Source organism: Talpa europaea, assembly GCF_964194135.1.
Source record: "Talpa europaea genome assembly, chromosome: 2".
NCBI classification, from domain to species: Eukaryota; Metazoa; Chordata; class Mammalia; order Eulipotyphla; family Talpidae; genus Talpa; species Talpa europaea.
The window spans coordinates 52,237,852-52,309,940 of NC_140068.1; the positions used below are offsets into that span (position 1 = coordinate 52,237,852).

The 72,089-nt window shown below is 34.5% G+C and overlaps 1 protein-coding gene across 1 annotated transcript; it reads right to left on the reverse strand.

Annotated features, from left to right (window-relative positions):
* Positions 1–8,087: 8,087 nt before the first annotated feature.
* Positions 8,088–38,379, reverse strand: UFL1 (UFM1 specific ligase 1; the record flags this gene model as incomplete). The annotated part of the gene is made up of 19 exons (XM_084229087.1): positions 8,088–8,306; positions 8,922–9,102; positions 9,660–9,745; positions 10,068–10,148; positions 11,981–12,111; positions 12,189–12,355; positions 13,361–13,508; positions 16,710–16,826; positions 18,780–18,900; positions 21,408–21,587; positions 26,016–26,191; positions 27,734–27,880; positions 28,266–28,324; positions 32,401–32,531; positions 33,172–33,286; positions 35,089–35,186; positions 35,844–35,872; positions 36,995–37,140; positions 38,303–38,379. 19 exons carry the CDS (start codon positions 38,377–38,379, stop codon positions 8,088–8,090), a joined length of 2,409 nt encoding a protein of 802 aa, XP_084085213.1.
* Between the last annotated feature and the right edge of the window lie 33,710 nt (positions 38,380–72,089).

Genomic DNA, 72,089 nt, shown 5'->3' on the forward strand with positions numbered 1-72,089 from the left:
TATGTTAAGAAATATCTTGTGTGGTACATATGTTTGCAATATTTGTGTGAAATTTTAATCCATATACTTTGCTAATAAAAATGCTAGACGATCTATGTGACAGTATTGTGAATATGAAATGACAGTTAAAATAGCTTGAGGGTTTTCTTACATTTTATTTATAAGAATTACACATTTTATTAATGATTCACTTTAGTTCCCGCATTTCTGAACCCAAATTGACAGCTGAGGAAATGCATTTAATTTTCAAATGGATGACAGACACCAAAGGGTGTCTGACTAAAACAGTGAGGGAGAAAGCATACACGCATATGGGATGCAGACTTTTGCTTAAATAGCACCCTCTCAGTTTCAAGATGTAAAACTTCCAACCATGCAGTATATTCTATGTCTGTGAGGGCCAAACATGCAAACATTTTAATTCAATCCTAGAAAACTTGAGATTTATGAATTATCTTTATGCTTCCTTCGGGAGAATAGGCAGTTTTTTCTTGAAAATAACAGGCACATTTTCCTAACCCAGAATCTGTAAATGATTTCAAATTGTGCTCTGAAAATATACATCCTGCAATAAAGTACCATCAGTGATAAAGTTATTCACTTAAATAAATTAAATCAAATTAAATTCCAGAATCCCTTTTTTTTTTCCCCATAAGGATGAAGCTCTGCCCCCATGTGTAAAGACCACGATGAGAATTCCACAACTGATCTGATCACTGCATATCACTACCATGAGAAATCTGAAGAGCTCAGAATACAAAATCTGACAACCAGTGACTCACTTGGCTTTTTTAAAGTCTTTAAGAATCTTCAAAATGTATATTTACATGCCATGCCAAGTAAAAGTTTTCTCTCCAGTGGTCGCTAGAAAGTTAGTAAGAGTTTCTCCTACTTAAAAAAAAATACAAAAATACATCACATTTAAAAAAAAAACAACAACACACAAAGTTAACATTAAGGAAAAGAAAACAAAACTCACTTTTTCTTAAAACTGCTTCTTCCTATGATGTAAACAGTATGAAAAAAGAATATAGGATGACTTTTCCTCTAACACATGTGTATGCCAACTCCAAAAGAAACAGAAAGTGCCACCAGAGCTATCCGAGAGTTCCTCCCAAAGGCAGCACTTTCAACTTTGTGAGGGAATTAGGAGGGTCAGTGGGTTTCCTCCAAGCTACGTGACGGAGCATGTAACTGGCTGCTAGCACTGAAAAAGCACTCCTTGTCATTTTTTACTTAAAACCATGAGCAACAAATTCTCCACAGGATATCCTTAAAGGGAAATCCTGTCTGGATTAGTATTTGAAATATCTGGAGATGCTCCAAATGATTAAAATACAGAGTGCACATACACTCACTAAGGGCATGCTATATATGAAAAAAATAAAAATCTCTAAAAGGGTAATACATTTTCTCTTAAACTGTTTTTCATTTGGTTTTGTTTTCTGGTGACTATCAAAGACCTTCTTTAGGTTAGTAATGGCCACACAGCAGAGCTTTTCTGTTCAACTCTGAAAGAGATGAGGCTGAAAGAGATGAGGCCCCATGTTCTCACCTGTTGAATTCGTGGAGCTTGAGAGAAGAGTCCTGGGTGGTGATCTCTATCATTGCCTTCTTGGGAAGCCAGGAAACTTTTTGAACTTGGATTTGACTAGCTTAACTCAAAGCAGTCACCTGCTTCCTGCACCTGCTTTACCTGCCTCTGCCTATTTCCCTATGAGCTGGCAACAATTGTTATGTCATGTCATGACTGTATGACTTCATTTAAGCAGACTTATTTGGTCTTTTGAACTCTTCAATTCAAAGCATGAAAGCAACTAGAGATTTCAAGAATTGGACCTGAAGATATTGAATAAAACACAGCAGGAATTCTCAGTGGATCAAACAGATCCATAAATCCAGTGAATTTGCTCCTAAAAGCTCCACTCGAGGCAATTTCTTTTGGTTTGTAAGGTAGGGGAAGAGAAGAAACGTTATATCTTAACTCTATTTATTCCCAGACCAAACTTAACTGTCCTATTCCTAAGTACTAAAGCAATTTAATGTTTATTTTTTTGAGGTCAACTTCAGATGTGTTTATAGAATCAAAAAACTTGAGGTAGGGAATTGCAAAGCCAATCAAATCTGTGCTTTGTTGTTGACCTGACTTTGATGATTAAGAGATTATGGAAATAAGAACAAGTTTGGAGCAACAAATTGATTCACTGAAAGTACATAAGGACATTCAATTAGTAATAGATTTTAATCTTCTATGACACCAATGCTAGACAGACATTATCCTTTTCCTTTTCTAGGGGAAGAGGCTGAGAGATGTAAAGTTGCCTTTGTCTCCATCTAGTTTGGGGCCATCACCCTCTTTGTTCATGCCTATGCTCCTGGACAGGGTAATCTACCTTCACTGAAACAACTTTTGGTTCTTCTGCTCCCTCCTAAACCTATTGCAATCTGCCTTCCACTTGAAGTACTCTACCAGAAAAGCTTCATTAAGATCATAAACAATCTTGATTGGTACCTCAAAAGTTCTTGTCTTTAATTTTACCTGAGATGGCTCATCTCTGGCCACAGCTGAATCTTATTGAAATGATCTTCTCCTTGGTTTCATTAAGTTACATTCTCTTGATTTTCATCTTGCTCTTAGTATCCTCAGCTCCCTCTTCCCTTTATTCACCTCAGCTTCCCCTAGAGTTCCATTCTCAGTTTGGTATGCTTTGTAAATTCTCCATGGGGTTATTTATCAAAGCAATTAACCGTTATATACTATGACTCCAAAATCTCAAGTGTTTTCAACTCCTAAGATTCCAGACCTTTAACCTGTTCCCTACTGGCCATCTTTGTCTAGAGGCCCCAGGTATTTCAAACTCAACAGGCTCAAGAAACTTCACCTTCTCCCATTCCAAACTGTTAGTCTACTATGCTTCCTTTCTCAGGGTATGGAACAATCTTCCTAGCCTTCATCTAAGACTCCTCCTTTCTTCACTTGTTCTTCACCATCCCTGTTGAATAAGGGAATGACTAAAGTCAGGTGACAGCCGCAGGGAGATAGAGACGCGGGGGCTAAGGGAAATAGTGGTACCAATATCCAGGGTACAGCAACAAGCCAAGGCCAGTGAACAGCAGCTGCAAAAAACATGCGGAGCTACTCCGATAACAAACCCCCTCAAAAGAGAGAATAGCAACAACAACAAAAACCAACAGATAAAAGCAGCCCCACCAATGACAATTAATTTTCGAGTCCCCCCCTGGTAATAGGAGCTTTGCTTTGCTGCTTTTACTTCTGCTTCAAACAGCTTTGCCTTGTTTTGTTCCAAATAAACTTGTTCTACACGTACCGCACTCTCTTTTCTCCTGCTTTCAATGCGGCCACTGGCTCCCTGATTCTTCTGTGATCTAGGGAAGCCAAGAACTCATGGGTGAAGCAGTAGATGCCCATTTCACTATCTCCACTGCTTGTTAGTTCTACTTTGTTAAATCTCTCTTAAATCTGTCATACCTGGGCTGTGGTCTTCATATTTCTCACTTGGGTTATTGGACCAGTCATAAAACATCTATCCTGATCTGGTCACCTTCTATTCTTTCTGTGCATCATAATAGAACAATAATGATTTTTTAATTTTTATTTTTTTGAAGATTTATTTATTTATGCAAGACCTGGGGTACAGGCCAGATATGCGGGAAGGTAAGAGGATTCACCAGAGACAGAGTGGGGAACAGAACAGGCAGACTGACTGAAATACACTGCTGAGGGGAACAGCAGGTAAGACAGGTGAGGTCTGCCATGCCATGTGGGTATCTCCTCTGCAGGCCGGGCTGGAACCTACACTGCAGAGGCTGTGGACAGCTTCACAGCACTGCGCTCAACCACCTGCACCACCAGGGAGGCCCTAATTTCTTTAAATGTCTGTTTATTGACTTACAAAATACAGAAAATTATAAAATGCAGAAAATCTGTAACAAGATTGAAAAAATATATAAGCAAAATCCATTTGAAATGGCTTGCAATCCAAGAGACCCAAATCTTTAACCAAATCTATTCAGAATATTGCATATGTATGCATATAACTATAAAAGGAAGTGTTTATGTAAATGTATGGAAATGTTTATATATTTAATTACAAACCATGACCACATTGTATGTTGTTCTAGATCCAATTTTTACTTAAGGCACTGTGAATGATTTACAAATCAATTATATTTTTTTAACGTGGCTGTGAATGGCTGCAATATTATAAAATTTGATCTGAGTGCACCCCTTTCCTTGTCCTCTCAGATTTCTTTTCTTCAACACCAAAGTTTATTTTGAGCATTTATAAAGTATGAATCACAAGGATTTAGAATTAGATGGGAAAGAGGGAAGGAGAAAAATGTAGAACACCCACTTTAAATTCATTTACATTTGTTAGATGTTATTTAGACAAGTACATTATTCTATATTAGCATGTGTCATGCCTTCAATTTATACAACCTTGAAACCTATATAATAGAGCTAGGTTAACAACTACATTGCAGGCGATTAAAGACAAATTGTAGAACAATTTGATAGTTTTTTTTTTTTTTTTTTTTTTTTTTACATTGAATAACAAGAAACTGAAAAGAAAACCTTTGGGATCTTCGTGTTAATTTGAACAGTCAGATAAAGGTTTTCTCTTTGGTGAACTAACATTTGAATAAACATTATTTCAGAGTCAAGAAAAGTTTCTCTGCAAGACATGTCCACCTTCTCTCTGCAGGTTATCCTTCTCAAAGACAAAATCTATCCACTTATTTCCCTGGTTAACTTAATCTTGGAAGTTTCCCTTTGTTTTCAGGATAATGGTTCAACTTCTAAAATTAGTGTATACGCATATCATTACACCCCTGGTCTCTCCAACTTCTTATACTATTTCCCTGGGCAGTTTTTTTTTTATTTCTGATACTTTAGGGTTTCCTAAGTGTCTTATTACTTCCTATTAATTCATGTCTTAGTACATCCTGCTCTCTCTCCAGAAATACCGGCTTTTCCTTCCCATATTTTCATCAGGGCTCAGTTCAAGAAGTCATCTCCAGCCTGTGTAATTCTACTCCCTGCTGTGCAAGAGTTTGTATTTCATTTTTTCTACTATAATATCCTCTGCTAACTTCTCTCAAAATTCTACACCGAACTATAATTGTTAATTCTTGCCATCTCCTTGCAATGAAGGCCTATTTTTTAAGCGTTAAATTCACCATGTCCTCTCTTTCTTCCAACACATCACCAACATAATCCCATTCTTCCTGCTCCTCAAAATACATACTCAGGTTAGCTGTTACTACTAATCACTGAAGAGAAACATAAGTACAATTAGAGCCTGGTAAAACAACTAATACAACACAAGCCTGAGAACTTCCAAAAATTTAATGTATGTTGAAAGTAGAATCAGGGGGTTGCAATTGTATGGGGAATATAAAAATAAAAAAATAAACTTAAAAAAAAAGAAAAGAAAGTAGCTATCACTTTGTTTTGTCATGTTTCTGAAAGCATGTAAGTCATGGTTTCTTTCTCAGATGTTTTAGAAGTCTCTTCTGGCTTTATTTAAGAATTGTTTATCTAGTATGACTTTCAAGGTAGATCAAATTATGAGAATGTAGACAATTTTAATAGTCACTTTAGTAATGCTCTCAGATTTCTGTGGAAAGTGTGCACCTAGAAGTGTATATAAATATTAGCTCATCCTCCATATGCACTGGGGTAAAAGTCATCATTAGTGTTAGGATTAAAAAAAAAGAAAGCAAACCTCCCACTGTCTGTACCTTTTCTCTAACTTCTATCACTTAGATCTTGATGGGAAAAAATCCCATTTGGCCCTGGGTTGAGTGGCATTTCTGAAGAAGGAATGAGCTATTCCTCTCAATCTACAAGTGACACCACACTTTAGCTCAGTATTGTACTTGGACCTTATCTCAGTGCTTTATGATCTGACAAAATTACACTCTCTAAAAAGATCAAGATGGCTCTACATTCATCTTAAACAATTTCTATATTTATTACCTTAATTTAGCTTTAGGGTCTTCTCTGAAAATACACAGTGATGTGATAAAATATGCCACCTTTCGCTTGTCACTTTCTGATGGCTTTCCATTGATTCTTCAAAAACATGATTTGGAGAAAGAACATGTGATTGTGAACTTAATTTAAGTATGTTACTTAAGTATCTCCATTATATTCGCAATAGTAGGAACTGGAAAATAAGAGTATAGTTGCATAGTTGAAATCTAGCTAATTGAAATTATTTACTAAGGTGAAATGGCCCACAAATAACAAACTTGCAAGACATAAAAGAAGCTAAAGACTGTAACTATTTCTGTAATAAGCAAAAGAAAAATCTTTAAAAATCTTCAGAAGAATTTGAAATATACATTAATTTAATATGTGCATCATAAAATCCTAGTAGTAATTAGATAATGAAAGCTTCAGAGTACCAAAAATTTAATTGAAACAACAGGCAACTTTATTTTAAATATTTTTAAACCTGCCCATAAACATTTAACAATCTTGGTTTTATTAATGAAATTTCTTTCCATACAAAATCAGCTATTTTTATTTACAAAAAACAGTAAGAATTGTTCTGATTGTTGTGTGAAAGTAAGAACTAATTTGATAAAAGAAGAAAAGTTAATGCAAACAGACTAAGACTGAAAGTTTTATTTACATCATTGTCACTTCTGTATTTATTTTCACAAATAAAGTCAGAATGATTTTGTTTGGTGTAGTCTATGGTGTAGTTTGACATAACGTGGATTACTTTGGTATCTGCTGAAGTAAAATGATAAGGTTCTGAAAGACAAACTGAATAAAAAATTAGGTTGGATATTCAATATTTGGAAGCTGAGAAAACAAAATAATTGGTGTTTGCGGTTAGATTTGTCATTTTTCTTCAATTGTCCATATGAAAATACATTTATAGAAAATGACCAATGAAAATATTTTTAAATTAAATGTTACATTCCTATCAACTTTTATAATAAATGCTTAGTCAGCAATTATGTAACTTCTTTCACTATTAATACTTTGTCAAGAATAGAGGTAGACTGACTTTTGTATTCACAAATTTTAAGTTTTAAATGCCATATAAGTAATTATATAAAATATCAATTTAAAAATATCTGATATTAAATTTGCTATTCAAAATAATTAAATTCCTTTTTTAATAACAACATACTGTTGCTTAAAACTCATTTGGATGAAGTAATTAAGGAACTATTTTAGCCCATTTTAACTAGTATTTTAACTAGTATTTTAACTAGTATTTTTTAGAACAAGAAAATGTATTTTTTATTAGGGCTTTCTTTCCTTTTTGGGAGAAAAAAAAGTTCCAATGATTCAGATGTACTTATAGATCCCCCTACAACAAAACATTAGGTATTAGAGTCACTATTGGTATAAACCATGAAGTTCACAAATGCAAACTGGGTTAAAGAAAAATGCTTATATTAAGTTTTAGCATCTTATTTTAGAACAGAGCACAGCAAGGCATGGGCCTTCTGTGTTCTGCACCTGTAAAGATATAGCCCAAGCACAAAAAAAGTTTACTCCAGTGGGAGAAATGGAAGGCGCTCTAATCTGTCAGAAATGAGGGCAAGGGTTTAGTATTAAACATTTTGCAAATCTCTGTATTTTAGGTTTGCAGCATTCTCTATCAACTATAAAGTAAAATACACAAGTTTCAATTTTGACACAAAAGGGGTGTTTTTTTTTGTAAAACATGACATTTAAGTTTCTGTATTTAAATATCACTTGAATCTATTAACACAATGAATGAGTCCTTTACTAGAGAAATAAAAGGCATCAGAAAATTTATTCTTTATTACAGCATCTAGAGAGAAGTAAACCTAAAATGTGTAATTTTTATAATTATAATGTGAAAAAGAAAACTCCCATGGAGAACCCAATTTACAAAAATTTACATTTTTATAAGCTTTACATTAAATAGGGCACTATTGTTTTAACTGAACTGTGTGTGGGGGAGGGGCATATTAGGGTGAGATCAGGGACTCGTGAATACTTTTTTGTAAGTACTCATCTTTAATTTGGGGGAAAAATGCTTACTATATGAAAAAAGTAAAGTAAATCATTACTCTTCTGACATAGATGATTTCCTGGATTTGAGAACAAGGTCTTTAATGGATGAAGAAAGTTCTTGGAGCTCTTTACGGGTAGTATTGATGACATCTTCTTGTTCTTTGTCTAATTTATCTTTCAAGGGATCATCTCCCTGTCCAGTCTTCTTATTTTGACTAACTAACTGTTTTACAACCAAACCTTGATACTTTACCAAAAGAGTATGCTGATCCTGTGAAAAGAGAAAAGAGAAGTTAACAAATCCATGATTTGATTTTCTGTGGAACTAAGTAGAATTTATTCAACCTATACACACTGATGGTCTTCATTATTACAAAACTTTGGCTGTGTAAGTTTAAGATTGAATCTATCAAGGTTCCTGGTCACACACAATTTACAGTTAAGGGAAGATAAAGTATGATCACAGATCACTCTACTATAAGTTGATTTACCTAAGTTCCATCACCAAAGATAATGTGAAAGTGAAATGGAAGTTCAAAGAAGGCAAACTGTTTTTAGCTGCAAAGTGTCTCAGAAGAATGTGTGCAGGATAAGACTTTTCGAGCTGGTTTTTAAAGGGGCAGGTTAAACCTCCATAAGCAGACTGGACTTAACTGCAACATTTTTAAAAGCTTAATTTCCAAATTTACATTATTCTTTCCCATAGATCTAGAAGGATCCTTAAAGATTCTTGAGTTTTACTAATTTACTGCTGCCATTCCTGGAAGCAGGAAGATGATATTAATATGTTTTGTGTCTTAGAGTTTACAATGATTCACATCTATTCACTCAAAATATTAAGAATCAAAAAGCTTTAGAAATTTTAAATGTACTGAAAATGTAATACCTCTGGAATTTTGCTATTAAGAAAAGCAATGATCTGTGGGACACATCTTCCAGGTGCATGGAGCATGCTGTGGGTTGAGAACTGAAATAATAGGACTGATGTGAGGTGCAGAATAAGAGCAGGGTCTTCAGTGACTTTTAGCTGTTCAGACAGTGCTTGTCTATGCTGGAACAGCAGTTGCCTTAAAAAAAGGAAAATCACAAAAATAGGTTATCATATTTTAGTGAATTTTTACCAACTGGACTTTTTTTTATTAAGTTCTTCCATTCTATATTAACTGTTAGCTTCTCTAGTTTAATTATACAACTTATTTCCATGAACATTTTAAGGGATCTTTTAGATATCAGATACAGAAACACGTTAACTGTAAATGGCATGATAAATATGCTAAAAAAATCACAGAAACAGCTGGGTATTAAGGTTATTCAAAGTATACTTTTTATTTTTGAGTTGTTGATTAAATAGAACTGCATTGGTTTAAATAAGTTTTCTTCTAATATAGATCTCAAAGCTAAGAAAAAGCTCCAGGACTTGATCAACTAAAGGTTTAAGGAATTCTGAGACTTGATTAAGATAGGCCAGAGAAGGACATCTAAGTATATTAAGATTAAATATGCTTAAAGTTCTACAGCCATTTAGAAACAATAGTTCTCTCTGCAAGATTCAGACAGTCAAATTCCAATATCAGATATGAAATATCACACATAGAATTAACAATATAGAGCAATTCAATATTACCTTTCTCTCTTTTTGTCTCCTCTTTTCATCATAATATCACAAGCTTCTGCTGCAGAATCCAGACAAGAAAGAAAGTCTTCTATGCTCTGAAAAGGTTATTTAATACCATGACTTACTTTTATGTACAAGCTGCATAAAGAAATATAGCCATTTAACACTGTTTTATAATTTTCCATCCTAAACACAATTTTTAAAAAAGTCATTTTGTTATTAAATTCAGAATTGTTATTAAGCACTAAAGAGGGTAAAATATCCTCAACTTGGTCTTCCCCTTCATTCCCATATAAGAATGAGTGCAGAGTACTAGTTTTAGATGTAGTTTATAATTATTCTAAAAAAAAAAAAATCTACTTAAAAATCTTTAGAAACTACAGCTCCAATATCTAAATAGAATAAAATTTTACTTACCTTTTCATTCAAAGAGCTATGGAGTTTTGTGAGAGTTACTTTAGTTTCTTCTGATAATTTACTTAAAATTTTTTTTCTTACCTGTAAAGGAATAAAAATTCTTTTGGCATTGTGCTTCTGACATGTGGTTGATATAAGATCATATGAAACAAAAGTATATTTATATTGTAACAGAATGCTGAGTGGAATTTGTCTGTTCTTGAATTTTAGATCTCAAACTTAAGATAAAAATATGCTAAAAACATTCTAAAATCTAAGAGCAAACCAATATTCAATTAGCCAGAGAAGGTAGATGAAATCCTACCTATTCCTCCCATTCATTTGCTCCAAAGAAAATGAGTGGGAAAAGTGAGAGAGAGAGAGAGAGAGATAACAATGAATTTGGAGTTAAGGCTACTCTCTTTTCCAGTGGGGAAGAGTGTTTTTCTCTCTTCAGGTAAGGCGGGGAGGGGGAGTATACTCATAAACATTAAGGTTACCTATAATTTTAGAAGCCTGGGTTCTTGTTCCATGGATGGGTGCTTCTTATGCTGTATGATATATGGAATCTTTTTAGCACCCTTCTTTACAAAGATATGTCTTGTGAATTTTGACTGCATTCTTGACCTGTGTGTCAGGGCTCCTTTTATTGCAAAATTTCTGGAATTTTGTAGTTGGACTGGAATTCCTACTACAATCAACAGCGGCCCAGCAGTGTGTCTGGGAAGACAGGGGCAGCCTACTCCCTCCCTGCCACATCCCACACTTATCCTTCTATGGCCTTTGAAAGGTCAGGATAGAACCTTGAGTATTTCTCACAGCAAAGATTGGTATAGGGGCAGGATACATGGAATTGTTCATGTAGCCAGGGATCTTAGGGGTCAATGCCTTCTGGGGTAGGAGAGGGAAATAAATATACCTTCTGGAGGTTAAGAGGGAGTCACATGATGCTTAAAACAATCTCCAAAGCTCCTATGCAACTTATGGGACAACAGCCACATCATCAGAGGCTACCACCATTATACTGATTTGGTTTGTCCTAGAGCAAAGCCAATGATATGTGTATGTCATATGAAAACAATTTTGTCTCCATGTTTCCTAAGCTCTGACCTACAGTGGACCTAGAATAATGAGAAGAGGAGGAAGGGGAGTCTCAGGGAAAGACTACACATTCCCCTACCCAACTGGGGGGAGTCATAGCTCAACCTTATATTGCAAGAAGGAAAGCTATGTTTTGAAATAGTTTGAATTTAGAATTGTAAAAAATGAACTGGGATGAATTTAATATTGAAATGAGATGGTGTCATTCAATGAAAATGACTGCAAAGTTAGGGTAGCTGGCAAGAATACTGTTAAGGAACTTGCAACTCAGCAGGAAAAAAATGATGTAACTTAACAATAATTAGGAAAAAGTAAAATTGTTGATTTCAAAACAACTAAGCACCCTTTTTTTTTTTTTAAAAAAAGATTTTTTTAATTTATACATTAGCTGGGGTACAGGCCAGAAGCGCGGGACGGTGAGAGGATTCACCAGAGACAGAGTAGGGAGCAGAACAGGCAGACAGAAAGCACTGCTGAGGGGAGCAGCGGGTGAGACAGGAGAGGTGTGCCTCGCCATGTGGGAATCTCCCTGGCCAGCCAGGAATCGAACTTGCGCCGGAGAGGCTACGGACAGCTTCACAGCACTGTGCTCAACCCACTGTGCCACCGGGGAGGCCCCAGCACCCTTATTTTTAATAAATAATTATACTACCAATTCTGCTAGCAATTATATAAACACTGTACTAAATTTGAACTAAAAATTGTGTATATATTTTCTCCAAAACCTCTTTTCTGTATTTTATTTTCTATTCAGACTATTTCAGAAGTCAGAGAATCCAACAACTAAGATTTCAAAACAAAACATCAAGAGTGTCAAGAAAATCACAACATACTTCACTTGTAATTGTTGCGGGATCTTCTACCGCCATCATTAAATCCGAAGCTAAGAAGTTGAAAATGAGGTTAGTGATATCAGTACACACTGTCTTCAGCAAGTGCTTGGTAAGAGCTGTCTGTGTATCATCTGGAAAATAACAGTGCTTGATTAAAATGAGTGTCCAAGGACAATTATAATCAGAGAAAAAATTGTATTAAGCATACCTGTAAAAAACTTTATCCCTTTTTCAAATAATCGAATATTATTGTATAGGTTTGAAACCTCCTCTTGCAAGTCCTTGATTGTGCGCTTTCTGCCAGTACCAGAGGCAGAGGAAGTTGAAGACATGAATACTGAACGTATCACCTCAAGGTAAGTTTTATTAAGAGGTCTGTGCACAAGAAAAATATATTTAGATTATTAAAATATACTGAATTTATGTCCATAAAACTTTGCCTCTATGGAAATGAGACTTAAGAAAATATCTCTATTTTCTTAAACAATAAGAATAATTTGGAGAACAGTTCACAGATTTTGCCCTCTAATTCCAGGAATCATAACTTAAATGTATCATTTTTCTCAATTTTAAAGAACTGAAAAGTTATTGCACTAGATACAAGGTACAATAAAAAACTTCATTCAAATTCAATTCAAAGCAGCTTTCTAAAGTTAATTTGGAGAAGAGTAGAGACTATGAGTCTATTTCCCATCCTCAGGAATAATAACTTAAATTCTCTATCTCTAAAGTACCATAGAAATAATTTTTTTAAATAGGTTATTTTAAATAGCAATGCAAATGACTATCAGTAACAATTTCATCTTTTTTTCCCATTTTATTATGTAATTAGTTATGTGCCAAATATATTCACTTAAAAATATCTCACAAACTATATTTCTAAATGCACTGGGTTCCTGGGTCACATTTATAGAAACTTACACATTGGGACAAACTTAGAAAAGATCATATTTGTTAGTAATGGTCAAGTTATATATAACTTCTTTTACTTTTGTATTAAAAGAAATTTAGTTTGTCTAAATTGCTTCTCTCTGAAAGTAGTTACTTTATTTTCTCCCTAAAAGTGTACCGTTAACTGTCAAATCCATATAAAAAACGATAGTCCTCTTAGATGCTACCTTTCATGTTATGGAAAACATTAGCAGTGATTAGTGTCTAGGGCTGGAAGATCAATGAACCAGGACATCTCCACATTCTTGCCTTTTAACTCCCCCACTTCCTTGTCTAAAGCACTTTACTGCTGAATTAAACTGCTGCTGTAGACAACCATTACTGGGGATTTGGGGGGCTAGATGAACATTTAAGCTTTGAAAATACCTAAAATATGTTTTCTAGATGTAGGTGAAAACTTTATGTAATAATACACTAAATTTCTGTCACAAAACAGAAAAAATATATTTGTATACTTGCTTTATCAAATACTCAGCAAGTTCAGAAATTAACTCCTCAGGAGCATCCTGTATGCGTTTTCTTAAAAAATCTTCGATCTCATCCTGGAACATAAAAGTGATCTCTGGTTTCTTTTTTCCTACAATAGAGATAAGTAATGTGAAAAACAACAGCAAAAACAAATAAGTAACCTAAAAGCAAAGAAGGTTCATTAAGATACTAACATGTTGCTTACCATAAACACTGATAGTAATTTTTATTGTCAACAATATTGTCAATGTCAAATAGCCACAGCAATTGCTATTTGAAAATAATTTTAAACATTGGATATGAAGTAGTATTCTTTTGAGTGAAAATTTTCCAATTCTATTTCATAATGACTGTTTTCTGATTCAATCAAAAATGATAAAGGTGATTTCTTTTTCCTCTGATCTAATCTGGATGATGCAAACAGAAATCAAAACAATCAAGTAAATGGAAAACTCTTGTAGGAAAGAATAATCTCACTTTGTTGAGCAACAATGGATACTGGGTTGACTTTTTTTTTTATAAAAATGAATGTTTACTAAAATCAAGTCATCCTTGTAATTTATATAAGATCTTCAGAACATCTTTATAATCAAGTACAATAGAACTCTAGTACAACTAAGCTAACATTTATCTTTTTTAGAAAGGCATAGATTAAAAAAATTCACAATTTTACCCATATAATTTAGATGTGCTCTCACAAAAATAATTTCTACACAAGAAAAATTTCTATGCAGCTACTGTAATGGAAGTAATTGTTAATCATGGTAATGTTATTCCTACTCATTTACCTGAAAATTATAGATTGTATACAATGAAAGGCAACAATATTTCCACTCTTAATTGTAAAAGTAAAAAAGTGATTGTTTCCTGATAAATTAGGTTAACTCTAAAAGTGAAACCTTAGCAATAAAGGGAAAATAGCACAAAAATCAATTTTCACTATGCATCAGTATCTAAGTGAATACAGCTTTAGAATAAAGTATTATCTTTTCTTCTTGAATTCTGCTATCCTGATCTTTCACACCAAATAGTTTCTTCTGATTTCCGTTTGCTTCCTGCATGCATTTATAAGTTATTAAATTATACTTCATTTTAGTAATCTTTCACATGAGTTGATCTTATATTTTAACTGAGAACCTAATTACACCCCCCATTTCAGAAATTACAACACAATGCTTTTTCAAAAGCAATGAAATTACATTTTTTTAGGTAGAATGGTTTAACTACTTTTTTTAGTCCTTTCCATAATCAGCTAAATACAAAAAGATTATCTCCTTTAACAACTACTTAAGGAAGTATTTTCTTAAATGCCCCTTTGTTCCCACTCCTACCACATCTGGGGAACAAGATATTCATTAATCAATATAAAAGTAGAGGCCTCCCTAGCGGTGCAAGGGGTTAAGTCTCAGCACTGTGAAACTATTAGCAGCCACTGCAACATGAATTCAATCCCCTGCAAGTGAGCTAACCCATATGGCACAGCAGACATTTCCTGCCTTGCCCGCTGCTCCATTCAGCAGTGTATTTCAGTCAATCTGCCTGTTCTGCTCCCCACTCTGTCTCTGGTGAATCCTCTCAGCCCCCATACTTCTGGCCTACACCCCAGTTCTTGTACGCATAAACAAATAAAAAAAATATAAAAATAAAATCCACAAAAGATATTCCTAATATTTAAAATAAGGGTAAAGAAAGTAGATTCTATGAAGATACTTGCCTTAATTAATATTCCCTTATGCATGTAGATAACAAGAGATAATTTTACTTACCTTAGAATAAAATACATATCTTAAACAACTGTGTATTATACTTATAATGTGTACAACTAGTAGCACATTGACAGATGAAATCAGGTCATTTAATATCAATATCTGCTAGCTCTAAATCCATATATAATGAACTTTGGGGACTAGAAAAAATAAAATCTCAAATTGCTACTTCAGTTTTGTTTGGCTGGGTAAAAGGAGAAGAGGGGTTATCATGGTTTCATTAAGTTAATTTTCTTAAACAGAAAAATAAAAGATAATTTTCTTTAGAAAAACAAAGATAGATGTCTCTTGATGATTTAACCACACCAAACACTAACAAATCTAGAAAAGAAAGAATGCATATGGTAAATTCTTCCCATTAGATAGAAACAATTAACCAACTCAGTGTTACCATAACAATTAAACAAGCACAAAATGAGTATTTCCTACTTAAATATGCAGAAATTAACTTTTCATAAAATATTGCAAATTGTTTTGTATAGCACTGGGAGACATAAAAATTACTTGGCCAGCTGAAATTGTGCTTAATGGGAAATTTTATAATTACTCTATAACATTTTAATAATGTTTATGTAAACATTTAAAGCTCTCATTCTTGGTTATGAATGTATAAGGAAATACAACTCATCTTTGAGAATGAAAATATTTTATTTCTTTCCAAAAAACTTTATCAAGAACAGTTTGAATTGTATTTGTTCTTTTCTTATCTGTAACTTAACAATATAAAATAAATATCTTTCTTTTGCCTTGATAAGTCTTCATACTTCATTTGAAACTCTGGATCACTTTTCAACATTTTATTCTTTGCCCTTTCAATGCTGTAAAACATCTCAAAATTCTTTTAACAGGAAGCTTTTTGCCACCTTGACATCTTTAAGATATTTTCATTCTTTTTGTCACAACCACTTTTCTAACTTATGTCAGTAGTGTGCCTTTACTATGTTCCTCTGGTTACATAGCTAGTCTTTTTAATAGAGGCAATGTTAACATTCCCATATTGTTATATTAAGTTGTAACTCCTTTTATTCTTGACTCCTATTTTACTTTGCAGTGTTATCATTTTTCACTTTCTTGCAGCACTTTATCTTTGCTGGGAAATACTCTCTTCTGATTGTAAAGTCTGTATTTTTATTACTGCAAGATAAGAAAGCAATACAACCATATGCCTTGTTGTCTAAGTATAAAGTGAGTAATAGATGCACCATGATCAATCACTGACAAACTTTGAAATAAGTGATGTGATTGTCATGGATAATAGTGCACATCTGTTATTTATGTGTCAATTTGTGGAGTGAGGAGCTACCAGTGAGGTTTCTATTCAATGCAATCACTCATAGTTATTATACCCTGGTAAATGAAATATGAACTGTGTTGGTGGAGGGGCTGCTGACATTTAACTAAAGTGTGGTAACTGAAATTTATGCTTACTGAAACTGTGCCAAGATTTCCTGTATAAGCATATATACCTAATTGCATGCATCTTAAGAAAAATGTTAAAAAAAAATCATGCATGTATAAAGAAAGAAAAAAATAAAGCTACATACCTGAGTGAGATGACTCATCATCACTATCATCATCTTTTCTTCCTTTCTTCTTGGTTTTCTTAATTTTGTACTCTCTGGCATTGCCACCACCTCCTCCTCTTACGCTTCCACTGCCCTCTGGTGGAAAAATGACATTAGTTTTACTTAACTAAATTAGTGTTTTTAGAAAATGCTAACACTATTTTGTCATATTTAGCTTTACAGTTGAAAATAAAAGTCAAATAATTCCAGAAACGTTTAATTACTGACCAAAAGTTTTGCAAATTCAACCGATGAAATGCAATAAATAATAAAATATGAAATCTCTTGAATTTGAGCATTTCAGGTAACCCACCTATTCTAAATGTATTCTCTTCCTCAGTCTCCAATGTCACTTCTTTTCTTTCAGCTTTTTCTATAAGTCTGCCTAAAATTTTCTTGATCAAGCCTATTCCACTATCTCCTTTTCTATCGTCCCTAAAATAAATTTGCCCTTATTTTCCTTTTCTCTGTTACCACAGTCTCATTAATATCCCCCATTACAATACTTCACAAATTTAATTATACTCAGTTTTGTTTTCTTGGTTGAAAGACTACCACCCATGTTTATAGAGACATCCTAACTCATCCACCACTTCATTCAGACCACGAACTTCTTGAGAGCAGAATCATGTCTCTATTAGATATTTACATTTAAAATATTCAAAAAAAGAGAATACTTATTAACAGGGTTGAAACCTATGGAACCTATATTTCATTATAAAGATACAATGCCATGAAATAAAATGATTTATTTAAACTAAAGATCTTTTTCTAAATTCAAAGTAGAATTCCCTTAGATATCATCATATTAATGAAAGTTTCCATTATTTTGTGCTTGCTTTTCTTATTGAAAAATACCATGTTCAAAAGTACAAGCCTAAAGTGAATGTATTTTTTACATTTCATAGCAAGTTTCTTGTGGGAAGACTTTCATGTTAAGACATTATTCCATACAATGTAGTTTAACTATTACATTACAGGACTATCACTATCAGACCACCAGATGACAGTTTTTAGAAGAAAATAAAACAAAAACATATACTTACATAAGTACAACCAATTAATTATAGTATAGCTCCAAGTAATATGATAACATGCATGGTTGTGAATTTGTGATTTATTGACTAATTTACTATAGCTTTTCAAGAATAGAAACTCCAAAATACCACTGAAAGATTTTTGAAAAGCAAAGAAACAATCTCAAAGAGAAATAAATTCCCATAGCAAATGAAAATTAGGTTTTTATAATACATGTTCAATATTGCTGCATTTATTAGTGAAAGGAGTTGAATTATCTAAGCTCTTAGCCTTTATGCAGCGCAAGTGAAATTATTCCTACCATAGAAAGTATGGAAAATACATATTATCTTCCAAATGCAAGTGATTAGTATACCAGTGCTACCTTGAAAAATGCCCAATGACTCTTAATTAAAAATAGATATTAAAACAAATAATATCTCCTTGGGAAATGCATTCACATAATTAACATTTACAGAGCACTAAAATATGCTCGTGTGCTCTAAACACTAGGAAAACAATAGTAAATGAGATGGACAAGGTTCCCAAACAATAAAATACACCACAGTGATAACTAACAGTGATGGGAAAACACTGGGAAGATAATATAATGGACAATGACTATGTCTACTATTCTGGTTGGTTAGGGAGGACTCTCTGAGGAACTGACATTTAAAGTTGAGCTCTCAATGACAAGAAGAAACCAGGAAATTGAAGTTTGGGAGAGAACATGCCAGGTAGAGGGAACAGCTAGTGCAAAGACCCTGAGGTGAATGTGGTTGGAACAGAGGTAAGGAAAGAACAACAGGAGATGGGCTAGATCATAAAATAGACTTGATTTTCACAACATAAATTATAAAGTAAGGAATTACCAATATTTCCATTTTCATAGTTAAAATTCAACTTATTAAAAAAAAAGAACTGATTAATATTAGCAGCTAAAGATGAGTCAACCAAAATAAAGGGTCTTTAGGGCCTAATGAATGTAAAGCTCACTGCAAACCTAAAAACTTCTTTGTTAATAATTATTACCTGTTGCTTTCCTCCTTCGTTCATCCTTTTTATCCTTTTTATTTGTATTAATGCCTTCCAACATGGAGACTTGTTTTAGATCTTCTTCAGTGATTAAATGGACAGGATTATTTTTCATTTCCTAAAATAAAACATTTTTTTTTTGAAGGCAAAAAACATAATGCTACAAAAGTAGAAAATAAAGGTTGTTTTTACAAGTCTATATCCTAATTATTCTTGTTTGGTTTCATTATTAAGAAGAGCTATGGAGTTTTGTTTCACAATTGTTGTTTCTGATACTATTTCTCCTTATAGAATATCAGTCTCTTTTTCTTGCTGTTCTTGGCTTATGTATTTATTATCAGCTAATAAGAAATCCAGATCACATAATATCAGATATAGATCTTTCCACCAGTTTTTTGGTTGATTTCACCATTGCTTATTGACTCTCTCTCTTTCAGAAACTCCAAAGTCCAGTTTTACTTGGATACCTGAGATTACTAGAAAGGTAAGAAAATATCCAATTACCAGCCGATCAAAATGATTGGATATGAATTATACATTCAGTCATATAAATGTTTTTTTCCCTTCTTGTTTCAATCTTGGTCTCTGCTTTTTAAAATTTTTGTTAAGAACAACAGACTATTCCTAAGTTCAAGAACTGGTTCTTATAATGGGAAAGCATTGTAAACCTGTACAATGAAAAGCACATTTTCATTGTTATGATATCTACAAACAGCTTACACAACTCACATGCAAAGCAAATGACTCAGTCAAAACATGGGCCGAGAAGTAAAAAGACACTTCTCCAAAGAAGAAATCCAAATGGCAAACAGGCATGTGAAAGATGTTCAACATCACTTATTATCAGGTAAATGCATATCAAAACCACAATGAGATACCACCTTAATACTGGTAGGAATGGCACATATTTAAAAAAAAACAAAAAACTGGGAATAACAAATGCTGGCAAGGATGTGGAGAAATAGGAATCCTCTTATACTTGTTCATGGTGGGAATGCAATCTGGACCAGCCACTATGAAAAGCTGTGTGGAGACTCCTCAAAACACTAAAAATGGATTACCATATGATTCAGTGATTCCTCTCCTAGGAATCTGCCCAAAGGACACAAAAACACTAATGTGAAAGGAAATAGCTAAGATATTGTAACAACCTAAATGCTTCAAAATAGATGAATGGATCAAGAAGATGTGGTATATATACACAGTGGAACACTAGTCAGTGATAAAGATAAACTGATGTCATTTGCAGCAACATGATGGAGCTGGAAAGAATTATGCTAAGTGAAATTATTTAGAAGGAAAAAGAGAAATATTGGATGGTTTCATTTATATGTGGAATAGAGAGAAACCAAAGGGTCAGGAAAAAGACAAAACTTGCAAACTGACCATAGATCTGAGGCATACAGCAGGGGAGAGGAAGGGAGAAGAATCAAAACAGGGGAAGAAAGTGTACAAGGGACACTGGAGATGGTTCACGGGTGCTATGGTGGTAGAACTATGGGGGACTACCCCTGAGGGGAGTAATGGAATATTGTACAAAAATGAACATTTTAAGGAAAAAAATAAATTAAAAAAGGATATTTCCCTTTAGGTTTTCTGATGAAAAAATGTTGACAGTTCAAACAATAAAATCACCATTTTTTTTCTGAATTTCTAATTGTGGCCAGAGGAAGGAGCATAAGAGGAAAACATTAATGAGCATTTTAAGTTTTATTTTGCTAACACGTCATAAAACAAAAATAAAATTTAGTAACTGGTAGCTAGCAGGTACCAAACAATGATATATATCCCTCCTTTATTTATAGTATCCTTTCTTTGAAGATGAGAATATTGAGATCTATTTGTCCAAAGCCAGAGAGTAAATAAGTTGAAATTAAAACTCAGGTTTATTGATATTAATCCTCTGTTCTTTTCACTATTCTCTACTTAACAAGTCACATGTAGAAAATGATCTCATTTTTTTAGACTATTAAAGAGCTAAAAGAAATATAGATAAATGCAAATTATTTCCATATTTAATAAATGCCTATGAATTTACTACAGTGTAAGATAAATGGGCTTGTTGTACCTATTTGTGATCAGCAGACTTTATATGTAGATGATCCTAACTAGAAACATGAGCAGTCATAAAGTCGATCTGATATGACCTTTACTTCTCAACACTTTGATAGCAGTTGCTCTGAGAAAGTAATTAGTTTTGATAGTAACAATTTATTTCTTCAGTAAGTTATCCTATTTGTTCACCCCCAAAAGGTAAAATAACAAGGCTTTGCTCTGCTAGAATTTGTGAATATTTAGTGTATTGATTGACCAATATATTGTACACCTATGCATATAATACACAGACACTGTTCTGTGAGGGTATTGTTGAGTACCTGCCAGTGAGTTAACTGTGAAGCATATAATTTCACTTATATATGATTTCAATTCATAAAACTGGTTTCCCAAGTTCTAATTCATATGTCCTGATAGGAATGTGAAGGAATGAATATGACACATTAGGGGAAAATGATATATGAAACACAATATCCATTTTGGGGTACACTACTTTTCCTATTTTTCAAAAATACCAGATACAAATGTGAAAATACTGTTAAGATTAATAGATTAAAGCAATTAGCATACCTTTTCAGCTTTTTGGTGCATCAGCTCATTAAACAGTTCTGTACAGTCATTTATAAATTTTTCACTGACTACAACAGTGTCGCTAAAGACTACAGCTGATCCCTGTTTGCTGAATGCTCTCATCACCTGTTGAAGTAACATTGCAGCATCTTCAACTGATAAAGAACTGGGTAGTAGAGGCTAGAATTAAAAACAAAATGAAAACAAAGCATAAATACAATATAATACAGACATGTCATCTGTTACATATTTGCTCACCCTAAGCGATCTTTCCTAAATGCCTTCTACATGCTGATAACCTCCAAATTATATTTCTGCTTTCATCATAACTCTTAACTCTGGAATCACAAATCCTATTGATTCTCTAATCTCCTTACTCATATGCCCAATAGGCATCTCAAATTTAACATGTCCAAACCGACACTGACTTGCAATGTCTTGACTCCTACACCCCAAGCTCTCACCCACTCTTCTTTCATCAATCCCTCTACTTCAGTAATTGGTACCACTCTCCATTCAGTTGACCAGGCCCCAATTCGACAAGTCACACCCAGTTTTTCATTCTCACAGACCCACAACAATATACACCAGCAAGTTCTGATGACTTTACATCCAAGATATGTTTCTTGTTAGTACTACTGTCTGAAATTATCTTATTTTTTTTTTTAACTATCTCTCCCCAATTAAAGTATCCTTCTTAAGAGCAGGAAACTTATCTCTTAAGAGCATGATACCACACAATAGTAGATTGGATACTCACAATTACTATTGTAATATATCTCACAATAGTAGAATGGTACCTGGCATAAAGAAGGTACTTACTTAAAATTTGCTTAATAAGCAGTAATAAGAGGAAAATATATACCAATACAGGCTCACATCAAAAAACAAGAAAGAACTCAAAGAAACAACTTAATCTCACACGTCAAAGAACTAGAAAAAGAACAACAAAAAACCCTAAAAACCAGTAGAAGGAAATAATAAAAATCAAAGCAGAAATAAATGAAACAGAAACTAAAAAAAAAATCCAAAAGATCAATCAACGAAACCAAAAGTTGGTTCTTCAAAAAAATAAATAAAATAGACAAACCCCTAGCCAGGCTCACAAAGGGAAAAAGGGAGAAAGCACAAATAAATAGGTTCACAAATGAAAGAGAAATCACAACAGACACAGCAGAAATCAAAAGAATAATCAGAAATGACTACGAACAGTGATGTGCAAACAAGTTCACCAATCTAGAAGAGATGGACAAATTCCTACAACTCTACGATCACCCAGAGCTAGATAAAGAAGAAATAGAACACCTAAACAGACCAATTACAAGCAGTGAAATTGAAATGGTAAACAAAACCCTCCCCCAAAACAAAAGCCCAGGACCAGATGGATTTACAAATGAATTCTACCAAACATTCAGAAATGAAATAGTGCCTATCCTTCAAAACATAAACTCTTTCAAAAAATTGAGAAGGAAGGGAAAATACCAAACATGTTCTATAAAGCCAACATTACACTAATACCAAAACCAAACAAGGACAACACAAAAAAAGAAAATTACATGCCAATTTCTCTAATGAACACTGACGCAAAAACCCTCAATAAAATTTTAGCTATCAGAATCCAACAATGTATCCATGAGATAATTCACCATGACCAAGTAGGATTTATTCCAGGAATACAAGGATGGTTCAACATCAGAAAATCAATCAATGTAATCCAGCACATCAACAAAAAGAAATATAAAAACCATATGATAATATCAATATGCTGAGAAAGCTTTCAACAAAGTACAACACCCATTTATGATAAAGGCCCTTGAAATTCTTGGGATACAAGGAACATACCTCAACATCATAAAGGCAATATATGACAAGCCCATAGCCAATATCATTCTCAATGGTGAAAAGTTGAAAGCATTTCCATTAAGACCTGGAACAAGACAAGGAAGTCTACTCTCACCACTGCTTTTCAATATAATACTGGAAGTCCTAGCCAGAGCAATAAGACAAAAGAAGGACATACAAGGAATCCAAATAAGGAAGGAAGAAGTCAAATGATCACTATTTGCAGATGATATGATAATATACATAGAGAACCCCCAAAACACCACAGAAAAACTAATCAAACTAATCAATCAGTTTAGTAAAGTAGGATACAAAATCAACACACAAAAATCAGTAGGCTTCCTATACACAAACAATAAATCTGAAGAAGAAATCAAGAAAACCATCCCTTTTATTATTGAAACCAAAAAAAATCAAATACTTGGGAATAAACCTAACAAAAGAGGTAAAGGACCTATACAAAGAAAACTATAAAACACTTAAATAGAAGATAGAAGAAGACACAAAGAAATGGAAAGACATCCCCTGCTCATGGATTAAAAGAATTAACATTATCAAAATGGCCATCCTACCAAAAGCAATTTACAGATTCAATGCTATTCCAATAAAAATTTCAATGACATTCTTCAAAAGAAATAGAACAAATATTGATGAAGTTCATATGGAGCCACCAAAAACCCCAAATAGCCAAGCTCTCCTGAAATATAAAAGAAGGGAATGGAGGCATCACACTCCCAGACTTCAAACTATAATACAAAGCCATATAATCAAAACTGCATGGTATTGGAACAAGAACAGACACGATGGATCAATGGAACTGAATAGAAAATCCAGAAATAAACCCACAGATTTACAGTCAACTAATTTTTGACAAAGGAGCAAAGAATATGCATTGGAGCAAAGAAAATTTGTTCAATATATGGTGCTGGGAGAACTGGGTTGCTACATGCAAAAGAATGAAACTTGACTACTACCTCATACCATGCACAAAAATCAACTCAAAATGGATTAAAGAACTAGACATAAGACCTGAAACCATAAAATATATAGAAGGAAAATATAGGTGAAATACTACATGACATACACCTCAGTAGCATCTTTAAAGACTCATCACCCAAAGCAGTGATAGCGAAGGCAAAGATAAACAGCTGGGACTACATCAAATTAAAGAGCTTCCGGATACCAAAAGAGACAGTAACCAAAACAAACAGACACCCCACCGACTGGGAGAAAATTTTTGCACACAACACTAATGATAAAGGACTGATCACAAAAATCTATGAGGAGCTGAAGAGTCTCAACAAAAACAAAGTAAATAATCCAGTCAAAAAATGGGCAGAAGAGCTAAAAAGTAACTTCTCTGAAGAGGAAATGCAAATGGCCAACAGGCATATGAAAAAATGTTCAGCATCACTTGTAATCAGGGAAATGCAAATCAAAACTACAATGAGATACCATCTTACACCAGTGAGAATGGCACATACTTAAAAAAACTAGCAACAACAAATGTTGGCGAGGATGTGGAGAAAAAGGAACTCTCCTGCACTGCTGGTGGGAATGCAAACTGGTCCAACCACTATGGAAAGCTGTGTGGAGATTCCTCAACCTGCTAAAGATGGAGCTTCCATATGATCCAGCAATCCCACTCCTAGCTATTTACCCAAAGGACATGGAATCATTAATTCAAAAGGGCACCTGCACCCCTATGTTTATAGCAGCACTATTTACAATATCTAAGCTATGGAAATAACCCAAATGCCCCAAAATAGATGATTGGATCAAGAAGATGTGGTACATATACACAATGGAATATTACTCAGCAATCAAAAAAGATAAACTCATGCAATTTGCAGCAACATGGATGGAGCTGGAAGGGATCATGCTCAGCAAAATAAGCCAGAAAGAAAAAGAAAAATACTGGATGGTCTCACTCATAGCAGGAATTTAGAAAACCTAAATAAGGGACCAGGAAAAAGACTAATTATAATAAAGTAAAAATCAAAATCAACAAGCAACTATAGATGAGAGACACACTTCAGAGGGTGGGGGGTAGGGGAGAAGGATTATGGTCAAAATAAGGGGGGTAGGAATTGTATGGGGACTATAACCAAGATGAAAATGCATTCACTGTGCAAAAAATGAAAAATGTAAAAAAAAAAAAATATATATATATATATATATATATATAAATTTGCTTAATAAATATTTGTATGTGGAAACTTTGGGAACGTGGGTATCCAAAATAAGGAATTTTCTGCTTTATAAAGGGAGTCTGAGTTCTGACCAGTAAATGGATTGGTGTCTTATTTCTCTCTTCACTTACTGTTTATCTTTGGCATAATTAAGGCAGGTCATCATTGAACACTGAAATAAAATACTATCACAGCTAAAGCAGCTTGTGTTAATACACTGGCAGAGATTAATTTACTATAGGGTAAACAAATGCTACATGAAACTTGATGCTAGTAAAGCTGTAAATACTTGGATAAAATTGTGAGAAATATCAATTTCTGTATGGCAGTATTCATATGACATTATATTGTTTGTTATTTGTTTTGAGATTTATTAAATTCTGGATGTTGTTCACCCATATATAAAAATCTTTAATCATAAAATATTAAGACTATTGTTATTACACCAATGACTGCTAAAATTTGCCTCTAAACCCAAGATTATATTTATGTATCTTAATTCTTAAAACTGGCATATAATAGTGAAATAACAGTTAACCCTGGTTTAAAGAAAAATTAAGAGGATAAAACATACTGCAATATCAACCCATGTTCCAGAGCTGATGGCTTCCTCTACTGATGCTTCCACCTGATCCACAAGTCCTTGACCAACACAGGCTGCTTTCAAAAACAAAAGTTGTGTAGTCTTATATCTTTTCTTTATGTAGCTCACAGCATCTGGGATTCCAAGTCTGGATAAGGCATCAAATTCTGGAAGTACAACACAAAGTTGGAATAGAACTGTCAATCATTCACACTTTATGCAATGTATACTAATATTTTTAAAAGAATAAAACATAGAAATGTAACAGTCTATTCCCTCACTGTGTTAACTTCCCATGCTTTTGTCACTAAACATCTATAGAAAAAGTGGTGCAAGCATTTCAATTCCAGTTGTTTCAGTACTTCTTCAATTGAAGGGTCAAAAGTAAACATGAGAACTACAGAGCAATAAAAGTATAAGTAGGCGATTGGGAAGTAACAATTCAAATAAAGAAATACAAATTGGAATCAATTATATTAAAGGAATGGAATCTATTTTTCAAATTTTTTTTTCAGCCAACTTAAGACAAAATGTAAGTATCCATTCTTACTTAAATTAGTAAAACATTTAGCACAAAAAACACAAGTAGAAAATAAGACATAAGCTTATAACCATTAACATTTTGGAGATTATACCTTACTCTCTCCATTCACAAGTAACCATATTTAAGGATAATAATTATAAGAAGGTTCCAATCCAAGTCCATGGTTGAAGAAACTCAAAAGTACCTTATAGAAATTCAAGAAAACACAAGCAAAGCCCAGTATCCTAGTATTAACTGTTTGAGAACTAATAATATGTTATAGATTTATTATTGAGAAAACAACTAATTTCTTCCATGGTTTAACTTGGAAATTGATCAGTAAGTGAGCTACATATATCTATATGTATTTGCTAATAATGTCAATGATTGAATTAAATCAATCTACTTTATTCAAAGGACTTACTCAGAAATTTAGACACAGAATTTAGAATAATTCCAATATATCTGAATTGTTAGATACCTAATAAAAATGAATTTGTAAGGTAATAAAATGTTTCAGGATGATGTAACTGAAAAACTGAACAACTTTATAAAATAAGATAGACTAAACATAATTTTTTTATGAATTAAAAATATTTGAAGTTGCATAGTATAATTATATTACTGGAAGTTTAGTAATAATGAACATCAGTTTTCAGTTTTTTATATTAAACCTGTTCATTCACTATGGAGTTAAACTTGATTCCAAGGCCCACAACAAGCTGCAGTGTGACTACTTTTATATTCAGACAGAACCGTAAGCTCTGGCCAAGAATAAAGTATGTTTGTAGTCTCAGGGCTAGTAAAAACACTTTTATTAATATGTTTATTATTAAAAAGAAGTTTTGGTTTAAAAAAAAAAATGCAGCCCTCCCTGGTGGTGCCAGGAGTTAAGTCCCAGCACTATCAGGTTACTGGCAGCTACTGCAGCATGAGTTTGATGCCTGGCCAGGGAGCTGACCCACATGGTGCAGCAGACCTCTCCTGTCTTACCACTGCTCTCCTCAGGAGTGTATTTCAATAGATCTGCCTGTTCTGCTCCCCACTCTTGTCTCTGGTGAATCTTCTCACTACCCCCCTACCCGCCCCCCACACACACACCCTCTGGCCTACATCCCAGTTCTTGTATGCATAAATGAATAAAATAAATCTTTAAAAAAAAGGAAAAAAAAAAAGAATTAGTTACCCAGGTAGCCATTCTGCCTGAAAAAGGAATCCACCCAGGTATTTTGTGTTCTGGAGTAGATGTCAGGGACAAACACTGCCTTATCCTGCCTCCCACCAAGCACAGTGCCTCGTATGCGTCCATTATTAACAAGTTCTTCAAGTACAGCTTAAAACAAAACCAAATAAATAGAAATAAATTAGCAGGTATAAATATTAAAAAGCAGATAAGATATAGTATTTTTTTTCATTCCCTTCCTGGGGCAGGGTGTAGTCAGTATTAAATGTTTAGAGGATGTGAAAGATAAACAGATAATGGAAACTGGTATAGAGAACCTATTTCAACCATAAATATTTTAGTTACATTAAGTTTTAAGATTAGATGAGGCAATAATATAAGTTTGGTGACTGGTGAGTTTTCCATTCTGTCATGTTCTAAATTACATGGCATTTCTGGTTGGGAAGAGAAGGCAAACATAGCCTAAGCCCTAAAATGGTGAGTTTTACAATACCAATATTCAGCCATTAGTTGATATGATTTAAACCAAACTCACAGTAAAGAAGCTGTTCCTGAAATCCATATTTTGCAATCAAGGAATTCACAGCTGTAGGCCTTTATGGAAAGAAAAACACAGAAAAGTTTCTTATTATAGAGGTACACATGTTTAAAATTAAAGGAACTAGGATAATTAATGTAAAACAACAAATACTTTAAAAGAAAAAAAATGTAATTTTACATACTTAACCAGAATTATACTACCGAAATAGCAAGAAATTGGTATGTCTTCTCAGTCCAGAAACAATTTACCTTCCCATCAAATTTTCATCTCAGATTTAGTGACCTTATTGTCTGTCTTGCCCTTTTTTTGTGTGCTTGATTTCTTAATTCTGTTCTTACTGTCCTGAAGGTTCTTTCTCTACTAGGAAATAGTCAAGAGAATGTCATAGGAAAATAACAGTATGTGTATTTACATTCATATATGATATTACATATATATGGAATCTAAAATGATATATTCCCAGGTGGATGACTGGGAGGAATCCATTTAAAATGTTCTCTTTTGTTTATTAGTATTTTCTGTAATGACTAGCATTTATTTTAGCTGCTTTAATAAGGTGTAATTTACAGATCATAAATCAAACCAATTTTATACATAAAAACAATAGTGCCACTTGCTATGAGTACTTGTGTGCATGTCTTTTTGTGAACATACATTTGCATTTCTTTTGGGTAGATCCCTTGTATAGGAATTATAACTTTTTTTTAAGGAAACCATAAAGAACAGGATCTAGACATTTTCCCTAGCTATAATTTTTTTCCCAATACATTTTAAGTCATTATGCCTGTTTGCTGACTTAGGTTTATTAGTCTGTTTTTTATTTTTAACTGTATAATTAAGAGACTATTATGTTATTACAACTACTTAACTCCCTATTATTAATTAAAGTGTCAGAAATTTTATGATAAAGTTGGGAGAGCAGTTGAAAATAAAGGGAATTTTTCACTAAATTATTACTTTTACTAAATCCTTATGTGAATCAATTCTTTTTTTTACTAAATTTTTTATCCAAGTCTTTCAACTAAATTACTGGCTCCCCAAACCGATTATGTTCACTAAGGAGCTGTGTGAAGTTTGCTCTCCCTTGTTTATAATTAGTACAACCTTCATGTTTTATTTTTTTGTGTGTTTTCTGTTCCATTTTACCTGAGCACATCTCTACAAAAATACAGAGGGCTCCTTAAAAGACTGTATCTTAAAATTTCTGGGTAAATAATACTGTGGGTGTTCAATAAATGTTGCTTTGTATTGCACAAAATTTCTAGCTTTTTTTGTACATGAAACTTTAGCTGCTGCATTTTTATTTCAACTTGGAATACAACATAGTTTGATATACCTACATATCTCACTTCTACATATTTAATGCTTTATTTCTAGTATCCTATAACAACAACATAAATTCATTTTATTTAATCAGAGATGCAGGTGTTTTTCTCAAGATAAGACCAGAAAAGTAAGGTGATTCCTTATATTTAAGGGGCAAATATGAAGATATGGTACATAAAGGGAACACTCTTTACCACATAGCCTTGCAACATCTTGTGAGGCTCAAATATTCTTTTTCTTTCATGGCTTGATAATATCTCCATACAGAAAAACTCAGGGCTACCATGAGTCAGAAAAATATGTTTGCTGCATCTGATGATAACTATACTTTCAACAATAATTACTCAAAGAAAAAAGGACAGGAAAAATTATTTTTAGAATTATTGACTAAATAATAAATGCAGAGGGTACAAAAAAGTTGCAAGAATACTTTCCCCTCTACTCCTATCACTCAGTTACCTAGTTGCTCTCCAACAAACAACTGTAAGCATTTTTTGTATTAGTGGGTGATTGGTACAGCTTTCAAAGTCTATGTGGGGTAAGGAGGGCCTTCACATAGGGAAGAAAGCTGGAACATAAATGAGAGATAAGCAAAACAGAATATTCTACAAAATAACTATTTGTAATATTCAAGTGTCAAGGTCATGAAAGTCAAGGAAAGATCAAGTTAAGTGTGCAGGTTGAAAGTGACTAAGGAGGGCCTCCCCAGTGGCGCAGCAGTTGAGCGCTGGGTTGCGAAGCTGCCCGCGGCCTCTGCGGCGCCGGTTTGATCCCCGGATGCTCCCCGGCCACCGGAGGAGGGTCCCACATGGCGCGCAGACCGTCCCACATGGCGCGCAGACCTCTCCTGCTGCCCGCTGCTCCCCTCAGCAGTGTACTTCGGTCCTTCTGCCTGCTCTGCTCCCCGCTCTGGCTCTGGTGCATTCTCTCACCCTCCCGCGCTTCTGACTGTACCCAGTGCATGTGTAAACAAACAAATAAATAAATAAAAAGAAAGTGACTAAGGAGATATGACAATTAAATGCAATATATTATTCTCATCAGGATCCTTGATTCTTATGGATGTTATGGCAACAACTGGTGAAATGTGAGTGGGATCTGAGAACTGGGTGGTAGCACTGGATGATTAGATGTTTGTATTATATAAGATAAATGTCTTTGTTTGTTGGACATACAGACTAAAGTATTTGTGATAATGGGATATTATGTCAGTCACTTGTTGCATTACATTGCAAGCTCTCCTTTCTAATCTAGTTTTTACTACCACCAGAGTCTTGCCTGCATTAGATGCTCAATAAAAAAATCACTATGGCTGCAAATGCATACATTGTGCAAAAATGAAAAATGATGTTAAAAAATATATAAAATAAAAGTTATTAAAAAACCCACTATGGCTGCAATATAAAATAGTTCCTGAAATGTAGTAAGCATAGTGAGATGGTTAGAAAGTTAATAAAATAATCCTGGTGAAAAATGGACTGGTGGTAGGAATGGTGATATCAGAGAAGTAAAGAATACCTATATATTTAGAATATGGAATTCAAAAGATTTTGGGTTCTGGAAATGGGAGTGGGGGAGGAAAGAGAAAGGTTATAAAAGCATGATGCCGGGTTTCTCGAAAAAAACAAACAAGAAGACGGTAACATTTATTGGTAGTAGAAACACAAGTGGAAGAATAAATTCAGCTGCAGTGTAGAGCAGGTTGGTTCAGGGATAATAATTTATTTTAAATATGTTGAACTTGAGGTACTTGTAAAACATTTTAGTAGCGATACTAAGTAGTTAGTATGAGACTGAATTTTAATAGGTAAAATTACTCAAGAAGATAGTGCTGGACTGAGATGAAAAGAAGGCCTGAAATAAAATTTGAAAGGTTAGGGAAATGAGGAAGATCTAGAATAGGCGACTTAGAAAAAAGATATAAAAAGAGAACTGTAAAGTGTGGTGTCTTAAAAAAAAAAGGTAACATTTCAAAAAGAAAGAAATAAGTGTAGTTAAGTACTGCTGCAAAGTAAACTACGATAGGAAGTATCTATTAGATTTCATGATAAGTGGTAAAACCCAGATGGGTTAATTGAGAAGTTAAGAAAACTCAGATAATAAATGTAGACATAAACTCTTGAAAGGACAGTCTAAAGAAAGGAACAAACAGGATGGTATATGGAATAGACTATGGGGTTCAGAAAGGTTTGCTTTAAAATGAGAGAAATTAGGACATATATAAAAGCATGGTAGGACACAAAATCACTGAGATAAAGTCAATGACACAGGAGAGAGGATAAATGAGAATGCAGGTTTTCTTAATTCCACACATAGATTTAAACACATTAGTAATTCTTATTTCAGGAAAGTTAAAGTGATCTTGAAAGTAACACTGTTAGTCACTAGAACGTTTGTACAGTGTATTTAGTAAAAAGCTTCCTAAAATCATCCAGTCACATCTGAGGTAAGGAAACTCATGATTGATTAATCTGCTCAAGGTTACATGGTTATTACATGACAGTTCTATGACCTAAAGGCTTCTTCTGACTTTAAACTACATGTTCTTTACATGATCGCAGGGTGACATTATATACTGATTTGGGTATTCTGCAGAAGTGCATTTGCAGCCACAAAGTATGGTACAGGGAGGGAGGTGAAGGAGATGTGAAGAGAATGTGACTACTTTCTGGAGCTCCTGTTTCACAGAAATTCATTAAGAGTCCTGAATGAGATTATGCTAAAACAAGATTCAGCTGTTAGGAAAGGAAATGCTAACCATGACCAAAAATTGTAAAAATATATACTTTTGAAACATGCTTACCGGGTGATGGCACTGAATAGCCCACGGATACGTGCTTTATGTCGAGCTACAAAAGCTTCAGTAAAAATTACTCCTCTGTTATCAAGATCAATGTGTCCATTAATAATTCTACCTAGTCGCTGAGTTAGTGCCTGGGGATAAAGATGCAAATTTTTATTAATTTGAAAGAACAAAACTATACCTGTATTTATATTTGAATATTCTTCAAAGTCATGCTGCTGTTGTGTCATGATGATGTATTGAGAAATGTGATGGAGGAATTTTAATATTCACAATATAAATTCACAAGCTATATGAGCTAAAACAAAGATTTAGGATCCAGGAATCTATAATTTCATGTCAGAACCAAGAAATGAATGAATCAAATTGCTGGTACTTTGAAAGACAGTGCTCTTGTTTATAAGGGTTATATTTCTAATGTTAAATAAAAATGATTAGTCAATATTCTAGATATAGGTAACTTGAATCCTTCCATTATATAAGCCTATGCACTATGGTATACTATATGGTATACTATATGTATACCATAGTGTACAATGGGTAACACATCTTACTATAGACCAGAAGATTCCATAAGTGATCTTATCATAGCCATCAATGTATTAAGAATTAACTCCCAAATATTATTCTACAACATTAATAGTCACAAACACTTGCAAAAAAAAAAAAAAAATCAAACCCCACAATAAGAAAAAGTCCAGTCTTCTCCTCCCATTAAAATTCTATGTTTATTTCCCTAAAAAGATACATTATATTACCAAGAAAAAATACCTGTGTCAGAAAGTTTCCAGGGAGATCATAGGTTTTACATAGTTCTGATATGGTTATCTGACCACTTTCTTGCAATTTATCATTTACCTCTTCTGCTAACCGATCCAAATAGTTCCTAATATTGAAAAAAAAGTCAAAGAAAAAAATAATTAGGAGTAATGATTTTCCTCTTTATGTTCAATTTCTGTTGTATGCCCCAAAAGGTATGTTGCAATGAGATATGATAGGTGAATACCATCACTCATTCTGATAATTATTTTTTCTCATTACTATAAAGTTAATGTAAGGTTAATCAAATTATGAGTGTCAGCATTTTTTTAACACTGGAAATTCTGCAATCATTTTTCATTAGTATGTTTGGAACAAATCTGTTTTCAGAATGAAGATCATATAGTAAAGATTAAAAATATTATGTTTCGTATTGATTTAAGATGACAGAAAAAAATATTTCCAAGTACATGAATTAAGTTAAGCCCACACAGTTAAGCATTTATTTTTTAAAATTTAGCTCTTTTTCTTTTTCTTAATCAATAACGTACATTGTTTTTGCAATCTAGTTTGTTTTTTTACAATACAGGTTTTCTCTCCTCAGGTGTGGTCACCATAGTGTTCCACCATAGTCCATCCTGCTCTCCTTCTCCCTTCCCTTTCCCCCTCCCCTCCTGGTGCCTCAGATCTATGGTCAGCTTTCAGGAGTCAGTTTTAAAAGTCTCTTTTTCTAATCCTTTGTTTGGTTTCTCTGTATTCCACATATAAATGAAACCATCTCGTATTTATCTTTCTCCTTCTGGTTCACTTCACTTAGGATAATCCCTTCAAGTTCCATCCATGTTACCACAAATGACATGAATTTCTCCTCTCTGCTGGGTAATATTCCATTGTGTATGCACGTGTGCGTGTGTGCACGTGTGAGTGCGTGCATGCTTGCGTGTGTGTGTGTACACCATTACCTTCTTGATCCACTCATCTTTTCTGAGGCATTTAGGTTGTTTCCATGTCTTAGCTACTGAAAATAGTGTTGTTATAAACATAGGAGTGCAGGTTTCCTTTGGAATTAGTGCTTTTGAGCTCTGGCTAGATACCTAGGAGTGGAATTGCTGGGTCATATGGTAGATCCATTTTCAGTCTTTTGAGTACTCTCCACACTTCTTTCCATAGTGGTTAGACCAGTCTACATTCCCACCCACTGTGTAAGAGTTTTCTCTACACCCTCCTTAGCACTTTTTTTTTTAAATATATATATGCCATCTCAAAGATGTGAGGTAGTATCTCATTTCACTGATAAGTGATGATGAACATAATTTCCTATGCCTGTTGGCCATCTGCATGTCTTCTATGGAGGAGTGCCTATTTAGCTCTTCTGCCCATTTTTTGATTGGGTTATTTTCTTTTTGTATGAGCTCTTCATAACTCTTCAATATCAGTCCCCTGTCAGATGCATTTTGTTTTGGTGACTGTCCCTTTTGCTGTACAGAAGCTTTCAGTCTGATGCAGAACCAGTTATTATTTATTTTTTCCTTTGTTTTCCTTGCTGCTGGAGAGAGCCCACAAAGATATTTCTGAAGTTTATGTTATGGAGTGCTTTGCCTATCTTTTCTTCTATGTGTTTTGTGATTTCAGGTCTTACATCCAAGTAAGGATCTTACATCCATTTTGAGCTTATTTTAGCATATGTTGGAAGATAGTGGTGTAGTTTCATTCTTTTGCATGTGGCAGTCCAATTTTCTCAGCACCATTTATTGAAGAGATTTTCCTTGGTTCAGTGCATATTCTTTTAAGCACTTACTTTTTAAGTACAATGATCTGTATAGTAAAGATCAGCTTTATAAGAGTTCTAAATAAAATGGTGACACGGCTACAACTATTCTAATTTGAACAATAAAGTAATGACAAAATGATCTTAAGTATTACACTTACTCATCTATCAATTGTCCCAACACTAGCTGAACATGCTTTTCTGATTTAACGATGTCACCAATTCTATTTTCAATATGAGTCAGGTCCACATTAATTACCTATAAAATAAATACAAATTCTATTAGTGATAAATTCATAGTGTTAATAAGCTTGAATTTATATATTTAAAACTGTCTTTTCAAAAACTTACTCTTAGATGAATTTCAAATTGATTTGGAATATTGTAAAAAAGCCTTGGTCAATAAATAAAAAATTAGAGGCTTTATTGCTTATTTACTTTCAGTTTGAAATAATTACACTTTGCATGCTAGGAAAGTATGTTAAGCAGAGAATTACATTTTCATATGACAGTCACCATTTCATACAAGATTCACCAGCTTCTTGTATAGTGTATCTTATTGATAATAGATATACATATATTTTCTAAATTTATTTTCTACCTTTTTTATATTTCTCTAATACTTCCACATACTAAAAATGAGTAATCACAAACTAGTGATTTATCTCCCAAAATCATATAACCCTATTATTACACAAAATGACTATTAAGTCGGTAAAGAATAAACAATAAGTCAGTCAGTGAGAAAAAAAAAACCTTATTGATGCAGTGTATTAGTGAGGATTATTTATGCAATTATTTCTTTACAAACATAGAAAATATGATACCATTGTTAGTGAATACATTTAAAGACACTGAAAAAATTCATATAAAAAATTGTGAAAGCAAAAGGATATTTTATAAGTTTAAAATTTACCTGTTGTAGATCAACAATGTTAACTCGACCTTAAAAGACAAGACATTCATTTATTTTAGATTACATATAAAGTACATACCATCAAGACCTGTAAATGCCAACAGATTTACACTTTGGACAGTCTATATCCTCTTTCAACAAAGGACATAGAGTCACAGTCCAATACAAACTATTAGCTGAATAAATCCTCATGACTGAATAGATATTAATTTCAAAATTTTGTTGCAAAAGATAAATTACAAGTACTACTAAGATACAAGTTGGTCAGACCTATGGAGGATATTTATCTCCCTTCAGAACTCAGAATTTATCTACTGTGACCAAGATATGGACAATGAAATTTAGTTGAACTTTTTCAATTATTTGAAATTAGAAGTATTTCCCATCTATCAGCAAAAAATGTGAAGTATTCCTAATTATAGATATCTATAATTTTCAAATCATAGCTAACATCTTATTAGCACTAGGTAAGAAGATTGGAAAAAAAGCAAGGGTATGTCTAATAAGATTTAAAGAGTAGTTTTCATAGTGGTGTTTTTATTTTAATGAAATAGTATTTTGCATAGTGGTTCATTCAAATTTTAAAAAGACAAAGGAAAATCAAAACTTTGTGTATGTGTAATAACATTTCTTAAAATGTAATAGGTGAGGTACCATATTGAATTGAGTTTCCTAATTTAAAGATACTTAAAAAGGTAAGTTTTAAAGAAAAAGCACTGCAGTGAGTTTCCTAATTTAAAGATACTTAAAAAGGTAAGTTTTAAAGAAAAAGCACTGCAGTACCATCATGAATTTCAAGAATATATAATCCTTTAAAATCCCTGTTCCCCCTTCATAATTACCACCTGATAACAGGCACCTAAGTATCCTCCTCTAAGTCACGGACAAATTAATACATTATGAAAAGAAAACTGATTAATTCACATAGAACACGTAACTCAAAAAATACAATTTTGTAAAGTGATAATATTTGACTTCATTTAAATTGTATTATGTCTGCCTGAATTTGTTAAAAATATTAAGGTAGCTTACTGTATTAACAATTGAGTAGGATGTCCAATAACCTCCAAATAATTTATGGTTTTAAAAGTTTCCCTCTTTTCAGAAAACCAGAAAGAAATAAAACAAAACAAAACTAAGGAGTCACTTACCACCTCGGACATGTAGCTCATCCCTCATTTCTTTACTAATCTGGGCTGGTGTAATGTATTCCTTCCCATCAAGTGTGTGAACTACTTCTAGCTGTTTCTGAGCAATCAATTTATTCACAATCTCAATGCAGTTCCTCTCTGACAATCTAAAAGAAACAGGAAAAGCTTTAAAAAACACTTGATACATTTGGGGATCAATAAAATAAACAGAATGTATGAAAGCAGACCTTCGAAGTTTGCACAAAGTGCCATTAGTTCATTACAAAATCTGTATCTTTCACTAATACAACAATACTGATTCAATAAGTTAAACTCTTGGGAATAAGCAGATTTACATGTCCTGAGATCATGCACTTAATTGATGAAATCATCCTATTACAGATTTCAAGTTTGCTTTCTTCCAGGTCTCCTTCTAATCTTCAAATCTAAACAGAAGAGTGTGGACTTATAATTTAAGCAGGAAAAAAAAAAAAAAAACTGGTCTACTTTTCCTTCAACTTCCAGTTTCAATTCATTTAAAAATAAAGCACCCAGAATTCTGTTTTAGATTAACTGCAAATTGCCTCACTCTTACAGTCTGCAGGCAGACCTGTCCTAGGAAAACCATAACTGCAATTGTAGTTACTTCAAGCACTCAGGTGCCCTAGTTTGCTCTCAATGATACAAAACACAACATTGAAGGATGTCTTCAGCCCCAGAACAACAAAATCGAAGGCAAGAAAGTAATCACTGTATAAAAAAAGAATTCGATTAGCATTAAATGTGTTCTATAACAGCACAAAGTAAAAAAGCAAAAAGTTAGTGGTGTTAGAAGAAACGTCAGCGTCCTGGAGTTCGTACAACTAACAGAAGGGGCCAAGGGTGTGGCCCAGCACATCTGTTCAGGTGGACAAAAAGGCAAGAGTGAACATACTATTTGCCAAACGCTGTTACTTTGGGGTTAGCCCCTCCTTTCGAGCTCAGTCTAAGTCAGCAAGTGTATAATGTGGCAGTGATGCCCCAGTGACCTGGTGACAGGTATGGGACGGACACTAAGACAGCTGGAAGCCACTAGCCCAGGCCGTCGTGGGGGCGGGGCGCGCCAGCACCAGGCGAGGCAGGGTTAGAGTTTTGGGGTGTAGTAGCTTGTGGGCTTCCCCGCGAGAACTGTACTCGGAACCTCAATCCAACTTCGGGAAGGAGGAAGGATGGCGGGATGACAGGCTGAGAAAGTCTGGGGTCTCGGGCCAGAAATCTGCGGCCTCAGACACTGGCGTGGCCGCCTAGAGGATATTCGGAACCAGAAAATGAAGAGTGAGGATCAGGCACCTCTGCGTGGCCTCTGCGAATTGCGCCCGCTGGAAGTCAGCCGCCAACCGCCTGATCTCTTCCCAGGCGTCCGCCATCACTGCCGAGTGCGTTGCGCCGCCGAGGAACTGCAGACACGTCAGCCCTACGCCTGCGGGAAGCCAGGCGGAACGGACCGCGCGGAGGGACAAGAGGCTCCGCCCCCGACGCAAATACGGCGCGCGACGCCGAGGCGCTCAGCCCCGCCCCCAGCGCGAGGGCGGAGCGACCTTCTCGGTGCTGGCGCTGCTGTCGCTCATGTTCTGCGTCTTGCGGGAGTCCTGCAGGATGGCGTCAAGTTAGTAGACTGTTACTTCAGGTCTATGTTTGCATAATTCCTGGTGTTTTGGATCAAGTTCATCACTTTCCCCCGCCCCTCGTCTGCCCTCTTGTTTGGGAGGGAGGGGTCGGGAAGAGATGTGCAAAGAGATGTGCAAAGAGCCTCTCCCACATCTCTAGCTGTTTTTAACCAAATGTACTGTCCCCTTTATATAGGAAATGGTGTTAATTCTTACCTGGGCCCAGAGCCATGTGTGTAGGACATTACTGAAGGTAATTGCTTTGTATTTTTTTTGCACAAAGATGAACAATTTGGGTATCATAAAGACTGTTGAGTTGCTTTCATGTATTCTAGACACTTTACTATTTTAAGGGAAAAGTTGGTTAGTCATATAATGCGAAAATGTTTAAAACTTTAAAACTAAGGTTATAAATGTGGTTGTGGATGAAATGGAAGAAGCCAGTAGCAAGTTTATTTTGCTTTTCTCCTATATTGAGATCAGTAAAAAGTCGATATTTCTTTCTTTTTCCCTTTTTATCTTTACATTTAAGTTAAAAAAATACTTTTAACCCCATGCTCTATAGCTAGAGTTAATAAAAGAGGTGTCAGTCTGTCAGAAGATGTAAGGTCTACATGAAGAAAACTGCAAAATTTGAGAAAATAACTCAAAGAACTAAATAAATGGAGAGATAGTCCATGCTCATGGCTAGTAAAATTAAGTGTTGCTAAAGCATCAATTCTTTCCAACTTGACTTATAGAGTCAGTGCAATCCCAGTTAGAATCCCAGCAAGTTATTTTATGGATGTCAAGAAACTAAATCAGTTTAATAAGAGTCCAGAAATATATCCACATTTATATAGTTGTCTGATATTTGGCAAAGAAAGCAAAGATTGCCTTTTGAAGAAATTGTACTGGAACAGCATTTCAACAACAAAAAAATATAGATACATACCTGATATTCTTCACATAAACTAACTCAAAATGAATTATAGATCTAAATGTAAAGTGCAAAACTGTAAAGCTCCTAGCAGGTAACTTATTGATAGGTAGCTTTGGGTATGGTGATGACTTTTTAGATACAATAGGCATGACCCGTGAAAAGAAATAATTGATAAGCTGAACTTTTTTAAAAAACAAAATACTTGCCCTGTCCAAAATCAATGTCAAGAGAATGAGAAGACAAGCCACAGGCTGGGAGAAAATATTTGCGAAAGACACATCCAATACAGGAATGTTGTTTGGAATACATGAAGAACTCTTAAAATTCAACAATAAGAAAGCAACAAAATTTAAAAATGGGCAAAGACCTTAATAGAGTTCTTCTTATGAAAGAAAATAAACAGATGGCAAATAAGCATATCAAAAGATGCTCCACATCATTAAGTCATCAGAGAAATGTAAATTAAAGCTATTATATACCTGTGAGAATGGCCAAACTGTGGAGCTCTGGAAACATAATATGCTGGTGAAAGACCTCTTTGTTGGTGGGGATGCAAAATGATAAGCTACTTTGGAACACCATTTGGCACTTTTCTTACAAAGCTAAATATACCCTTCCAGTACAATCCAGCAGTTGCATTCCTTCATATTACTAAAGAAGTTGAAAATTCAGGCCCACACAAAAACTTGCATATGATTGTTTATAGCAACTTTATACATAATTGCCAAAACTTGGAAGCAACTAAGATGTACTTCAGTAGGTGAATAAATAAGTAATCTGTGGAACATCCAAACAATGGAGTATTTATTATTCATCACTAGAAGGAAATGAAATATCAAGTCATTAAAACACGGAGGCACATCAAATGTACACTACTAAGTAAAAGAAGCAAATCTGAGAAGGCTACATACTGTATGAGTCCATTTATGTGATAGCCTGGCAAAGCCAAAACTATGGAGACATTAAAATGATCAGTGTTTGCAGGGTTGAGGAGGCAGTATTTTCAGGGGTTGATGAATAGGAGTTATTTGCAGGGGTTGATGAACAGGCAGAGCACAGCAGATTTTTGGGGCAGTGAAAATACTCTGTGTGATACTATAATGATAGGCATATATCATTATAGATTTTTTCCAAACCCATGGAATATATGACACTAAAAATGAATCCTAATGAACACCAGGGACTTTGAGTAATTATGATGGGTCCTTGTAGGTTCATTAATTATAAAAAATGTACCACTCTAGTGGGAGATGTTGATAATGAAGAGTCTGTATATAGATGGAGGCAAGGAGCATGTGGGACATCGCTATAGTTTTTTGTCAATTTTGCTGTAAACTTAAATATGCTGAAAAAAATAAAGTCTTAAAAATTAAATAACATTTAAAAGTAAGTCCTTCAGTAAATATATCCATGTTTCAAATGTTGTATAGCCATAGTTACTCATGGCTCTCTTATAAGAGTATAGCAAACCATCTTCATCTTTACCGAATACTCTATTGAAGAGTTCCAATCTAGACCTTTGAAAAGAGTACACATCTCTTCAGACTCTGAAATCATGAGACTCAAGGCAACTGTCTTCACCAATCAATCATATGCCCCAATTGTAGTTTTATCTATTTTAATTTAGGAATATGAATTTGAATGGGAAATATTTCAGTGTTGGCCAACATCTGGTACAGAGTAGGGGAGCTTTAAGTAATATAAGACCAGAATAATGATAACACAGAAGACAAAAGACTTTGAAGAACAATCTTGGTGTACACTTGGAAAATACAATTTGAATTTTCTAGAAATATTTCTAATAGCTTCTAGAAACTTAAATTTTGACATATCCATTATGTGGAAAGGGCTCATGGCCTTTTCAGCCACACCGGGTAAATGATTATGTCATTAGGTACATGATTTAAATTAAACAAAGTTTTATTATTTTAAAATAAAATTTTCTGTCATAGGTAATGTGGATTGATAGTTTCACTGATAAAAGATATGATTCTGTAAAACTTCTCCAAGAGAAACTTTGGAGAAATTTTCAGGATTTCCTCCTGTTAACTAGGAAAACAAAGCAACAAAATTTGAAGTTCTTATTCCAGTTCAACTAGGAAAATAAAACTTAACTGCAAAATGAGTGTTATCAAAGAAGTCAGTATTTATAATTTGTCATTATAGAGAAATGGGAAAGACATGACAGTGTTGATTACATTACTGACATTATTGTAGAGATTTCACAATCTCACCATCAAAAATGGCAATTAAATCCTATAATTAAAAGGCATCCATGCCTTGGGAAACCACTATGTTTTATGGGTGGAAGAAGAGGGAGAAAAGGCCAGAAAAAGGAAGGTGAAATTGAAGTAGAAATAAAGGAAGCAAGAAGGTACAGGGAATGGTATAGTTCATACCCCTGCAGACTGAAAGGAAATGAAAATAATGCATTGATTATTAGAGCAAAGAGGTTGTGACTTTTAAGAGGGTTTTTTTTTTTTTTTTTCCTGCCATGGTGTCAGTTTTCTGGACTACCTTATGAGTAAGTGAAGAAAGAGGTGGCGATTCACTGAGGGATCATAGAATTATAGACTATACAGATTTCTTTTGCTTGAACACTTAAAATGATGAAATGTTCCCTTTGCTAGTAGACGCGTCCATTTTTGGACAGATCTGTTAGAAATTCCTTCCTCCTTTTTACAAGGTCTGTTGTTCTGTAGCTTCCATGTTCTTTCTGTGAATGATCAACAGGATGACTCTAATATCTTTCTCATGACAGCTTTCTAATTATTTGACACTTGTCCCTCCCAGTTGCTTTTTCCATGTTAAACACCTGAGATCCTTCAATTATATCTCCTAACAAGGTTTCCACACCTCTAGATATTCTGGCTACTCTTTCTTATTGTACTCTACTTTGTCATTGTCAGCTTTAGAAAGTGATTCCCAGAAGGGATTTAGTATTTTACACATAGTCTGCCTAGAGCAGATGTCAGTGAGATTAATTTCCCTAGATATTATAGTTCTGTTAATTGAATTCTTGGCTTAAATTGAGCTAGTAATGCACTGTTTCTGACTGGTATTTATCTAAATTGCTATCAAACTAGGTTTAACCTATTCTGTAACTGAACAAATAAATTTCATTTGATAAATTTTCATCTTCTTAGTTTTCACCCCTTCATTTACTCATTCATCCTTTTAACAAATAGAGTTTGAGGTCTATATGCCAGGCATAGTAGCATGCTTTGGGGATACTAAAAAGAACAAACTATTCTATCTGAATGAGATTATCTCAGAAATTAGATATATTATTCAGTGTTGTTATTTCTGTGACCACCTGTCATCTATACATTTGATAACAATGATAAAGTCTTTACTAAAGTTAACAAAATTCAGAATCAAAGGTACATTGCTGTGATAAACTGGTGACGCTAAAATACTAGAAATCTAGATTTAAAAAAAATTAGTTCAAGGAGGCTTTAAAGATAGCTAATAGTCTGATACATTTGTTTTATGAAAGAGAGCTAATATATACCCTTGAGTATGATTTTCTTAAAATACCATATTTCTCCTTTTGTTTAGGGAAGATGGTGGAATGCCACCTTGTTTATGGAATTCCAGAGTTCAAATTTATGAATTTTAGGAGTACATTTCCCAAGACTTAGGTTAAGGACCTCATACTTTTTCCTACTAATTGACATTTTCTCCAACTAAATCCCAAAAAGTCATGGCCTTAGTAATTTATTTTAGAATATTTTCTGCATTCCTATATTTTTCATTTTCTTTTTATTTCAAAGTGAGGTTTAAAATTCCCTTTTGATATTTGCAGCTTTGTTTGAGGGGTGAGGGAGCAAGTTTCTGCTCATTGTGATCTTTTACCTTTATCAGAAGATCAATCAATAATGGACATTGCTTATGGTTCATGTCTCATTCTCATTGGTATAGTCTTTGAGTCCTATCTATGGAATGAAATGCATGTAAATACTTTGTAAGCTGTTAGGTTCAATATGAATTGATGCTCCCCTCCCCCATTTATTTCTCACTAGTGTTGTGGTTCTATTGTCAGAAGTTCATTTTATTTTATTATTTTTTTAAAGATTTATTTATTTATACAAGCACTGGGTACAGTCAGAAGTGTGGGAGGGTGAGAGAATTCACCAGAGCCAGAGCAGGGAGCAGAGCAGGCAGAAGGACCGAAGTACACTGCTGAGGGGAGCAGCGGGCGGCAGGAGAGGTCTGCGTGCCATGTGGGACCCTCACCGTTGGCCTGGGATTGAACCGGCACTGCAGACGGGGCAGGCAGCTTCCCAGCCCAGCACTCAACCGCTGCACCACCAGGGGAGGCCCCAGAAGTTCATTTTAGAGCCACGTTTTGTGAAAACTTTACTGCAAATTATATTTATCTATATAAAGTCCTAAAGCACTAAGTTATATGTTTCCAAGGGAACACATTCTATATTAGTCTTTCCTGGTTCTGCTACTTTCCCTCAAATCTTTCACAATGCTGTATTTAGAGGCAGATTTATTAGCTCCAGGCATCACTTGCTTTCCTGCGTACACTTCTCCAAAGTATAACTCCCAGGCAAAATGACAGAAAGGCAAATTCGCAAAGGAACAAGTTAGTGTTCTTGTCAGTGCTTGGCCCTCATTTTCAAAAGAGCTGAAAACTCCCCTATTTCATCAACAAAATGTGATTTAAAGAACTCTATTGCCAGCTTGTATCACTGCTGACAGTATGGTGTGCGGAGCTAATTGTCAGAGGGATGAATTCTAAAGAAATATGTAGTGTCTGTGCATCCTGTCAGGCAGGGTAGGTTCACAGTGGCTCAAATCTCCAGGAACAACTTGTGTCTTCCTTCTTTTTCTCTTGCTGCTTCTCCTCTCTCCATTTTCATCCTCTTCTTCCTCCATGTAATAACTATTAATTATAGCAGCAAGATAATATGTTATAAAGAAATTGAGGATTTGTAGCAGATGCCACACTGCAGCAGTAGTGCCAACATCTGGAAGTTGTCAAGAGCCATAGCTGGCATCTCTAAAATTCATCTTCCTAAATTCTGATATTGTTTCTGAAAATAAGTTCTGGCCAAAATCTTACAAGTGCCCAAATCAAGAGTAGTTGGCTCATGTAAAAATTAAAAATGGCTACAAATTTATAGGTATTGCAAACCTTTAAGGTAATTCTTATATTTCTTTTTTAATTATTTTTTTTACATCATTGTTCATTTTTTTTAAAGATTTATCCATTTTTTATACAAGAACCGGGGTACAGACCAGATGCACGGGAGGGCAAGAGGACCCACCAGAGACAGAGCGAGGAACAGAACAGGCAGACTGACGAAATACACTGCTGAGGGGAGCAGCAGGTGAGAAAGAAGAGGTCTGCTTCGCCATGTGGGATTCTCGCCTACCGGCCCGGATCGAACCCGTGCTGCAGAGGCTGCGGATGGCCTCACAGTGCGGTGCTCAACCGCCTGTGCCACCAGGGGAGCCCATCATCATTGTTAATTTTTAAACAATATTTGTTTCCCCCCACTCCCTCAGGTGTAGTCCCCATATAGTTTCCTTCACTAGTGTACCCATGCACCATCAACTCAGTCCCCTGTGCTCCTCCCTTCCGCCCTCTGATCCCTCTCCCTCTTCCTCCCTTGCAGTATATCTCTGGATTTATAATTGTCCGTTTTTGCATTGTTGTGTTTTGCACTGTTATTATTTTTTTACACTGATGTCTTATTTGGTTTCCCTATATTCCTGCTATAAGTAAAACCATGCAATATTTTTCTATTTCCTTCTGGCTTATTTCACTTAGCATAATTCCTTCTAGTTCCATCCACATTGCTGCGAATGGCATGAGTTTATCTTTTTGATTGCTGAATAATATTTCATTGTGTATATATGGCACGTCTATTTTTTTTAAATTTATTTTATTTATACAAGCACTGGGGTACAGGCCAGAGTTGCAGGAAGGTGAGAGGATTCACCAGAGACAGAGCTGGGAGCAGAACAGGCAGATGAACCTAAAGCACTGCTGAAGGGAGCAGTGGGCGAAACAGGAGAGGTCTGCCTCACCATGTGGGATTCTCCCTGGCCAGCTGGGAATCAAACTGGCACTGCAGAGGCTGCAGACAGCTTCACAGTGCTGTGCTCAACCCGCTGCACCACTGCGGAGTCCCTATGCCACATCTTCTGGATCTACTCATCTATTTTCGGGCATTTGGGTTGTTTCCACATTTTACCTATTGTAAATAGTGCTGCAATAAACATAGGTGTACAGGTGTTCTTTTGAATCAATGTCTTTGTGTCCTTTGGGTAGATCCCTACCCAAAGTAGTGGAATTCCCAAGTAGTGGAATTGCTGGGTTGTGTGGTAGCTCCACTTTTTAGTAGACTGAGGAACCTTCAGAAAGCTTTCCATAGTGGTTGGACCAGTTTGCACTCCCACCAGCAATATAGGAGAGTTCCTTTTTCATCACATCCTGGCCAATATTTCTGGTTGCTTGGTTTTTTTTTTTTTTTTTTTTTTTTTTTTTGATATGTGCCATTCTTGCTGGTGTAAGTTGGTATCTCAATGTGGTTTTTATTTGCATTTCCCTGATAATAAGGGATGTTGAACATTTTTCCATATGCCTGTTGGCCATTTTCATTTTCTCTTTGGAGAAATGTCTCTTAAGTTCTTCTGCCCATTTCTTGACTGGATTGTTTGTTTTGTTTTTGTTCAGTCATGTGAGTTCTTTGTATATCTTTGTAATCAGACCCTTAATAGTTGACTGGAGTGCAAAGATTTTTTTCCCAATCAGTAGGGTGTCTCTGTTTTGGTTAATGTCTCTTTTGTTGTGCAGAAGCTTTTCAATTCTTATATTTCTTTATACTAATCTGTTTCTTTGAATTTTATAGGATTGCAAACCTTTAAGGTAATTCTTCTGTTTCTTTAATCTGTTTCTTTGAATCTTAAAATCTGTGCTAATATTTTAAGCAGATAAATTTGTTTATGAGGAAGATATTGCTGATATGAATTATTATGCATCATAGTAGCTACATTTCTGTCTCTTTTTACATGCACTAAACATTTATAGTCTTGCTCTGCATCTGTTTGACTATAGCAATTCCAATTGATTTCACAGGGTCAGCAAATATACAGCAAATAAGCAAACACTCTTTCTTCTAGCACCCAGGGTAGACCACTAATCAATTATGGCATTTGTCTTACTAAGCCTGGAAATGCCTCAGAATCCTCAGAATCCTTCTCAAACAATGTTCCAGTCAGCTGCTAACAATATATCAGTGTTGGCACCTGGTATGAAATACATTTTCCATTCCAGAGTAAGGATATACCTCTGAGAAATAGTCTCATGCAGAAAGACCTCTGGGCAGTGGCATCAGAATATAGGGTCACCAATGGAGTGTATCAGAAATCTCTCTAAATGGGGCAACTGTGCAAGGAGAATCAGACAGTGATCCTAATTTCTCAGACCTCAGGAATTAAGAGAAGGTAATTCTGTTTTAAACTTGGGGTAAATATAGGATGGAAATGAAAACAGAAAACTTACATTGGTGTTTTGTCTATAGAGCCATCGATTATCTGGGTAGCCTTCACTCAGATTCCTCTCATTCTCTTGACAGGTTTTTTGTGTTTGAACATGGTACCTAATTATTACATCTGACTGTTCCTTGGGACTAGTGGTTCAGTGGAGTAATAAAGTGGTAGAATGGCAAAAGAGGAAACTTTCATTTTGGTTTTGTTTTCCTACAACAAAAGAAGTGATTTAGGGCCTCTCTGGTGGCACAGGCGGTTGAGCACCGCACTGTAGAAGTTTTTCTTAGCCTCTGCAGCGTGAGTTCGATCCTGGCCGGCTGGCGAAAATCCCACATTGCAAAGCAGACCTTTCCAGTCTCGCTCGCTGCTCCCCTCAGCAGTGTATTTCGGTCGTCTGCCTGTTCTGTTCCCTGCTCTGTCTCTGGTGAATCCTCTCACCCTCCTGTGTGTCTGGTCTGTACCCTGGTTCTTGTATAAAAATAAAATCTTTAAAAAAAAAGAAGTGGTTTAATCCACCATGCTTTTTTGGTCTCAGGGAATTTTATGGTCTTAAACCTTTTGAATACCTCCCAAAGAGCTATATGGGTCATATCTATCAATATTTAAAAACTAAAACTGACCCACAATGAGATATAACCTCACACATGTGAGAATGACCTATATCAAAAGGACCAGAAACAACAAATGTTAGCAAGGATATGGAAAAAAAGGAACCCTTGTATACATTATTGGTAGAAATGTAGGCTGCTAAGTGATCTTCCTGCTTCTACTCCTCCCCTCAGGAAATATTGCTAATGAGCTCCAAGAGATCCATTCTCTCCTCCTTTTTAAAAATTGTATTCTAATTATCTCAGCGTGACTGAATAGCTCAAAGTTAGAATTTCTCTTCACTCTTACATATGAAGTGGCAGAGGAGATTACAGAGTTGCCTTTGGGTGTAGCTTTGGGAAGAAGTCTTTAGACAGAGCTGATAAATCTGGGAAGAACAAAGGGAAGAGAAAAAACATTGCACCTTACTGCATTTTAACGCCTTCAAAGTGAATGTGGTAGAAAGAACATTATTGGCCACTGATTGCAAAGAAAATCCAGGAGAATTACTGAGACTTTGGCACTGATATCTCTGAATAATGGATTGTTTATTAGCAATCTCTTAACTGTTGTAGTTTATCTAAGACTACTGCCTACACAGCAGTCAGAAAAATATTTTTAAAACGGTTTATAGGCAAAAGCATAAAGAAATGGCTTTGCATCTTTGGAGTAGGCAAAAATTCTTTATACGTTGCCCCCAAATGTACTAAAAAGGAAGAAACTGACAAATTAAAATTTATCAAAGCTATCATCAAAAGATATTATTGGGTATTGAAAAAGCAGATCTCAGAAATGGGAGGAAGTATTTTCAATGTATATATCTTACAAATATGTTATATGCAAAACACATAAAAGACATCTACAAATCAATAAGGAAAATATTATAACCCAATAAGAAAATGAGCATAAAAGACTTAATAGACACTTTACAAAGGAGAATTTAAAAAAAAATATTTCTATATTTTTACATCATCATTCATTTTTGTACAATTTTTTGTTTCTCCTCTCAGGTGTTGCCCCCCAAAATTACCACCATTAAGACATCCATGAACCATCACCATAGACTCTTGTGCTCTTCCCTCCTGTTTCGATACCTCTCCCTCTCCATCCCCTGCAGAATGTCTCTGATTTATAGTAGCCTATTTAATTTTGTATTTTTTATTTATTATAATAATTTTTTTTCCTGATCCCTTATTTGGTTTCCCTATATAAGTGAAACCATCCAATATTTTTCTTTTCCCTTCTGACTTATTTCACTGAGCGTAATCCCTTCCAGCTCCACCCATGTTGCTGTGAATGACATAATTTTATCTTTTTATGATTGCTGAGTAGTATTCCATTGTGTCTTGATCCAGTCATTTGTTTTGGGGCATTTAGGTTGTTTTACCTATTGTAAATAGTGCTGTGATGCACATAGGAGTGCAATTGTCATTTTGAATTAATGTTTTTGTCTCCTTTGGCTAGATTCTAGGAGTGCAGTTGCTGGGTCATATGGCAGATTCATTTTTAGTAATTCGAGGAACCTCCACACAGCTTTCCATAGTAGTTGGACCAGTTTTCATTCCCATCAGCAATGTAAGAGGGTTCCTTTTTCTCCACATCCTTGCCAGCATTTGTTGTTGATACTTTTTTTTTTAAATATTTATTTATACAAGAACTGGGATACAGGTCAGCGGTACCGGAGGATGAAAGAATTCACCAGAGAGAGCAGGGAGCAGAACAGGCAGACAGACCGAAAGCACTGCTGAGGGGAGCAGCAGGAGAGGCAGGAGAGGTCTGTGACGCCATGTGGGTTTCTCCCTGGGGGGCCAGGAATCGAAGCCGCGCTGCAGAGGCTGTGGACAGCTTTGCAGCATAGCGCTCAACCTGCTATGACACCGGGAAGGCCCTGTTGTTATTTTTTTAATGTTGGCCATTTCTTACCTGTGTGAGATGAGATCTCATTGTGGTTTTGATTTGCATTTCCCTGATTATAAGTGATGCTGAGCATTTTTTCATGTGCCTGTTTGCCATCTGTATTTCCTCTTTGGAGAAGTGTCTTTTAGCTCTTCTGCCCACATTTTGTCTGAATTCTTTATTTTGTTTTGTTGAGTTGTGTAAGCTCTTTGTAGTTCTTTGATATCAGTCCCTTATCAGTTTTGCGGAGTGCAAATATTTTCTCCTAATCAGTAGGGCGTCTCTTTTTCTTGGTTACTGTCTCTTTTGCTGTACAGAATCTTTTTAGTTTGTTGTAGCCCCAGCTGTTTATCTTTTTACAAAAGAGACTATCTAAATGACCATTAAAACTTATGATATATGCCCAACTTTTTAGTTACTAATAAATAGAAAGTAAACATGATCAAGATTAAACTAATAAAATAACACACATTTACCACCATAGCTAAAATTGGGAAGACCTACAGTTTTATGTGTTGATAAGTATGTGAAACATTGCTAGTGGATGTATATGTAGATAAAACAATTTGGAAAAACTGTTTGGCATTATTGACTAGTGCTGAATGTAATGAATAGCTACCCTAACAATTTGCTCCGAAGTAAAATTCAACAGAAATGTATTCATAATATATTAGACTAAATAATTGCCTCCTAAAGATCTCTAGATCCTAATTCTCAGAATTCTCTCATATGACAGAAGGGACTTTTTAGGTGTGATTAAATTAAGGCTGTTGAAATGGAGATACTATCCTTGATTATCTGCATGGGCCTCATATAGTCACAATGATCCTTATAAAAAAAGGACTCAGGAGGACTCAGAGCCAGAAAAAGCAATATGATGCTGCAGCAGAAAGTGAAGTGACAGGGTGACAAGTCAATGAATGCCAGCTGACTCTAAAACCAGAGGAGAAAGGATTCCTCCAGAGATTCCAGAAGGTACTAGAACCATGCTTGGACTTAATTTCAGACTTCTGACCTTTTAACTATGAGAGAAGAAATAATGTATTCATTAATACTGTATCTAGAAAGTGTATTCATTTGTTGAATACATCAAAAATGTGTCAATGAATTCTAAGTTGACAGTTATTTTCTTTCAGCACTTTAGAATCTTCTTGTTTCTTTCCTCTTTCTAGTCTCTCCTTTTGTAACTTCTATAGACTTTCTAGCTTCTGTGTCTCTAAACTTCTTCATTGTGTCTGTGTATTTCCTTATGCTGTTCTCTGGGTAGTTTGCGCAGATGTATATACACTTCATTAATTTTCTGAGTATAACTTATCCACAAATCATAAGGATAAGTCTAAGTGAATCATTTTATTTCTTTTAAAGATTTATTTTCTTTTACACAAGAACTGGGGTACAGTCCAGATGCGCGGGAGTGTGAGAGTTTTCACCAGAGACAGAGCAGGGAACAGGCAGACTGACGAAATACACTGCTGAGGGGAGCAACGGGTGAGACAGGAGAGGTCTGCTTCACCATGTAGGTTGCTCTGAGGCCGGCGGGGATCGAACCGGCACTGCAGAGGCTGTGGACAGCTTCAGAGCGCTGCACTCAACTGCCTGTGCCACCAGGGAGGCCCTAAGTGAATCGTTTTAAAATAAACCCTGTAACCATGATGTAGGTTAAAAAATAGAATTTTGGTAAAAAAAATACATAAAAAATAAAAAATAATATATAAAAAATAGACAATTTTTGCTACTTAGCACAGAATATGGCAAGTCATGTAAAAATGCATGAATTATTAGAGACAATCATATTTTAGGAAAGTGAACCAATGTCAATTATTAGTTATACTCTATGAATATTCCTTAATTTAAAATGACAAAACTATCTTCAATATTTATTTTGCATTCTTAAAAAAAATTGAAATTATGACTGGTCCATCTAAAGAAAATTTTGGGGCCTTTAAGCTGACATTAATCTTACTCATAGGACTACTCGGGCATCTTTTGAGAACAATATTTTAAAAATACACTTCTTAAAGCTAAAATGGTTTTCTAAAAAACCAGTTGATTGAATAATGTAAGTCAGAAAACATATATACATTTTTACTTTTGATTACAGAATGTATTTTTAAAGATCATACATTTGAAATATGTGTTATGTTTACATTTCATTTAGTCCCAATTATATGCTCAAAATCCATTTGCATGTATAAGATTGTCTATCATTTGATTGCTTTGGAGTTTTATAATATTATAATAAAGTTTTGTAATATTATAATATTAAAAAAATAGAATTTTGCCAGCAGCCAGAAGACACCTTCTGTCCTGTCCCAGTTATTAGGGCCTTCTTTCTACTAGTAGTGACTATAATTTCTTTAACATTCCTGTTAATGGAATATGCTAACAATGTCAGTGGATCTCCTGACAACAGATTCTTTTTGTTTTGATCTTTTAATATCATAACTTAGCTCCATTCCACAAAGATGTTTTCATTGACTATTGAGCAATAAAATGACTAATTTCTTTTGGTACTTTGGAAGTGCAAATGTTTGTCTTCTTGTTTCTATTAGTTTTATTGAAAATTAAATGATGAATTTTATTGTGGATCCCATCAAGCTATTCTGTTTGCCTCTCCTATAACTAATCTTTGATTTTATATCTTTTATTTTATATCCTTTATTTTATCCTTTATATCCTTTGTTTTTCATGTTCATGATTTTACTATCATATGCCAATGTAGATTTGTATTTTTTATTTTTGGATTACCTAATGCAACCTGAGTCTGTGGCTCAATATCCTTTTCTAGTTGTGAAAAATGCATAGCCATAATATTTTTAGGTATTTTTTGCCCCATTTTTTCTGAGACTTCAGTAACATATGTTTAAGTTTTTTTCTGTGTTGCCTATGTATCACTTATGTAATATTCTCTATTTTTACTTTTCTTTGTTTCTCTGTATTTTATTCTTTAAATTTTCTTCTGAACTATTTTCCAGGTAACTTACTCCTTTTTCACATATACTTAATATAATGTAAACCCATGAGTTGTTAATTTGTTATTGTATTTATGTATAACTAGAATTTCCACCTGATCTCCCCCCCTTTTTGGTATCTATTAAATATTTTCAATTTCACTTTATATTTCCATGAATATATTAATATGTTTCTTATTTGGATTTCTTGTGTGTCTATATTTATTATCTGTTTTTCTCCTGGTTGTGATCATGTTGTATTTTCTTCCTATATCTTCCTTATTTTTTTAATATAAAGTGTGCATGTCACATGAAGCAAGAGAAAAATTTAGGGGTATGAAGATATTTTCCATCATAGAGGATTTATAGAAATTCTGGGAGATGGCTAGAAATTCCAGTTCTAGAAAATCTAATTCAGTCAGGGTTTGACATGACTCCGTTTTGTTTTTTTGTTTGTTTGGGAGTATTATTCTTATTGGATCAGTTCTTTTTTTTTTTAAGATTTATTTATTCATGCGTACAAGAACTGGGGTACAGGCCAGATGTGTGGGAGGGTGAGAAGATTCACCAGAGACAGGCTGGGAAGCAGAACAAGCAGACTGAAATACACTGCTGAGGGGAGCAGCGGGCAAGACAGGAGATGTCTGCTGTGCCATGTGGGTATCTCTCCTGCTGGCCAGTATCGAACCCACACTGCAGAGGCTGCCGGGATCGAAACTGTGCTGCAGAGGCTGTGGACAGCTTCACAGTGCTTCGCTCAACTGCCTGTGCCACCAGGGAGGCCCCTGGATCAGCTCTTATAAAGCTTGTCTTGTGATAGTGCTTCATTCCTAGGGTATATTTCTTTGTGGTCTCAAACCAAAGTCCAAGGTATTTATCATAATCCCTATTCTGGACAGGTAGTGAACTCTATTTTTTTGTTACCTTTGTATCATGAATCTGTTAAAAATCCTGCTAAGTTCCTGATTCTCCCAGGTATGTCTTCTGGTATGAGCATGTATGTACATTAAAGAAGTGTCCCTAAATGTAAAGCTCTTCTATTGTTTTAAGTTTTACTCCTACATCTTGACCTTTTAATTCATCCCTGCCTTTTTAATCCTTTAGTGAAATGGCAGATTAAAAGAAATATTTTGCTGGCTTTAATAGTTGTTAGCTTGAAGGTTGATCTTTAATTTTTTGTTTATAATTGCAAATGAGAGGAGTAGTTGCTAGGTTTTTTCATTTAAATTCTATTTTATTATTTTTAAACTTCCTGTCCTCTTCTATAGAGTCTTCTTTCTTTTATCAATATATCATGGATTCCTTTTTAAAGTCTTTATTTGTATCCTAAAGGTAAATTATCTCATTATGTTAAGTCTCAGCAATATGAAGCTGTAGGCAGCTACTGCAGGAGTTTGACCCCTGGTGGGTCTTCTCACCACCTCCTCCCACTCCTACACTTCTGGCCTACACCACAGCTCTTGTATGCATAAATAAATAAATCTTTTTAAAAAATTATTTCATTATGTCTGCTTAATAACTATATAATGGAAACTTCTAAACTGCTATAATCCTTTTGTTTATTGTGGATTCTCTAAAAAGCAAACTCTAGTTTTAAAAGCAAGATTTATCCTTTAATTATTGTGTGACTTTAGGCAGTTAGCTTAAATTTTTAAGGCTTATTTTCCTACATGGTTTTGAAATGGAAATTGTGATTAATATAATTTCCATAGCTAACTGTGCAATATAGCTTTTTATTTTTACCTGTTCTTTAATATAAAGTATGATGTTCTTTGGACTAGTTGTTTTCTTTCTACTAGAAAATGATTAAAATATTAATATTTTGCTTTGTAGGCATATACAACTTGCTATTTTGGAGCTCCCTGTTATCACAATAATTCATTCTGACAGTACCTTGACAGATGGGACTCCAATTTTTCTGCTAGAGAAACTTGGGGATTTTTGCTTCCAGCAATATGAAGGGCTCCATCACCTATGAAATGTACTGAATATAATGTAACAATTTTTTAACATTCACAAGGAAACACCTCATTGTCTAAAAGTAAAGAAAATGCAGGAATCTGGGTTGGTAATCCAATGCTGCTTTTGTGGCTGCATGAAGGTATTTTCTGGTACCAGGAGATTTGGTTTTCTTGGCTGAAATAATACCTTGTACCTTGAGATTCTATAGCCAGTTCCTTCAAAGGGATATTTTCTCAGAATAGTCTTTCGGAAAAGAAGGTCTTCTCATCAGCAAAGGTACATGACACCTCTTCATCCTTGGCGCAAGGTTTAGGTAAGTGAATGATAGTACTGTATTTCTTAGCAATTCCTAAGTATAATCCTGACTTCATGTGAAGTTGGTACTTTGATCTATATAATCCCAAACTTAGAAATTATTATAATTTCTGGCAGAAGTAAGTAAAATTACTCTCTAGAAAATTCACTTTTAAGATAGTTCCCCTTATTTCCATAGATTTAGATTAACTGAGCTCAGAATTCAAAATTTTAAAACACTGAAGGTACCAGTCATCATGAATGAGAATCAGTACGAGCAAACAATAGTTAAAAGCATGCTAGAATATCAATAGGAATTTTGTTTTTTGTTTTTTGTTATTTTGGTTTGCTTGTTTGTTTTTTACCATGAAAGAGACATATAGGTTTATGGGTTAAGAGGAAAACAGAATTAAAATGGAACAATCAGGGGAAATAATTGATGGAACTCCTGTAGTTCATTGGAAGAGAGGCGGGCAAGCAGAGGTCAAAGGACCCATTCTTGCCCTGAGGAAGGGAAGCTTATGTTGAAATGCTGAATTAGAAATAGGAAAGACCTTCTTGCATTCATGGTTCAATTTTCTCAATATAATAGGAAGACCATAGGAGGTGAGAGTGGATAGTGAAATTGGTAGCCTGAGTACATGGGAACAGTTTATATTCTGCAGGAAGGATACAGTGATAAACAAGAAAGAGAGAAGGACTGATGATCAGTGTCGAGAGCCCAAGTATAGACATAGGGATTTGAAATACATTCATTCTGTGAGATTGTGGCATTTTCTGTTACCCATGGAAAGATGGAAAAGCTATAAAAAAGCAATTACAGCTAAAGTCATATTTAAACCAAGTGCAAACAAATAACTGGAATTCTTGCATCAAGATAAAAATGAAATTTTATTCAATATTCAGATTATATAAAAGAAAAGAATTGTATATAGGAACTTTGAAAATGTTTGTTGATTTGCAATGGCTATAAATTTTGAAATTTTCATTCCAGAAAGAACAAAAATAAGTTATCCAGAAAATGTACTTGACAAGTGCTGAACAAATAAACTCTATTTGTACATCTTTAGTTTTTAACTGATTAAATTGTCAACATTTTAACTTGTTTTATCTTTTTCTTTAAATGTATGTAGGAACTTATGGAACAAAAAAATCAACCTTAAAACTCTTTCAAAAAATATATTCAGAAACTGGTTAGGTACTGTGCATGGTAAATTTGAAATCTTGACAGTCAAAGAGTAAGTGTATGCATGAATTTTAAGTGGTTTCCTATATCATCATTTCAATGCTACTGGAATCCTTCACAGTGTTAGGTATTCTAATCATTTATTGATCTTCTGGTAACTGGCATGGCAGCTGCAACAAAAGCTCTACTACATTTCTGTCCAGAATTGCTGCTGCACCACAGCACCTGCTGTGAAGCAAATTAAGAATGGATGAGAGATCCTTGTTGATTTCACACCCAGCAGGTTAGGCATGAAAAAAAAAAAAATGCTTTGCTTCAGGAGATCCTGAAATAAGAGAGAAAATAAGGAGAAATGAGGGAGGTTGGAAATAATAAAAGGTGAAATGATTTTAGAAAAGTAAATAAGATAATTTTTTTAAAAATCACAAAATTCGGAGGCTACTAGAAGAAATACCATCACCAGTAATGTTTTGGCAAGGGAATTAGACTTGGGAATGCCCAGAGTCAAAGGAAGTGGGGAATTGATCTGATTCCAGTGTTCTTGGCATCTTACAGAGTTCTCTGGCAAGCAAAGCTTCTCCAGAGGCTGCTAAATGGTTAGTACTCACCAGGGGAAGTTTATACAGAATATTAGGTAATACAGAGTCCTGTTTAACTTAGTTGCTACATTCACTTTTGGTGCTGAGGAACTCATGAAATGCCAATCTTTTCTTTCTGTTATTTTATCATTGTAATGTTTATTTTGAGAGGCAATGAGAATAGAATGGGATATACTTTCAGCTTGACTAAAATAATATCATTGCCAAGAAACTTCTCATCAAATATCTTAGTCTCATTGTTTTGACTCAACCTGGTAAGCTCAAGGAAGCTACCAATTCCAATCACCCAGTGGTTACATTCTAATCTATTGAGAGCATACTGCTTTAGTTCATTTATGATCTGCTTCTGTTTCCACCTTGAGAGAACAAAGCACTAAATGCAGAGAAACTGAAAATCAACAGAAGCTTGCTCACTGAAAATGTGGTTAAAGGAAAATTTTTAATTTATGAATGAGATAAATGTTACTGTTTCTTAGGAAATGATAGTGGTATAAAATGAAAATAGAGAATCTGAAGAGGAAGGGAAAAAGCCCTCATTGCTTAACTCTTATCATAAAGTCTATATTCTTTATTTTATATGGAAGTCCCTCATATGGAGGATATAACAAATGGGAGATGTATAGGTAAGTTTAGATAACTTTCTTAAATTCACCAGACTCTAAGCTCCATGATGGAGAGACCGTATTTATCTCAATCAATTTTGTATTTCCTGTGTCCAGCATGTGACTTCCACACAGAAGCAGCAAAAGAAATATTTGTTGAATAAATGAATGAATGAAAATTAATTGGGGTGATGAGGAACTCTAGATCTGTCCTATGAACCCTGCAGGTGATATATTCTGAGAAACATGAACATTCTCAGTTGTGATGCTAATAGTGTTACCTTTTTAGAGGTAAAGGAATGGAAAATATTTGACTTTTTCCTGAGATCTGCTGCTCTTGAGTCATTTGAACTGTGAAACTTGTAACTGAGAATTCTGACAACTGCTAAGGTTGAAAACAAACTCAGATATATTCAAAATAGTGACCTCCAAGTTGATACTCTTTCATTAGCTTCTTAAGTAAGGTTTATTTTTAATGTGTCCTACGTATTTAACGAATAGTCCTTATCAAACAATACTAAATTATGATGCATCTATTCAAATATTGTCTCAACCAAGAAAAACTTTTGATTAAAGTAACAATCTGCTTGTTAGCTTAATTCAACATATGGGAGCTGGTGTGTCTGAATCCAGGAGGCTAACTCCCAGGACAGCAATAGTTCTTGAGTAGTGTAGATTCCTTTTGCTTCCATTTCTGAAAATAAAGATAATGAATATTAAGGCTATTGAAAAATAATAGAAATCTACTCATTTAAAATGTGGTTTTACACTGTGGAAAGCTGTGTGGAGATTTCTGGACCTACTAAACATAGAGCTTCCATATGACCCAGCAATTCCACTCCTAGGTATTTACCCAAAGGACACAGAAACATCAATTCCAAAGAACACCTGCACCCCTATGTTTATAGCAGCACTGTTTACAATAGCTAAGCTTTGGAAACAACCCAAATGCCCAAAAATAGATGACTGGATCAAGAAGATGTGGTACATATATACCATGGAATATTACTCAGCATTCAAAAAAGATAAACACATGCAATTTGCTGCAACATGGATGGCGCTGGAAGGGATCATGCTCAGCGAAATAAGCCAAAAAGAAAAAGAAAAATACCGGATGGTCTCACTCATAGCAGGAATCTAGAAAACTTAAATAAGGGACCAGGAAAATGAATAACTATAAGAAAGTGAAAATCAAAATCAACAAAAAACTATGAACCAGAGACACTTTTAGGGGGGCGGGGGCGGGAGGGGAGGGATTGGGGTCAGAATGGGGGGCTGCAGTTGTATGGGGAATATAACAATAAAATTTATAAAAAAAAAAATAAATAAAATGTGGTTTTAAATGTAGTTGAAGAAATAGATGGGCAAATTATATAAGTTGTTGAATGCTGTACTTAGAATTCTGGATATTATTATAGGTGTAATGGGAAGCCATGAAAGAGTGTTAAGTAGAGTGACTTGATTAAAATTGGATTTCTAATAAAATAACTGGCTACTGTAAGGAGAATATATTTGAGCAGGGTAAAATTGTAAGCTAAAGAGGAGTTAAAAACTCTTGGGAACTAGTTACAGAGTCTGCTATAGTTCAGAGTGATGGTTTGCAAATGAATGCCAAGAATGGAATTCTAATTCCAGTAATTGCAGAGAATTTGACTGACCTTTTCACAGATAACAATTCTAATATATACATGTGTGTGTATTTGTGTATATATGCATAATTTGAAGGCATTGGAGAGTTAGGAGTTAGGGAGGATTTAACTCTTAACTCTGAGAATCATTTTTATATGACTTTAAAAACAGAAGTCTCTCTGACATCTGCCTGATATATAACATTTAAAAGCCAAAAAAGCAGAAAGCCAGAATTCTGCTGGCTTAAAGAATAAGAGAGTAGAATTCAAGAATGCTAGAATGAATGAAAACTTGGATGGATAGCCTGAATATGCATAGTGAGGAAAACTCAATATATGAAATTAAACTCTTCAAATCTTTGTTTGATGAACTATACATGCTCAGGAAGTTTATAAGAAATCAATTTAAAAAATGCTTGAAAGTTTGAAAACCTGGAAAGAGATTTTAGATACTCTCAAGGCAAAGAAGTGAGAGTTTGGAGTTTGAATCCTTTCAAATTAGGGAACATATAACTCCCTGGATTTTCCACTTACCCTAGCAAAGCATAACACCGAGCCTTCACAATTCTGTGTGACAATCCAGTAATTTAACTCTTTCTAGAACAAAAATCAAATGTTTTTTGGATACAAGATAAAAGATCCCAATATTACTACAATAAAATATCATATCTAATATACTATTAAAGTATATAGACATGCACAGAAGCTAAAGAATGTGATCTATAATCAGGAGAAAAAAAGCAAATGAATTTAATGTGAAAATTATCATACAAGATTTGAAACTTGAATTTATAAATGTATTTATGACATAAAAGAAACAATGATTATGAAGAGTAGAGAGATATAAGAAATCTCAGTAAAGAAAGCAAATCTATAAAAACCTAGAAATTTTAGAATCAAAAAGTACAGTTTTTAAAACGAAAAATATTACTGGATGGGTTTAATAGCAGTAAGTAGAGAAAAGAGTCAGGAACTGGAAGACAGATCAACAAAAATTAGCCAATATGAAAAGAAGGAAAACCAATACAAGGAGAAAAATCAACAGTTTTAGTGTACTGAACGATAATATGTGATCTTATAGATCTTTAGACATAGAATGGGGAAGAAAAATATTTGAGAAAATAATGGTCGAAATTAAGTGAAAAACATCAACTTGCCAGGTCCAGGAAATGCAGCATACTCCAAACAGGAAAGATAGAAAGAGAACCACAAATTAGGGACATCATAGTCAAATTGCTGGAAAGAAAACATAAGGTTAAATTTTGAAAGTGGTTAGAGAAACAAGACATGTTACATAAATAGAAACAATGGTACAGATTGTAGGTACTTTCTCATTAAAAACATTGGAATACTGAAGACAATAGAATGACATCTTTAAAATCTTGTAAGAAAAGAAAATAATTATCAATCTAGATTTTTTAATCTAGTGAAAATATTCTTAGAAATGAAGTTGAAATGAAGTTTTTTCAGGTAAATAAAAGTTGAGATAATGAGTATTTATCAAGCCTTTCAAGAAATACTAAAGCATGCTCTTCAGAGCAGAGGAAAATAACATCGTATGAAAGCTGGGTGTATTGCAAGGGAGAAGAGCATTGGAAAAGGTACATATGAAGGCAAATATGAAAGATTACTTTTTCTTCTCTTACTTTCTTTGTAAGATAACTGACTAAGGTCCATCAAAATTTATAACAAAAGTAAAATATATGAAAGCAGTAGAAAAAAGAATAAGAAGTAGTCAAATGAAATTTTACTCTTGCAAGAGTCTTAATTTTATATAAATTGACACACTAATAAGTCTAAGTAGACTGTGATAAATTTATGATAACCGCCAAAATAATATAAATACATGTAGCTAAATTGGCAATATGAATTAAAATAAGATAATAAAGATTATTCAGTTATCACCTCCTCCCCCAAGAAAGGCAGGAAAGGAGAAACTAGGAATCAAAAAAAATAAATAAAAAACAGGACAAATAGAAATCAAGCAGCAAAGTGTTATTTGCATACCAATCTTATTAATAGTTGCATTAAATTTAAGTGGTATATCAGACCAATGAAAAGGCAGAGTTGTTAACGGTAGAGATAGAAGGATGAAACTGAGAGATGATAGTAGATTCTGGCTAGTATTGTACAATAGAAGGTATATATCATAAAAACTATCTATATTTAACACATTTGAACTTTCCCAGATTTGTCAAGCCTAACTTTAGACTCACAAATAGCACTCACTATCTCTAATGGTTTTCTTCATGTCCTGCATGCACTGGAGACTAAAGTATCCATTCAACTACCAAATTATCTCTTTCTTTTGTGTGTTTATAGTTTGGAAGTTATTTGAAATGTCTAAAGAATAATGAAACAGGAGAACTAGGGTCAGTACACCCCTGGTTACTTATTTCCTGAGTTTTTACTTTTGTTTCTATCATCCAGCACAAAATAGTGTGTATTTATTTTTTTTTAAAGATTTATTTATTTATGCACATAAGAACTAGGGTATAGGCCAGAGGTGTGTGAGAGGATTCACTAGAGACAGTGCGGTACAGGCGGATCTACTGAAATATACTGCTGAGGGGAGCAGTGGGCAGGAGAGATCTGCTGCACCATGTGGGTTGCGTCCTGGCCAGCTGGGGATCGAACTCATGCTGCAGTGTCTGGTGATAACTTGCTAGTGCTGTCTTTAACCTCTGCGACACCAGGGAGGCCCAGTGTATATCTATTTTTAGTGACTCCTAGGGGATAAGATTTTTTTTGGAAGCTTAAAGCGATGCTTGGCAGGTTTCTCTGCAAAAGAATGTTTTATATGTAGCATGAATCTCTTGTGTTGATCTTTGCATGTATTTGAATTAATTAAGAATTTGCCAAACACCTGCTACATTCATGAATGATATGGACAATAAAGGTAAAAGCAATATTTTTAAAAAGGAGTTTCTATCCTTATTAAACTTATATGTGTGGGTGTATATATATATAATATTCAAGTAGTTCATTAAAAATATAAGAAATATAATAAATGTTATTTGGTTAGTTAAGACAATTACTGCAGTACAGAACCCTCTGAAGTATGAACAACTGTGAGATGAACTTTCAGCTTTACAGAAAGCTTCATAGAGAACAAGAGACTTTCTATGAAGATGAAATCATGAAAGGGTTCTGACTAGTAGAGAAAAGGGTGAGAGCTCATTTCAAGTGAAACATGTTGGGGGTAAAATGCTCTACCATAGTTAACTTATTCATGTGTTGGAAGACAAAAGGCTGACAAGTGCACATAGTACAGAGGATTTAGGTGGACATGTACCAGGCTCTAAGGAAGGCAGGGTCGGGAAAGGCTATGGGTAGCAAGGAATGCAGGTTAAATTGTATTACCTATTATCAGTAAATCTTTGGATGTGGTTGAGGAGAAAAAAATAACATGGTAGAAATAGTATATGAAAATGAATCTGGTTGTGAAGCATTTTCCAAGGATGGAGAAGATTCTTCTTATTTCTGTACGTATGGTCAGAAAGGGATATTAATGGAGCAGAATAATTATATATGAGAGGGGAAAAAAAGCCCATTGACTATAGTCTGCTTGGAAGCAGATAAGGAAAAGCTAATAATTTAATTATGGAAGTGTTTCAGTGAGAACATCACACATTGTTGAGTATCTGAAATTTTACTTGAGAAAAAGTATGTGACTTTAGCAGTGATCTTTTAGTAATCTTATAGTTATATCCTCTAACAGCCTAGAACTCAGTTTGGATGAACTGCATTGGTTCCTCAGGAGAAAGGGCACAGAATTTAAAGTCTGTGGCTTTATAAGCTCTCTTTTGGAGCTTTCTATAAAAACTTAGTATTTTTTAATTAATAACAATTAATTAATAATGCTTTCACAGAGGCTTTCATTTGGCATTTCATTTGCCTCCAGGCTTATTTCAATATTCTTTTTAATGGGGTAGAGATATCTTTATCTGTACTTACTACGAAATAATTTTATAACTCAGGTGCCAAAATATCAAGAGCACCTTTATGAATCTGGAAACTTTATAGTGCTAATTGCCAATATGGTGTGCCACTATATAAGCACATCAGATAGAACTCTTAAAAAGGAAATATTAAAAGCTCTTTGCTTCTACTTTTTTTTGATAACATCTTTATTGTTATGAATTGCTGGGGATTGAGTTAGAGCCTATTTGGGAATGAATTAGAGGAATTTTTTTATGTTTATTTATTTTTTATACCAAAACTGGGGTATAGGCCAGATGCGCAGGAGGGTGAAAGCATTCACCAGAGACAGAGCAGGGAACAGAACAGGCAGACTGACTGAAATACACTGCTGAGGGAAGCAGCAGGTGATATAGGAGAGGTCTGTTGCGCCCTGTGGGTCTCTTCGCAGCTGGTGGGGATCGAACCAGCATTGCCAAGGGTGCGGACAGCTTCTCAGTGCTGTGCTCAACCACCTGCTCCACCAGGGAGACCCCTAGAGAAATGTTTTAATGTGGAAAGAACTTCAGATAAAAATGTTTACTTTCATGGGCCTCCCTGGTGGCTCAAAGGGGTAAGCACCACACTGAAGCAATCCACAGCCTCTGCAGCACGAGTTCAATCCCCGGCCAGCCAGGGAAAAACCCACATGGTGAGGCAGACCTCTCCTGTCTCACCCATTGCTCCCTCAGCAGTGTATTTCAGTCAATCTGCCTGTTCTGTTCCCCACTCTGTCTCTGGTAGATCCTCTCACACCCTCACCCCCACATCTCTGGCCTGTGCCCCAGCTCTTGTATGCATAAATAAATAAATCTTTTTTAAAAAATGTTCTTTTTTCAGTTTTTGTTGTGTTATTGTATCATCTAAACCCATAATGCTATTGGGCATTATAATCAGTGGGATTGTCTATGAATTCTAACCTGTTTTTCTTATGTCATTCTGGTATATTAAGGAAGTTGTAACTATCAAAGCAGTGTGGAAGAACATTTTTCAGACATAATGACACTACATATTGGATCATTTCAGGGAAAAATTGGGTAATAATTACATTGGATATTATACTACTATGAATAAAAATGCTAGGAAATCATTGAGTTCTGATTTATTTTAACTTTTAGTAGTTATATATTGTTTTGAATCATGTCACCTTACCAATTTATAATTTAGGATTTTGGTGAATGTAGAGATTAATTAATATCTAAACTTCTGCAAATCCAGTGCAATTTGGATATATTGTAGATGGCCAGAATTACTGGTAAATGAATAAATTATTTAATTTTATAAAGGAATCATATATTAAAAGATATAAATTGAAAATAATTTAGCAATTTTTAAGGTATATCTTTTGATTTTACTTATATAATTGCTAGCTTTAAAAGAACCATTCAAAGAAATTAGAGAAAATGATTTCTACCAAAGTATCCTACTTGTTAGAATTTGGACCAATATTTGGCCGGACCATTTCTCTCAAAGAAGAGATCAAAAAGTATGTGGACAATAGTTAGAATGGAGAGATAAGCTACCAGATCCTATGAGATACCCTGAAAGCAGTATTGCTAGGGGCCTCTTGGCCCAGCATGTCAGTCTCACAAAAGAAATATAGGCCCAAGACAAGAAACAAGGAAAATCTCAAATAAACAATCTGACTTTGTAAAAGAATTAGAAAAAGAAGAACAAAACCAAAACTCAGTAGAAGAAAGGTAGAAAAATTATGAAAATTTGAATGGAAATAAATGAAACTGAATTAAAAACATTGGTGAACCCCACATTGAATGCCTTTATTTCCTTGTTAATGATCTGTCTGGATGATCTATCACTTAGTGTGTAAGTGGTGTGTTGAGGGTCCCCACCATTAAAGTGGGTTTTTCAGTGTGTTTTAGGTCTGTTAATAGTTGTTTTATATAGTTAGGTATCTCTATGGTAGGTACATAAATATTAACGGTAGTTATATTTTCTTGATAAAATGTTCCCTTGATCATTATATAATGTCCTTGACCCTGATAACCGTTTTTTTGGTTGAAAGTCTAATTTATCAGATGTGATATTAGCAATTCCTGCATTTTCTCTGTGCTACTAGCAAGAAGCACTTGTCTTTAGCCTTTTATTTTAAGTTCATGTTTTCCTTTAGATTTAACTGCCCTTCTAGTACCTCATTTATCATTTAAAAAATTGTTATTCTAAATTCTTTGCCTGTTAGATCCTCTGCCTTTGCACCCTTTATATATCTGTGGCTTTATAGTCTATATTCTTCTCTTGCTTTTCCAATGTATGTTCATATCTTCCTTGCTTCCAAAGCATGTATGTTGCCTTACTTGGCTGTTTTTGAGTTATACTGTGGATTTAGTTTAGTTTGTTTCTCTTTTTTGTTTGCCTTGGCAGCAAGTGGAGAAGTGAGAGGAAGTTGAGACTCAGTCTCACTCCTGGTGGGAAGAAGTGGGCAGTACTTGGCTGAAAGATCACCTCTACCTTCTCTTGAAAGCAAGCTCTTTTAAGTGCTCCAGGGATCCTAAATTCCTACCATGCCTCCTTGCTGATTTCCTCTGTGGTATGGGGTTAAGTTACACCAACTTTGAGCCCTGCAAAGGGTATAAGGAGTGATATGCAGAGCATGAGCAGGTAGACACAGAATGACTTGCACTGCCTGGCAGGGTGCTAGGTACCAGCTGTTTGCCCTGGTTTTCCAGGAAGGAGAACCAGACCACCAGGTACTGTGTGTCACTCACTGGGATATTTTTGAAAGGGGTAGAGGTCTTTCCGCCCACTCCATGAGTTGTGCAATTCTATACAACTGAGACTGGATCAGCTTCACATGTTCAGCTTCAGCTGAGTTTCCCTTTGTTTGATCTTTCTGACGCGATGTGAGGGAGCTTCCCTTATCTCTGCCCTGCCTCCACAGCAAGCTACCAACCTCACTTCAAAAACGTCAGGAAAATCCTCTGTCTCTGTCAGTGAACCTCCAGATTTTCCTTTGAGCTAATTTTATTTTCTTTTTAGTTGTGTTAAGGGGAGAAAGTGATCCAAAACTCTCTATTCCATCATATTGTGGGTGGAGCCCTGTATTCACTTCCTAAGCGTGGAATAGTTATGTTTGACCATAGCAGAGCAATACGAAGACAGAGAAGATAATGTTAGAGGAACTCCTCATCATTTAATTTTTCTTGTTCTTGAGCCAACCTTCCAGAATAAATTTGATACAGTAATATTATATTCCTCTTTCGAATTGAAATCTATAATTTTATGATGGTTGAATTTAGACTCATGTAATCAAATTCTCCCATATTGTGAACATTGAGAGCCATCGCTAAGTACATTATGTGCTGTATGAGACATCAGCCACTAAAAAGGGCAGCGGGTGCATGGGGGGAGCATAATGATCATGCCATCTGAGGATGGAGACATTGGGTTTCCACATAGTACAGTATCCATGAAAGGGAAGATGACTTCTGATACTTTCAGATTTCCAAGTATTCTGTTGAACTGTGCTAAATGACTGTTCAGGAGTTTAAGTTCATTATACTTTTTTACTAAATATGACACTGTTCCATTAAATGACCTAAAAATAGCTCTAATCTTTCCATGACTATTTTATTCTATTATCATTGTAGTCTGAACAGTTGTAGGCAGTTGTGGAATTATTTTATTCCTGGAGTTTGTATGTAAATACAGAGTGGACCAAAATAAGTGGAGTAGTAAATGATGAAAAATGAAGTTTATTTAGCAATAATCAAAGAGCATTAACAAAGTTATATATTCCCTATATATATTCCCATTATCTTCTGAATGGGGAATTATTCTAGTCAGAAAAAACAAAAGTAGTATGTTGCCTATGATAGATAGCTGGCTTAAAATATTAATTATTAACTAATTAACAGTGAAAGATGCTATTTATTTTTACTTTAAATTACATTCACTTTTTTGTTTGATTTTATTTATACAACTAGACAAATAACTAATTTACATTGTAGAATTTTAAAATAACATTTAGAATGCATTTTGGGAGCCTTTCTTGATCTCTGCCTTGGTTATTTTTATGAAATAATTGTTCTAGGTTGCAATATTTTAAGTTCTTAAAACATCTATTAAAATTGTCTAATTTGTTGAGAAAAATCAAGGACTTGTTGAATTTTCAAGACATATTTGGCATTAATTAAAACTAAACTGTCAGGAAAATAACTGCCCATGAAATAAAATAAGATTGTCGTATTCATAGCTGGACTTTCTAGGGTTAACAGTATGCTCTCCATCAAACTCACTCTCTAGAGCTCCATGAAGAAAACCCTCTCTGTGTATCTTTCTGAGTGTGTGAATGCAAATACACTGTTGCAGTGTCTTTGTGGTTTAAAAAAGGGGAAGAGTTAGGACTTGGGCACCATGCCTTAGACAATGCCATTCGATGTCTATCATTTCAATTAGACTTTATTGACTGTTAATTTTGTGCCAGTTGAAATCTGCCTAACTTGACATATATGTATGGATTTATTCCTCACAGTAAACCTAACAGGTATGTAGTACTGTACTCCATTTTGCAAGTGAAATGCTAAGGCACAAAGAGGGTAAGTGTCCGTGTGTAAAGTAAAACATAGCTAAGTGGAAGAACTGGAATTTGAACTCAGTCATATGTGCTTCAGAGATTTTGAACTTATCTACCATGCTATAATGTATAGTCCTAGCCAGAAAAAAGGCCTGGAGAGAATAACAAAAGTACAGCAGCAGGACTGGGTCTATAAAGCATTCTGAAGACTTTTAATATACTTTCTGACCTAGAACTTAAATTCGGTCAGTATACATTTATTGAATGCTTGTTCTGATCTAGGAATCATACAAGGTACTAGGAACAGAACAGACTACACTAAATCTTAGAAAAACTTCTTTGTTTTATAAATGTTTGTGATGGCAATTCTTTGCTAATGTCCTTGAAGAGCAAAATGACATAGAATGCAAAGCTCCAAATGTTTGCTTGTTTTTTTACTAGAGGTCATCCTCTTTTCATGTTCACCTTTCAAGTCATTCAGTGAAATGCAGCAGAAGATGCCCAAATCAGATGAATCTGATTGATTGTGTTCTGTCTGGCTATCAGCAGTGGACCGTGGTTGCTAGAAGCAACTTACCACCCTACTGGTTACTGATGAGCTTCTCTGAATACAAACTTGCAGTAACTTTAATGGAAGAAAAAATGGTCAACTTTCAAGTTTTCAATCATTTTTGTTTTGACTGTGTCTTTACTTGTTCTGTAAATAGCAGATAGCATGTAGAAAAAGCTGTATGATTTCATAAACAGTCATACGAAAAATGAAATGGCAAGACTGTCTTTTTAGCAAAGAAGGTATCAGCTGAAATAATATTTATCACTATCAAATTCCATGAATTATAATAATAAATGAAAACGTCATCCTTCAGCTGGCAATAACTGCAATTCTGGTTCTATGGTTATATTCTACAAATGACTTTGAACAAGTAGGAATTAGTAAAAGAGACTTGAAGATGCCTGACTTTATTTTAAGGACTTCAAAAACTTATTATTTTCATGTCTCTAAAATCAGTGGTTGAGTGGCAATTTTATAGGCAGAGATGCTATTGGTGGCACCCACATATTTCAAGATAGTATCAATATTCAGCGTTTATTGAATCAGACCCTAAGCTAAGTATTTAACATACATCTTTTCATTTAATCCTCCAATGCATCCATTTCCCATACAATGAAACAGGTTCAGAGAGGTTACTCAGCCAAGGCCACATAGTTAATTGTGACTACCAAACTAGGGTTGTTGTCTAGTAATTCTGTGCCTATGGCTTCATTCTTAGGCTTTTAAACAAAATCACATTATTTACTTACTCATGTTATCATCCACTCATCCAGAATATTGCAGCCCTTCCTGAAATTTTATGTATTTATTATGAGACATAAATTCATCCCCCAATTTTATACTCTTAGTGCTTTCATTTTATAACTTGTCATAGTCATAATTTTGTACTAATTTGTGTGATGATTTCATTAGTGTCAGTTATCTATTGATGTAACAAGCTACTACAAAACTCTGCGGCTTAAAGCAACAATCGCAACTTATCTTTCATGGTTTCTGTTGCTTAGGGATTCAGATAGGGTATGGTAGCAATATCTTTTTTGTGTTCTATGATGTTGGAAGTTTCAGCTGGACCTGGAATCATCTGGAAGGTTGCTCACTGTAGTGTCTGCAGTTGATGCTGGCTATCAGCTGAAGATGGTGCTGGGGATAAGGTTGGGACGTCTATATGTGGATTCTCCCATCAGGCTGGGGCTTTTTCACAGCATAATGGGTTTCAAGAAGAAATATCCCAAGAGAGAGAGCACCAGTGCCTAAGTTGTATTACCATTTTTAAAGGAGGGGTATGTATGTATATCTTTATTGAGGTATAATGTATATAATCATACAATTTACTCATTGCAGATATATTAAATATTTTTCAAATTTATACCATTTGTATTCATATGAGTTGATGCATAGTCAAATAAAATATTTATTAATGCAGGCATGGGGTAACGATAGTGAAGATAATTAGGTGTTCCTGAGGTATTCTATAAGTCATCTCAATTTCTCTGACCTTATATAAATATGGGGTTCTTGATTAGAGAATAAATACATTGAGTTCCTGGGCACCACTGTCCTCCCCACCTACACACACAGACTTTGTTTGTTAGGAACTTTCTGTACATTTGTGACTAAATTTAAAGCAGTCACACAAAATAATTGATAAATGTGGCTTCTCTTTTGGTAGAATAGGCTTTCCAACTATAGATTCTACTGACTGTTGTCCTTATACTCATTCTTTCTACTTCATTGCAAATAAAACATTTGTTTTGGATAGATAAGACTGAAATGTGAGCAGGGAAGATGGAGTTCCACTCATGTCTTCTGGTTCCAGGGAATAAACCATGAAGAGAGGCCCACACTCTTTTTTCATATCTTGGCGTGAGAAGGCAAGAAGCTTGTGGTTCTGCAGCTATTTTGTCACCATTACGGTAGAGCCATAAAAGAAGCAGGGAAGCCAACCCAGAGTGCTGACATAGTTGAGCAGCTAATGTAACCAACTCATAAACTTATATTTCAGTCTTCATGAGATACTAAAATGCCTTTAATGTGAAGGCCACTTTAATTCACATATTTGATTACTTGAAGCAGAATTTGTCCTAAATGATTCAATTCCTATGAAAAGAAAATAAATTATATATATCCCTGTTGGTAATGGAATAAAAAATACATCTCTTTGCTCTCATTGCTATAAACTGTGAATTACTCATGGGACTATTATGATTTGTAATTTTTCTTTTTGTAAAGTGAATGCCAGTAATAGAGTTTACACCTTTTAGGCACCTGAAGCCACAATGACTGTGTGTTTAAGAAATATTACATTAGAAATTACAACTAAAAATAGTTTACCCAGGTTTTGAACTTAATCTTTTGAGATATTAGAGGACACAAAGAAAAATCTCTGAAGATCTGAGCAAGTGACTTAGAAAATAAAATTTTGGGAATTGGAAACTATAAAAGACCTCTATGGAGGGTCATAGACTGCTAGGGTGGCATCATTTTGTATTACAAATTGTGTGCAGAACTCCCACTGGAGTCAATCAGAGTCATATCCAAAAATCAATGTCAGTATGTTTCCCAGAAACCATAAATGAAGAAAACTGAAAAATATGAACCATTTTTTGATAAATGTCTGGGAGTGCAGTAGTCTTCAGGGAGGTCAGATGTTTGATGGAAAAGATGTGCTTGAGATTCTAATATTGCTGGATAAATTAACCTGAGGAGAGAATCTCATTCACTGTCTTTAAACTTGAAATTATTTGTTTTTTTAAAAACCCTCAAAACTTCAATTATTATTTTTTCCAGATGACTGAGCATTTTAATGAATAATGCTCATGTCTTTGAAAAAAATGTATTAGACTCCTCCCCTCAATAATTTTAGGGGAAAAAATCCTTTCATTTCAGTCCTACCCTAAGCCTGTGGGCCAGAGGGTAAACTCTGTGTGATCACATTTCTGGAGCAGGAGGTATTGATTTAACATGCATGATTAGCCACTTCACTAGGAGCTACCTTGACTTCTAGAAAGAGGATGAGGAGGTGGAACATTTGACAATGTCAAGTGTCTAAAACATATTTTCAAATTTATTTTTTTCATAAGGTTCAAGAGAATAATTTTAAAAAGTTCTTCTAAATCTGGACATGGTTTCATAATTTAAGCATGTGTTGTGATTTATTTTTTTAAGAATGCTTTAGTTGACTAAGTATTTGAATCATTCCTAAATCAGTTGTATTTTCCAGTCATCACTTAAAATTAGAGGAGGAATTTTTTTAAATCTTGATTTTTAATCTTTGTTAGAAAATTTTCAGAGGCTTTATGTATCAGTTCTGTAATTTATAAGCTCATTATTCATGGGGCTACATAGTTATTGTATTTTTGTTGCTGTCTCATTCCTGTGGGACATATTTCATCATTTTTATTAGAATTTTATCGCTCTATAATATTTATTGAGTTGGTATCAGACAGATTTACATTATGTATTATTTGAGGGTTTGCTGTATGAGTTCTAAGGCAATTTTGATAAAAAGTAATATTAAAAATGGTCTAAGGTTTTTTTTGCTTATGTGAAATCATGAGATGTTCTTAGTGAATAAGAGGAAAGGTATGGACAGTCTAGTATTTGTAGACAGAGCCCTCAAGAAATCTGCAGAAAGTGTAATTTTCACAGTATAGTGTAGTAGACCTTGACTTTCGAAGTCATGTCTTATGCCTTCTCTGTTATACTGGAGAGGCTGGAGGAGGCACAAAGAGATCCATTGTTTTGTCCAAGGCCATACAGTGGGTTACAGTGGGTTAGTGATATAGGAAGAATCATATTTTCTGACCACTCTCCAGAGATCTTTAGACTGTGTCATAACACTAATCTCAAATAGTATAAAATTTCCCTAATAATCTACTGGGGGGGGGATGGTCTATCATTTTATAGTTCTCTAAATACTTACTTTTCAGTGACACTGGCTGGGTTACAAATAGTTAAATTTAACATATCAGTATACAAGATTTGTATTCACTATTTTGCTTTTAGAATAATCTCTTTAAAATTTCACCTTACTTCTGCTTCTGGTGTTTTGGGATTTAGTAACTTATTGCCCAGTCTACTTATACTCTTCATAATATAGCTTCTTGGGATTTTAGTAGGCTCACCATAAAAGTGAGGATGTTGTTATAATTGATCTCTGAGGTCCAGCCCTAGAACTCTGTTAGTTAATATATATTTTCCACTTATTTTTTGGGTGAACTCTTCCTGCTATTAGTATTTTATTGTGTTTCTCTCATTGGGGAATAAATGATTTCCAAATTTTAGGC